This window comes from Malaya genurostris, chromosome 3 (genome assembly GCF_030247185.1).
Source record: "Malaya genurostris strain Urasoe2022 chromosome 3, Malgen_1.1, whole genome shotgun sequence".
NCBI lineage: Eukaryota > Metazoa > Arthropoda > Insecta > Diptera > Culicidae > Malaya > Malaya genurostris.
The window spans coordinates 137,700,786-137,772,874 of record NC_080572.1 but is presented as its reverse complement, the minus strand read 5'-3'; the positions used below and the strand labels follow the sequence as shown (position 1 = coordinate 137,772,874).

At 39.4% G+C, this 72,089-nt stretch overlaps 2 protein-coding genes and 1 long non-coding RNA gene across 8 annotated transcripts; 2 read left to right on the top strand and 1 right to left on the bottom strand.

Annotated features, from left to right (window-relative positions):
- Positions 1-27,961: 27,961 nt before the first annotated feature.
- LOC131434003 (uncharacterized) lies at positions 27,962-28,697 on the top strand. Its single transcript, XM_058600623.1, has 2 exons — positions 27,962-28,271; positions 28,327-28,697. The coding sequence occupies exons 1-2, from the start codon at positions 27,962-27,964 to the stop codon at positions 28,695-28,697; spliced, it is 681 nt and encodes a 226-aa protein (XP_058456606.1).
- Positions 28,698-44,339: 15,642 nt separating this feature from the next.
- Positions 44,340-44,805, bottom strand: LOC131438040 (uncharacterized). The gene is made up of 2 exons (XR_009230877.1): positions 44,699-44,805; positions 44,340-44,482 (listed from the first exon to the last, which is right to left on the bottom strand). It is a non-coding gene; the product is annotated as an uncharacterized LOC131438040 (long non-coding RNA).
- LOC131438039 (uncharacterized) lies at positions 44,374-59,840 on the top strand. Of its 6 annotated transcripts, XR_009230873.1 has the most exons (5): positions 44,376-44,513; positions 44,728-44,772; positions 48,754-48,849; positions 58,838-59,242; positions 59,310-59,840. XR_009230873.1 is itself a non-coding variant. In XM_058607816.1 (4 exons), exons 2-4 carry the CDS (start codon positions 44,733-44,735, stop codon positions 58,714-58,716), a joined length of 342 nt encoding a protein of 113 aa, XP_058463799.1. In that variant the 5' UTR covers positions 44,376-44,513; positions 44,728-44,732; the 3' UTR covers positions 58,717-58,830. The 6 variants fall into 6 exon arrangements, 2 of the variants coding, with proteins under 2 accessions (XP_058463799.1, XP_058463800.1); XR_009230874.1 differs by lacking the exon at positions 44,728-44,772 and having other exon boundaries at positions 44,374-44,513; XM_058607816.1 differs by lacking the exons at positions 58,838-59,242; positions 59,310-59,840 and adding an exon at positions 58,511-58,830.
- Positions 59,841-72,089: the final 12,249 nt, after the last annotated feature.

The following is a 72,089-nucleotide window of genomic DNA, read 5'->3' as shown; positions in this document are numbered from 1 at the left end:
GAACCGAGTTGAATGGAGACGCCTCCTCTATACAGCAGAGACCCGCGTGGTCTACGACTGAAAGAGTAGAGTAGAGTATTGTTAGTCCACATGAAAGAGCCGTTGCTGATAGCGGAGCTGAGGTTGACCAATAAGACAGCTTGGTTCCTGAGGAAAGTATAGTCACTGCGAATGAGCTGATGGCTATTGTGAAAAAATCCAAAAATATTAAGGCCCCTGGTTTCGACAACATATTCAACATTGAGCTGAAACATTTGAGTATTCGCTCATTTGTTTTCTTAGCTAAAATTTCTAGCAGGTGCTGGGAGCTTGGCTACTTCCCTTCAAAGTGGAAGTTAGCTAAAGTTATCCCAGTTTTGAAATCGGGGAAAGATCCTTCCTTTCCTAAGATCTATTGGCCCATCAGATTACTCTCTGCCCTATCAAAGCTGTTTGAAAAGTCAAGACAAAGACGAATTCTTGCTTTCGCAGATGAACAGGATATATTACTGGAAGAACAGTTTGGGTTCCGAAAAGGAAGATCTACCATCTACCAACTCACAACGTCATCCAGCAAATTGGATATTGAAAAGGCATTTGATAATGTGTGGCACGATGGCCTGGTGTTTAAACTGCATCGGTATAATTTTCCGATGTGTCTAATTAAAATTATCTGACAGATAGAGCATTTCAAGTTTCTTTGAATAATGCAATAAACCCCAAGGAAGTAGACTAGGTCCCATTCTATACAACATTTTTACATCAGACATCCTCTTCCGGGTGGTGGTGTTCTGTCACAATTTGTTGATGATACTGCCATTCTTTACAAAGGTTGTGTCATTGATGCTCTGGCGAATAAACTACAGACAGGTCTGGACACTCTAACTGAATATTTTACAAGCTGGAAAATTGTAATCAATGCAGCAAAACCTCAGGTTATCTTGTTTCCACATTCAAGATCACCAAAACTTTTTCCATCAGACGAATGCCGAATACGATTTGGTGATGAGGTCATCCAATGGTCCGACGAAGTTGTCTATCTAGGACTCACCTTTGACAGAAATCTGATATTCAGGTCACATGTTGACAAAATCGTTCAAAATGCAGCATACTCATTAGCTCTCTGTATCCGCTGATTTGTAGAACATCTAGTAGAGTAGAGTATTGTTTGTCCACATGAATGAGCCGTTGCTGATAGCGGAGCTGAGGTTGACCAATAAGACAGCTTGGTTCCTGAGGAAAGTATAGTCACTGCGAATGAGCTGATGGCTATTGTGAAAAAATCCAAAAATATTAAGGCCCCTGGTTTCGACAACATATTCAACATTGAGCTGAAACATTTGAGTATTCGCTCATTTGTTTTCTTAGCTAAAATTTCTAGCAGGTGCTGGGAGCTTGGCTACTTCCCTTCAAAGTGAAAGTTAGCTAAAGTTATCCCAGTTTTGAAACCGGGGAAAGATCCTTCCTTTCCTAAGATCTATTGGCCCATCAGATTACTCTTTGCCCTATCAAAGCTGTTTGAAAAGTCAATACAAAGACGAATTCTTGCTTTCGCAGATGAACAAGATATATTACTGGAAGAACAGTTTGGGTTCCGAAAAGGTAGATCTACCATCTACCAACTCACAACGTCATCCAGCAAATTGGATATTGAAAAGGCATTTGATAATGTGTGGCACGATGGCCTGGTGTTTAAACTGCATCGGTATAATTTTCCGATGTGTCTTATTAAAATTATCTGACAGATAGAGCATTTCAAGTTTCTTTGAATAATGCAATAAACCCCAAGGAAGTAGACTAGGTCCCATTCTATACAACATTTTTACATCAGACATCCTCTTCCGGGTGGTGGTGTTCTGTCACAATTTGTTGATGATACTGCCATTCTTCACAAAGGTTGTTTCATTGATGCTCTGACGAATAAACTACAGACAGGTCTGGACACTCTAACTGAATATTTTACAAGCTGGAAAATTGTAATCAATGCAGCAAAACCTCAGGTTATCCTGTTTCCACATTCAAGATCTCCAAAACTTTTTCCATCAGACGAATGCCGAATACGATTTGGTGATGAGGTCATCCAATGGTCCGACGAAGTTGTCTATCTAGGACTCACCTTTGACAGAAATCTGATATTCAGGTCACATGTTGACAAAATCGTTCAAAATGCAGCATACTCATTAGCTCTCTGTATCCGCTGATTTGTAGAACATCTAAACTGTGCCTGAAGAATCAGATGGCTGTCTATAAACAAATCATCTATCCCGCAATTGAATTCGCAGTGCCTGTTTGGCGGGGCTGTGCACGAACGCACAAACTTAGGCTTCAGCGCATTCAAAGTAAGATCTTATACTAAAACAAAAATTCGAACAATACAGCACGAAATTTGAAGAGAGGTGCTCAATCTCTGAAATACAAATAATTTAAAACTTGTGCGAATTTGGCTAGGGATTGTTATAAGTAGGTAGATATTTTATTAATAATTAAATTAAATATTTTGATGAAACATTAAAGCTTGCTTCAGATAGAATTGGAACAAAGACAATTGCCTATATTTCAGTTATTGAATGTTAAACAAATGTATTTTTTTCTTCATGCTTTTAAGAAAAAATACGGATAAAATTATTCGTCACGGTTTCGAAGGAATTCTCGGATATATCCTGTAACACGGCTCATTAGGCGGCGCACACCTGCTTCGTCCATCGTTTTAGCAATCTTATTCCGTCAGGTCGTCATCTGATTGATGTCTTTGACAACCTTTCCCTTTGTCTTAAGTCTCCTCTTCATGGTTGCTCAGTATTTCTCAATAGGGCGGAACTGGGGGCAGTTGGGCCCTTTCTCCGCATACCATGCTTGAACAACTTGAACATTATGATGCGGAGCCCAAATTGTAACTCCATATTGCAAAATACTTCGTACTAAGGCGATGTAAATTGTTTTTAGACAATACACATCGTTGAAATCTTGCGTGTTGCGTTTAATGAGTCCCAAAACTGCAAAGGCTTTCGCAGTAACAAAGGCAAACTGTTCGATGAAGTGGAGCTGGCGATCGAGAATGATGCCTAAGTCTTTAACAGATGAAACTCGCTTAATTGTAGCCGCCATTATGGAGTAATCGAATAAAATCGGTGAATGTGCTCGTGAGAAGGTTATTGAATTACATTTCTTGATGTTCACTGTCATGCCGTTTCTATCACACCAGTCTAAAACCCTCTTAATGTCCATTTGTCAAGCACAACAATCTAAAAGACTTGTGTTGATGCGATAGAGTTTGAGATCAGCATACATTATTATGAATGACGACAATACACTGCAAAGATCGTTAACGAATAGAACGAAAAGGAGTGGGCCGAGATGACTCCCTTGTGGAACACCCGATGTAACATTAAAGGATTCAGAGAGTACGGTTCCGACTCGTACGGTAGCACTTCGATCAGTGAGATACGACATAAACCAGTTAGTTATCCAATCAGGGAATCCGTTTTGTCTCAATTTTCCCACTGCGAGGTGATAAGGAACACGATCGAAAGCTTTTGAAAAATCAAAATAAATCGCGTCGACTTGTTGCCGTTTTTCAAGTTTGTCGATCAATATTGAAACGTAGCTCATTAGGTTTGTAGTAGTAGACCGCTTTCTGACAAACCCGTGCTGATCAGTGGATATGATATGTTTTACTGAGGGGTAAATAAGATCTAACAGCATACGCTCGAATACTTTAGGTAAGCAGCTCAGAATTGAGATGCCTCTGTAGTTTGTGACGTCGTGTACGTTGCCGGTTTTGTGAACTGGAACTATCAAAGCTTTTTGTCGTGAATACGACTTACTTTACTATGGGGTGCCTTTTCAAAATTAGCCATATGGAAGAATGGGCAGAACTTAATCGTGAATATCTCAACATGTATTGATGGCAGCAACATAATTCTTTCACTATTTCATCAAAAATATGATCAGGAATTTGGGATAATATTTTGAACAGTGTGAGATAACCCCAAACAACTCAAAAATTAAGTTTTCTCAAAATTTGAAAACAACGCGGAAAACTCTTTACTTTCGCTTGGGTTTTTCGCGCAAGAACGACGATTTTGAGGTAGTCAGGCACATATCTTCAACTGAATGCGTATAAAAGGGAACCGTGGTCGAAAATCGATCATTTCTTTTCGTGTGTTCGGTGGAAGCAGACGTCGTGGGAGTTGAACCTTCAACCAGCAGCGACGGAGAGAGCGCCTTTTATGTGGTTAAAACCTCAAACGCTCAGGTAGCAACTTTCATTCGCTCGCTGGCCTTCAAGGCGAGCAGACTGCCATCGCGGGAGCAGCGACGGAGAGAGCACCTGCCATCATTTGGTTTTCGGTAGTCATAACGAGAAGTTCAATTTTCAGATTGTAGTTCCGCAATATAGGTTTAGAATTCAGAGCCTGCGTGCTGAAACTGGATTCTGGAACTGTATTCCGGAACTAATTTGAGTTTCGAAATTGCAATTCTAGAATTGAAACTGGATTCTGAGTCTGTTATTGGTTCTAAATTTAGTTCTTGAACTCAGGATCCAGTTCTTTATTCCAGACTTCTTCTATTCGGTTCTTTTTAGAACCATAATAATACTCCTAAAGAATTATGCGGAAATTTACTTTACTGTACTCTATAAAACCCATTCTGTTAGTCATGGCGAAAAATCGTCTTCATGTTTTAGAGCTTAGTTCTGGAATATGGGTTTAGAATTCAGAGTCTGCGTGCTGAACTAACTCAAATCGTCACCATTTTTTTTATTATAAAGAACTATACTGCTTATTTCATAGTATTTAAGTGCGTTTCAGAATGTTTAATGTAACTAATCTGTAATTTAGTCTAGGCGCATCGTTTAAATTTCTAGTAATGAAATAGAGGAAAGTTGCACAATTCAAACAATCGATCAACTACCAGTTCGAATTCGGAAGCATAAATAAAGCGTGTCATATTCGTATTCACGACATCCAGTTATGTCTCTGACATTACACACCCGTACTTTTTCCACTTCGCTGGGAAATATTGTTCAGCAAGAGAGCGGTTGAAAAGCAGAGATACAGGTAAAGCCAAAGCAGAAGAACACTCCATCACGAAAGACGGTGGTAGCCCGTCCGATCCTGGCCCTTTGGATCCATCGACTTGTCGTAGATTGTTGTGTACTTCGCGTTCAGTGAAAGCCGTAGCAGGTAAGTTAAGTAAATACATCGGTAGACTACTCAGATACGATTCTGACAAAGGCGGTGAGTTATTACTTAGCACACTTTGAAAAAATGACGAGAATAGGTTAGCAGAATCTGGAACTGTCGATGAAGATTGGTCGCGATAGTGGACATTAACTGGAATTCCACGAGAGCACGTTTTAGTCCGCAAATAAGACCAAAATCGCTTCGGGTCGTCCTTCAAATAGGTCTCCATCCGAGAAACGTACAACTAAAAACACGATGCGTTCAATGATTCAAAATGAAGTTTAAAACTCCGTACAAGTAGTCTTCATTTTTTGTCCGAAAAAATCGTTTGCGAGCCTTCCTAAGGCGATTCCGAAGATTGTGCAGTTCTTCATTCCACCAAGGTGTTACTAAAATTCCGCTTGCGCCTTCTTCGAGGAACGAAATGTTGAAAAATCGAATCTAATTAACAATAAAACTTTTCTGTTGCTTCAACCAAATTGCCCTGCGTATTTGAACCCAATTTACACGTGAAATTTGATCATTTAATTCTTGATAATTGCATTGATTGAAATCGAAGAACATTTCCGCATCGTCATTCGAAGGCAACGAGTTTGAAACTTCAAATTTTAAGACGAAAGGGTAGTGATGGTGATCGAGCTTCATCAGACGCAAGGGTGGTGCGAATATTTCGCAATCATTGGCATGACTAACGAATGCTAAGTCAAGTCGATTTCCATATTGGTTCGTCAAGAAGTTTATTTGTTGTAAACCAGAGGCAATCATGGTTTCAACTAATAGAAGTTCATGCTCTGATGACGCATTGTTTGGCAGTAAACACCCTATATCCTGATCCAGGTTCCAGCGTAATAACGGTAGATTATATTCGCCTAAATCTACAATCCTACCACGATCACTAAATTTATTGTAAAGCTCATTCACACAAAAGGCATGTTGCTCATATAGAGAAAGATCGGAGCTCGGCGGTAAATAGATAACACAAATAACGAAAGAAGTGCTATCGCATGTGACACGGATTGCTATCTGCTCAAGACGGTCCGCTGTATGAACATAAACAGTATTGCTCTGAATAACTTTTTTGATTCCAATCAAGACACCGCCACCACGGAGATACTGGCTATTCTGAATGTTACGATCACATCGATATATATATATATATATATATATATATATATATATATATATATATATATATATATATATATATATATATATATATATATATATATATATATATATATATATATATATATATATATATATATATATATATATATATATATATATACATATATATATATATATATATATATATATATATATATATATATATATATATATATATATATATATATATATATATATACATATATATATATATATATATATATATATATATATATATATATATATATATATATATATATATATATATATATTATATATATATATATATATATATATATATATATATATATATATATATATTATACTGGTCGGTAAGCTCTGCGTCGAGTATGTTGTCATTAAGTCAGGTTTCTGTGAGCACTACCACGTCGTAATCAGATGCAGAAAGGGACGAAAAAAGTGCGTTCGTTTTCGTGCGTAAACCAGGACGCTTTGGTAATAAATTGTTATTAATCGGTTCGAGTGACGATTAGGTTTGGTTAAAGTTGAGTTGTTAGATATCGATGCAGAATGTACGGTGGAATTTGAGCAAACAATGGGTGACGATAAGAGTAGACTTGACACCTGCCGTTACATTATTTATATTGAGCTTGTTGTGATTGAAATTGAAATGTCGGTCGTGGTTGGAAATTAAATTCCCGAAAAATGATTCCTTTTTGCCATGTAGACTGCAATAATGAAATATATTTAAACTGCAGACCAACTCCGACTTTGAAAGACACAAAGGATAGTTCATCAAGATTTTTACCTTTAGGAACTAACTTGTGTACTTCAACAGTCTCATCAGTATTCAGGTTATGCTGTACTAATTCCCGTATATTCTCCTCGGTGGCTTTAGGGTCGAAGCCGGACAAGTATAGCCAAAATATATCTTCAGTTGACTTACGTGATGCTAATGGGAGCAAAGCGTTAGGATCGACATCTTTCGTGCATCCTGATAAATTCGAAGTTGAATTATCTGCATCATCATCTGTCCGGGGGCGTTTACGGGAATGTTTTGATGTTTCACCTTTACTACCGGACTCCTGATGTGCGGCTGGAATATACTGTTGAATTTTGTTTATTTTCTGACTGTTTCGCTCCATTCCTTGTCTTAGTTCCAGCAGCGCTCTGTTATACTCCTCACCTATGGCGGTTATCGCATTGTTTGTTGATGAGATTGTTTGCCGAAAGGTTGCATTTGCCATCATTTTTGTACAGGCGTTGCACATCCAAAAAAGATTCGAACAATTTGCAATTAGATCGCGGGTCTCGCAGGATTGATTCACGCACTTGTGATGGAATGACGATCTACAAAATCCGCTGCAAACAATTTCTTCGGCTTTGTTCAGCCCACAAGCACAGGCACAACAAACTGAGACGGAATCCATTGTTTGATTGCAAATGGATATTAAGTTTCAGATACTTCTCCGGATCAAAGTTACAGACGCTCGAAACGGGTGTACTCCAATTATACCGAATGAAGCAGGAATCGTTGTATAGTATAAAATCGTTGAAAGTAGTAAAACGGGTATGAAAATACAAAAAACACTATATCTGGCCAAAACATTACGGCATGGTCGTGCGATCGAATGAATGATCGTTTTTGGAGACACTCTTTTTGGTATAGTTCTGATGTCATTGTCTAATTCGTAACGAAAACTTTCGTTTTTTGCCACAGCTGCAAATGCCCTGCAAAATCACAAATTTTCTTGAAAATTTGTCGGCAAAAACAAATTTTAATTTAGCTGGAACATCCCCCGAGCCGTTACCAAGTAAAATTTTTGACCTGGGATTTGCCCGAAGTCAGCCTTGACATAGGTTTCATCGTCCATCAGAAGACGCCCGTCGAACTTGGTCGGCACCTGGTCATATAGTTTCCGAGCACGAATATTGACCACACTATTCTGTTTTATGGTCCGATTTGGCTGTTTGCTAGCTCGATACGACTTGATTCCTTCCCGAAGTCGAGTTCTCCTCACGGTACTATGGGCAGCACCGAATTTTCTGGCCAAATCACGGTCCAACAGATTAGGATTCTTATATTTTTCACTTCTCGTTTTTGGTGCCTTTGAATATCTTTTAGAGTTTGTTAAAACCAATATTTTGATGATTAGAGCATTCAGGTAGCGTTTTCTGAACCGAAGTTATGAGCAAAACTAGTTCAAAAACAGATCATTTTTAAACTGCTATATCTAACATTGGAGCAAATGAAAAAAATCTGTTTCTTACATTTGATAGAAAATACTTTCGAGCATGTTTCGAAAGAAAATGGCGGAGGAGATAATTTTTTTAAATTTTTAAATTGTGTTCAAATATTCGGTTTTTTCATTGCAAAATGCTCTTTCATGTAAGACATTTATTAGCTATATATATATATATATATATATATATATATATATATATATATATATATATATATATATATATATATATATATATATATATATATATATATATATATATATATATATATATATATATATATATATATATATATATATATATATATATATATATATATATATATATATATATATATATATTTATATATATGTATGTATATATATATATATATATATATATATATATATATATATATATATATATATATATATATATATATATATATATATATATATATATATATATATATATATATATATATATATATATATATATATATATATATATATATATATATACTTAGTCACTCTAATATCACTCTTGGTATTGCCTTGAGAAAGGCTGACTAATTGTTAGTCTTTAAAAAGACTGTTAGTGATTCAGGTAGCCTTGAAAAAGACTGAAGCCTTGAATCAATGAAAATCTAGGTAGCCAGAAAAAATTTCCAGGAGCCAAGAGCTATATGCGTGCAGAGCGAACTGTTCAACACCGACTGAGAAATGTTATTTAATTGCAATTTTTTACTACATCGATCGCTTCATTCCAGTATGGAAGTTTCCATGTGTTCGACAGAACCGAGTGCTTGCGTGAGTCCGAAAATGAGCCCGCTCCTGCCGAATGCTTCAAACAGGCCGTTGGTCCACCGAAAAACGAGTTCAAAATCGGTAGGAAGCTAGAGACACTGGACCCATGTAATAGGACCTCAACCTGCATCGGTAGTGTTGTGGGAGTTCTCGGATCTCGACTTCGGCTTCGGTTGGATGGCAGTGACAACATAACGATTTCTGGAGGTTTGTCGATTCGAGATCCGACGACGTTATTAGTTGCCTTTTTTTATTTTGTTTTTATTTTTATTTTGCTTTTTATTTTTATTTAAATTTCTCTGCTGTTTTTCTAGAATAAATGTTTTATTTTTCATGGCATTTTTCAATTTTTAGATTTATATAAAAAACTGAAATCTCCCTTTTGACTTCATATATAAAATAGTGATTCTTTGGTATCTAAATTTGATATGAACTGATAGATAAATGTGATATGAGCAGTACATTACATTTTACCTATGAAACACGTAACTTTTACTGGATTATGCATTAAACATCTTTTAAATGCCAGTCTATTAAAACCTACGTGAAAAGTAGGGTGAAAAATATTCACATAACTTTTCACGTAACTATAACATGATTATTATTTTGAGTGTATTAGTCTGTCAAATTTTGAAATGGGCCGCAGTTTAAGTTCAATTTAACTACTTGACACAAAATAACTACTCAAAATTAACCGCGAAATGGTTTACAGCCTTAATAACTTTCAGTAAGGTGCATTTGAATTATATCGAAGAACTCTTTGCAGGGGATACAACGAGCATTAAAACAATATCGATCGAAGAAAGGTCACTGGAAGACTTCGAAAGCAAACGGAAGACAAAGCCGCTCTGGCCAAGAGCGTTTCGACGGCAGTCACTTGAATCCTGGCCGTAGACCGTTCGAAAGCATCAGAAGTTAGTTCACTTGCTTTTGCTTTTTAATGTTTTTTTATTCGAAGGCTAAAAAATACTGATTTTACATTTTTTCTTTTTGCATAAATATCTGTTAATTAATCTTATTTTAGTGTGTTACATCAACGTTTTACAGTACAAGTGTTTTGACCTTTTGGCCTTTCATCTGTGTTGTTCATACGATTCGTTATTAATAATAGGTGTTTTTGCTACTCTTGTTTTACATACTAAAGCTTGCTTCATTTAGAATTGGAACAAACTTGTGGCGCTCCTGAGGGACGGATTTGGAAGTTCTTGGCGCCCACGTGTCGAGCATTTTGTAAGCTTCACGTATGAGTTTTGACATTCCGCAAATCGACTGTACTTTGTAAACAATCAACATGGAAGCCGAAAGAAGGGACAAAATTGTGCACAGTTAGGGTAACAGAGGTATTTTGGCCCGCTTTAGGATCGATTTTATTTTGGCACACTTTGTAAAAATATCCACCAAATGATTTAATATCTTTGAAAAATCCTTCCGCAATAGGTACTTTAATGTGATTAGCTTCAAACTGATGCAACATGGGTTACCTAAGATCGATTGAATCCATATAGTTTGTTAGGTGGGCCAAAATATTTGAAGTGGCTGTTGTTATTGTTCAGCAAACTCCTGGAAAGCAGGTACCGAGATCTTCACATTGCTGCTATCAACGTTAGGATTATAAAAAACCGTTCAAGTATATTTCCATTTTACGGGCACAGATTCCATCATTCGAGTTGCTGCCTCCAGGTAATGGTTCACCAAAACCAGACCCTGTCAGCTTGGAGCGAAATCAATCTTCAGTATAGGAACGCCATTGCACGGCATCACATTCAACATATCATGTCAATTGTGTGGGTGCGCAGTGTAGCTATTTTGGCGCGCATGAATTTGACATTTCTCTTCTCTACTTCTATGTACGAGATTCGATGCGGACTCACCTGAGGGCACCATGTTCGCAAAAAAGGATGTTGTCAATGATTTATTCTGAAAATGTGAGAGCTGGATATCTCGTTAATATAATGTCTTTGCCAATACGCAACTCCAGCTGTTCTTTTAATGCCGTTCGTATGTTTGTCTCTCGCTCCTTGACATGCTGATTTTGTCGGGACACGCGCCGTGTCGGTTTCTCAATGTGCAAACACCAAAAATGAGAAGTGAAAAATAAGAAAGTTAGAGCAAACAATCGGATTTTTTTAGGAACACCCTAAGTTGCTCTATTAAAATAGCTGTAACACTAAAACCGTTAGAGATACTACAATAGTGTTTTCGGCAAAGTTGCTTGATATAAGTTTTCCGAAGGATGCTGTCTTCTATCTCAACTCATACGGAAAATAATTTTTGCATCACCTTAATAACAAGAACCAACCTAATACCATATGCTTCAAAATATGGCTTATCTTTCACTGATCATTTGTTCTGAAGACATCATAGCTCTAAACTATAAGGCTAAGCCACAAATGTTTTTGTCCCCCTCAAAAGTGGATCCGGACCACTGTGCAATGGATTTTCCAAATAGGGTAACAGAGGTATTTTGGCCACTTCAAATATTTTGGCCCACCTAACAAACTATATGGATTCAATCGATCTTAGGTAACCCATGTTGCATCAGTTTGAAGCTAATCACATTAAAGTACCTATTGCGGAAGGATTTTTCAAAGATATTAAATCATTTGGTGGATATTTTTACAAAGTGGGCCAAAATAAAATCGATCCTAAAGCGGGCCAAAATACCTCTGTTACCCTAACTGTGCACAATTTTGTCCCTTCTTTCGGCTTCCATGTTGATTGTTTACAAAGTACAGTCGATTTGCGGAATGTCAAAACTCATACGTGAAGCTTACAAAATGCTCGACACGTGGGCGCCAAGAACTTCCAAATCCGTCCCTCAGGAGCGCCACAATATGAGCAAAAGTTTGTTCCAATTCTAAATGAAGCAAGCTTTAGTATGTAAAACAAGAGTAGCAAAAACACCTATTATTAATAACGAATCGTATGAACAACACAGATGAAAGGCCAAAAGGTCAAAACACTTGTACTGTAAAACGTTGATGTAACACACTAAAATAAGATTAATTAACAGATATTTATGCAAAAAGAAAAAATGTAAAATCAGTATTTTTTAATCTTCGAATAAAAAAACATTAAAAAGCAAAAGTAAGTGAACTAACTTCTGATGCTTTCGAACGGTCTACGGCCAGGATTCGTTTGCTTTCGAAGTCTTCCAGTGACCTTTCTTCGATCGATATTGTTTTAATGCTCGTTGTATCCCCTGCAAAGAGTTCTTCGATATAATTCAAATGCACCTTACTGAAAGTTATTAAGGCTGTAAACCATTTCGCGGTTAATTTTGAGTAGTTATTTTGTGTCAAGTAGTTAAATTGAACTTAAACTGCGGCCCATTTCAAAATTTGACAGACTAATACACTCAAAATAATAATCATGTTATAGTTACGTGAAAAGTTATGTGAATATTTTTCACCCTACTTTTCACGTAGGTTTTAATAGACTGGCATTTAAAAGATGTTTAATGCATAATCCAGTAAAAGTTACGTGTTTCATAGGTAAAATGTAATGTACTGCTCATATCACATTTATCTATCAGTTCATATCAAATTTAGATACCAAAGAATCACTATTTTATATATTGGTTGAAGTCAAAAGGGAGATTTCAGATTTTTATATAAATCTAAAAATTGAAAAATGCCATGAAAAATAAAACATTTATTCTAGAAAAACAGCAGAGAAATTTAAATAAAAATAAAAAGCAAAATAAAAATAAAAGCAGAATAAAAAAAAGGCAACTAATAACGTCGTCGGATCTCGAATCGACAAACCTCCAGAAATCGTTATGTTGTCACTGCCATCCAACCGAAGCCGAAGTCGAGATCCGAGAACTCCCACAACACTACCGATGCAGGTTGAGGTCCTATTACATGGGTCCAGTGTCTCTAGCTTCCTACCGATTTTGAACTCGTTTTTCGGTGGACCAACGGCCTGTTTGAAGCATTCGGCAGGAGCGGGCTCATTTTCGGACTCACGCAAGCACTCGGTTCAGTCGAACACATGGAAACTTTCATACTGGAATGAAGCGATCGATGTAGTAAAAAATTGCAATTAAATAACATTTCTCAGTCGGTGTTGAACAGTTCGCACTGCACGCATATAGCTCTTGGCTCCTGGAAATTTTTTCTGGCTACCTAGATTTTCATTGATTCAAGGCTTCAGTCTTTTTCAAGGCTACCTGAATCACTAACAGTCTTTTTAAAGACTAACAATTAGTCAGCCTTTCTCAAGGCTATACAAAGAGTGATATTAGAGTGACTAAGTGATACAAAGAGTGATATTAGAGTGACTAAGTGATACAAAAAGTGATATTAGAGTGACTAAGAAATTAATCAGGAGTCTAATCGAAGACTAATTTAGCCTAGTTAATTTAATTTAAAATTTCATTCATTTCAAAAATTCCTGCGTCCAACCAGAAAGGCAACAAGCCCAAGGCTAAAAATAATTCAATACGGAATAAATCACAATCCGTTATTGGGGGACGGGTGTAGCGTAATGGGTAAGTCGATGCCTTTCACGCAACCCACCTGGGTTCGATTCTAAACCCCGCACATAGGGTCAGAAAGTTTTTCTGGCCCGAAGAGGCGAATGACCTTAAGGTTAAAACCTCTATAATCGAAACAAAAAAAAAACAATTCGTTATTCAACATTTTTCTAATAACATTCACGATCTTATAGAATCTGAATGTAAAAATAAAAGACAACGGACGGATTTCCCTTCCGTTGACTCCATGCCGTCTAACAATATTTACGAGATTCTTCCTGAATCCGATTGTAGCGACATAGAAGAAAATTCTTCAAAAATTCCCAAAATGGACGCTTGTCGTTCTGGGAAGAAACAACAATCTATGCCACCAGTGACGGTGATGATTTCCGACTTCAAAGCATTCCGTACTGAGCTTTCTACTTTTCTCCCGGAAGTAAAAGTCTCATTTCAAATCGGACGAAGAGGAGAATGTCGAGTCTTGGTTGATGGATTGGAAGATTACGAACGTCTTATTCGATATTTGTCCGAGAAACTTCATACATTTTATTCATATGATATAAAATCATAATCAGACCCTTCAAAGCTGTCTTGAATGGCTTATCAAATGATCAAAGTATTGATTATTAAATTAAAAATGAACTAAAAGAATTGCTTGGTTTTGCCCCTTCCCAAGTAATACTTATGAAAAAAAGAGCGAATGGTACTTTTAAACCACGCTCTGGAATTTCACATGAACTTTACCTAATATACTTCAATCGAAGTGATGTAAACAATTTGAAAACTTTAGAAAAAGTACGTTTCATTTCCCACATTAAAATTCATTGGGAACATTATAAACGGCATAATCGTAATTGTCATATGGATATACGGTGTTTGAATTGTGGTAAATCGCATTCGAAAGACGTTTGTCCAATGAATGAAACCACTGATAAATTTTCATGTTCAAATTGCAATGAAAATCATAAATCCAATTATTTGAAATGTCCTGTCAGGGAAAAATTTTAAAGGCTCGTTCGCTTAGACAACAAGTCAAATCAACGACCTTAAATTTACAGAACATACCTGAAAATCGAAAAGCCGTTACAAGTGCCACGCCTAATTCTTCTAAGGCACTGATTTCTTCGAATTTAAAACAAAAAACAGGTACGCCCGCCAATTCGTCTTCTAACGAAAACAATTTATTGACAGGTAGATCGACCTCGTCATCATCTTCTTCTAATGTCAGTTATGCTGGTATATTAGGTAGAAATCTACCACCTATTTCTTCTAATGTAAATAATCAAAACACAGGACTGCCTTGCAGTTCATCTTCTAACGAAAACAATTTATTAATAGGTAGACCGGCCAAATCATCTTCTTCTAATGGCAGTCTACCTACAAATACTCCTTCAATGCCATTCGCTTATTTGAATGAAGTCGATTTAGGCGATATAACTGAAAATAAAATGATCTACCTACAAGATCAACTTTTTCAAATGATCATCCAAATGAATTCGACTTCATCACTTTTTAAAGCATTTCAAATCGGATGGCAATTTGCTAATAATATTATAATGAATTTAAAATTTAACAGTGATGTTAAATAATTATTTGAATATTTTAAATTGGAATGCTCAATCTTTGAAATTGAATGAAGATGAATTTTATAATTTTCTCGAAGTTCACAAAATCCATATTGCCATTGTGACAGAAACTTTTCTTAAACCAAATGTCAAATTGAAAAGTAATCCACATTATGTGGTTCATCGATTTGACAGGTTTACTGGAATGGGTGGTGGAGTTGCCATTTTTGTCCAACGACAAATTAAACATCGAATTTTACCTTCTTTCAATACTAAAGTTATTGAAAGCTTGGGAATCGAAGTTGAAACCATTCATGGAATTTATCTCATCGCTGGAGCATATTTGCCATTCCAATGCACCGGCGAACAATTAAATTTCTTTAAAGGCGATTTGCAAAAACTTACAAGATATCGATCGAATTTTTTCGTAATATAGGACTTAAATGCTAAGCATGTCCAGTGGAATTGTAGGCAAAATAACAGTAATGGTAAAATACTTCATAATCAACTCTCAGCTGGTTACTTCACAGTTTTTCATCCCAGTAATTCTACTTGTTTCTCTTCCGTGAAAACCCCGTCTACAATTGATCTGGTTCTAACAGATCAAAGTCACATTTGTAGTGAACACATGCTGACTTTGACTCAGATCATCTTCCTGTAACATTCAGACTTTCCAACGAAGCTATAATTAATCCTATTAGTTCTATATTCAACTATCATAGAAGTTATTGGTTGGATTCTCACATTGAAAATCATGTGGATCATGAAACTATTTTAGAAAATTCTGCGGAGATCGACACAGCAATTGATAATTTGAATCATTACATTATCGAAGCTAGAAATCTTTCAGTTCCCAAAGATCCAACTAAATTAAATTCTCCTATCATCGATGACCATCTTCAACTGCTCATTCGGTTCAAGAATGTTCGTCGACGACAATATCAACGTTCTCGTGATCCTGCTATGAAAAACATAGTTAAGGATTTACAAAAAGAAATTAAACATACATTTACTCTTTTGCGAAATGAAAATTTCGCTAATGAAGTTGAACAAATTAAACCATATTCTAAACCTTTCTGGAAACCTTCTAAGGTTCTTAAGAAACCTCAGAAAAAAATTCCTGCTCTCAAGGAAAGAAATCAAATACTTCTTACAAATGGCGAAAAAGCTCAAAAACTTGCTCAGCATTCCGAGAGTGTACACAATTCTAATTTGAACGTTGTGAGTCCTATTGAAAATGAAGTCTCACTGAAGTATGAGCATATTTCAACCCAAGTGTTATCGCAAGATGACATTATTGAGACGAATTTTGATGAAATTAAATCAATTATTAGGAAACTTAAAAACATGAAGGCTCCTGGTAATGATGGAATTTTTAATATTCTTATTAAAAATCTTCCCGATGTTGCCTTGAGACTCCTGGTTAAAAATTTCAACAAGTGTTTTTAATTAGCTTACTTCCCAAAAAAGTACAGGTGTGTAATGTCAGAGACATAACTGGATGTCGTGAATACGAATAAAACTGACACTCTTTCTTTATACTTCCGAATATCAATTAGTTGATCGATTGTGTGAATTGTGCAAGCTTTCCCATTTTTCACTACTAGAATTTGAAACGATACACCCAAACTACAGTACAGATTAGTTACATCAAACATTCTGACACATAAATATTACAAAATAACCAGTATAGTTCTTTATGATAAAATATTGGTGGTTTTTGAAATAACCTTCTATGAAGGCGTGCGTGAAGGGCAAAATTGTATAATTTTCTAAGATATTAAACACTTATTGGATATAAACGATTTTTAACACTGTTGCGAATTTAGAACTGTGAAAATTGCAAAAAAAAAACTGATCATATTATCTTAGATTTGCACTGCCAATTTTAATTTTCGATTTACAAAGAAGCAATCTTTATAGTTCTTTAGGTAACATTTAAAGCCATTAGAAAGGCTGATTTTGCATAATGTTCCACATTGTTGTCCATTTCCCGTTGTATTTTGCTCCAATGCAAATGACCTCCAACAGGATGATGTAATCGATCTTCTTCGAAGGGAAACTGGTACTGCGACCTGAGCGTTTGAGGTTTTGGCTTTATAGCACGCAAAAGGTCTGCTTTCATTGCCGACTGCTCCACCTGACGATTGAAGTCTGCTCTCATTATTGACGACTGCTCCACCTGACGACCGAAGTCCAAATGAAAGCATTACCGACTGCTCCACCTGACGATTGAAACCCAAATGAGAGCACGACCTGAGCGTTTGAGGTTTTATACCACACAAAAGGTCTGCTTTCATTGACGACTGCTCCACCTGACGACTGAAGTCCAAATGAGAGTTGCGACTTGAGCGTTTGAGGTTTTTAACCACGCAGAAGGTGAACTCTCCGAAGCTGCTGGTCCCACGACGTCTACTTCTGTCCAACGCACAAGAAGAAATGATCGATTTTTGATCACGGTTCCCCTTTTATACGCAGTCAGATGAAGATATGTACCTGACTACCTCAAAATCGTCGTCCTTGCGCGAAAAAGCCACTCAAAAGTAGAGTTTTCCGTGTTGTTTTCGAAGTTTGAGAAAACTTAATTTTTGAGTTGTTTGTGGTTATCTCACACTGTTCAAACTATTATCCTAAATTCCTGATCATATTTTTGATGAATTGGTGAAAGAATTATGTTGCTACCATTAATACAAGTCGAGATATTACCGATTAAGTTCTGCCCATTCTTCCATATGGCTAATTTTGAAAAGGCACCCCATAGTAAAGTAAGTCGTATTCACGACAAAAGATGGAAAAACGCTAATGTAATTCCTATCCTGAAACCTGATAAAAATTCAGCAGAAACATCAAGTTATCGACCAATTAGCTAACTTTCTTCTATCAGTAAACTTTTTGAAAAAATTATCTTGTTGAGAATGATGTCTCATATAAATGAGAATTCAATTTCTTTACCAGAGCAGTTTGGATTTCGTCATGAACATTCTACTACTCATTTTAATGTCTTTTCCAATCAGGAATTACTTTTCACTATTAAAAAGAACGTCTAAAGCTTGCTTCATTTAGAATTGGAACAAAGACAATTGCCTGTATTTCAGTTATTTATTATTGTATTCAAGATCTTTTTTTATACAAATGTAGCGTTTTCTTCATACTTTTAAGAAAAAATACGGATAAAATTATTCGTCACGGTTTTGAAGGAATTCTCGAATTTTTCCTGTAACACGGCTCAGTAGGCGGCGCACACCTTCTTCGTCCATCGTTTTAGCTATCTTATTCCACCAGGTCGTCATCTGATTGATGTCTTTGACAACGTTTCCCTTTGCCCTGAGTCTCCTCTTCATGATTGCCCAGTATTTCTCAATAGGGCGGAACTGGGGGCAGTTGAGTGGGTTAAGGTTTTTCGGAACAAACTGGACCACTTTCTCTGCATACCATTCTTAAACGGCTTTGCTGTAATGACAGCTTGCCAAATCTGGCCAAAACATTACAGGATGGTCGTGGGATCGAATGAACGGCAAAATTCGTTTTTGGAGACACTCTTTTTGGTATAGTTCCGATGTCATTGTCTTATTTGTAATGAAAACTTTCGTTTTTTTGCCGCAGCTGCAAATGCCCGGCCAAATCATAAATTTTCTTGCAAATTTGTCGGCAAAAACAAATTTAAATTTGGTTGGAACATCCCCCCGAGCCGTTGCCAAGTAAAATTTTTGACCTGGGATTTGACCGAAGTCAGCCTTGACACAGGTTTCATCGTCCATCAGAAGACACCCGTTGAACTTGGTCAGCACCTGGTCATATAGTTTCCGAGCACGAATTTTGACCACACTATTCTGTTTCATGGTCCGATTTGGCTGTTTGTCAGCTCGATACGACTTGATTTCTTCCCGGAGTCGAGTTCTCCTCACGATACTATGGGCAGCACCGAATTTTCTGGCCAAATCACGGTCCGACGGATTAGGATTCCTCTTAATCGTCTTCAAAATCTTACCACGCAATTTCCGGTCGTCAGTTCGACTCCGACGATCGGCTTGAGGCTTCCGAATCGTCGTCAATGTTTTCTTATACCGTTTGATAACGCGCCATACGGTATTTCTGGGCAATTTCAGCTGTTTAGTTAGCCTAGATGCAGACCACAATGGATTTTCCAAATAACTGTGCACAATTTTTTTCCTTCTTCCGGTTTCCATGTTGATTGTTTACAAAGTACAGTCGATTTTCGGAATGTCAAAAATCATACGTGAAGCTGACAAAATTCCCGACACGTGGGCGCCAAGAGCTTCCAAATCCGTCCACCAGGAGCGCCACAATATGAGCAAAAGTTTGTTCCAATTCTAAATGAAGCAAGCTTTACTTCGGTTGGAGTTCAAAACTAAAAGAGACCGAAACCTTTTAATTATTCTCTAAGATCAATGTCTACATAACAACGTCTTATTTACTTATTTACAAGATTTATATATTTTCTTATTTACTAACGATGACATTCGATCATCGATTTCGCTCATATCGACTACATCGAGTAGGAGTGCGTTCTGATGTGAACACTCTAAATTCAATTCAATAATTAATTATTTTATGTACATAACAATTCCTCCCTCTTTATGATAATTCAAACTAAGAAAACTTATTTCAATGTATGTACAAAATTGTTTTTAAATCGAACAATATCTAACAAAATAAATACATTTCAGTTCAATTGATCAAAAAATAATCGAAAAAATGTTCTAAAGCCTAAACTCATCAAAATTTCGTTAAATTTCTACATTTTTTTTATGTAAACACTTTAGAAATCAAATTATTGATATATATATATATATATATATATATATATATATATATATATATATATATATATATATATATATATATATATATATATATATAATCACTTTTAACTTTTTTTTCTTAACTCTTTCAGATTTCCTTAAACAGGAATGATGACTGGAATCTGCTGTTGACTGCCTCGATAGCTGATCCATCATCCTCGGATGTTTCTCTTTTCGAGCCGGAATCGGAAGTTCTGTTGAGAGATTGAAACCACGAAACTCCTCTTCGTCAGATTCACTCCGTTGACGTTTTGATCTTCGGTCGACCGCCGAGACTATCGGTACATGCAACCGCATCATTGATTTGGGACCCTTTTGATCCAGCCTTTTCAATTTTATCTGCCCCCTGTGGGCCGAGATAACGTGTGCTCCGATCGCAATCTGAAAAGCATTCGTAGAAATTTGTTTTATAAAAGTTGCATCTAACCATTTTAAAATGTCATTTTTATTAGGGTTGTTGTAATGAACCTTGTCACCTGTAGTAAGATTGGAAAATGGATCACCGTGTTCGTTATCTGAATTTTGCATTTCTGCAACTCTTTGTTTCTTTGGCCAAATCTTTTGAATTCTTTTCAAAATTTATGCTTTTTATGACTGTACTTTCAATATTCGTAGGAACTTCATCTTTTAAAGGAAATCTTGAGCAGAAGTCAGCGTTTGCCATTTTTGCTGACGGTCTGTAAACTATATCATAATCATAAATGGACAACTCCATTATATAACGCTGGAGTCTTGTTACAAAAATAGCATTTCGCCCAGATTTTCCTAAAATCCCCAGAAGCGGTTTATGATCGGTGTAAATAGTAAATTTTTTCCCAAACAGATACTTGTGGAATTTTTTAACAGTGGATACAATAGCTAAAGCTTCTAAATGAAGTATTGGATACTTTTTTTGAGCAGTATTGAGCGAAAAAGATGTAAAACAGATAGGCAACTCTGTTCCATTTGTTTCATGAGCTATTAATCCACCTAAACCGTACGAAGATGCATCTGCACACACAACAAGTGGTTTGTCCGGATCAAAAAATGTTAAAAATTTAGTTTCAAGTAAACGTTCTTTGCATTCTTGAAAGGTTTTATCACAAATAGGTGTCCATAAAAATTTTGTATCTATTATTAATAAATTATATAATGGATTAAGCATTATCGAGAGATTTGGAAGAAATTTCCCGTAATAATTTATTGATCCAAGAAACGATTTCAATTCTGTCACGTTTTCTGGTATTTTAGCCATTCTAATCGTTTCTACTTTTTGTGGATCTGGCTGTAAGCCTTTTTATGAAATTATGTGTCCTAAATATGGTAAAGTGGTAACAAAAAATTTACATTTATCAGCATTTACTTTGACATTTGCATTTTCTAAACGTTCTAAAACAAGCTGTAGTTTTTGCTTGCAGTCCTTAAAATTTTTTCCAGCAATTAACACATCGTCAAGATAACCGAAAACAAAGTCTAATCCTTTTAAAAGTCCATCCATGAATTGCTGAAATATTGCCGCGCTCGATGCAGCGCCTTGGGGCAATCGATTATATATATACAGTCCTTTTATAGTATTAATAACACAATATTTTCTGGATTTCTCCGACAAATTCATCTGAGTGTAAGCAGCAGTTAAATCTAACGAACAAAAAATTTTACAGCCAGCCAATGACGCAAATAAATCTTGGGCTGTTGGTAATGGATACGTATTTGGAATCATAACCTTATTATTTGAGACTTTGCAATCTATTACTAGCCGTATGCTGCCATCTTTTTTTATAACTGCAATCACTGGCGAAGCCCATAAACTGGTTTTTATCGGGGTTATGATTCCAACTCGTTCCAACTCATTCAAATGCTCATTTATTTTATCTCGCAAACGGTAAGGAACTTCATACGCTTTTCTAAAAATCGGTTGATTGTCATTTATCACTAGCTCAGCTTCAAAACCAGAAATTGGTGAAGAGAAGTCATTGTCAAAAATTTTACAAAATTTTGATTTCATGTCACTTATTATTTGCTCAGTATCGCTAAAACAATTATCGAATTTTATAGAAAATACACTGGAAATTTGCTTTCTCCAGTCTTCACACAGTACGTCCAACCAATCTCTTCCCAATAAGGGAACGAAACGGTGGCTACAGTCCAAGATAATGAGTTCCAACTGAACAGACTTTCCATTCAGTGAAACTATCACTAGTATTTTCCCTAAAACATTTAATGAAGAGCCGTTTATGACCACAAGCCTTTTTTGCATTGGTAATGTAATGTAATGTGACCTAATCGCTTATAAAAATCCGCTTTGCTCATTGCCGTTACTGCAGACCCACTGTCTACCTCCATCTTGCACAATTTACCTGCAATATTAACATCAAGGAGACAAGGTTCACTCACTTTATTTACGGATTTTATCATAGCGCAAGGATAATCACCCGATTCATTATCGCTCGTGTCATAATCAACTCTTAATCTTTAAAAATAATCATGCACATTCACGTTTTTATTTGTTTCAGCAACCGAGTTCACCGAATGTCTTCGGGTGTTTTTGAATTTGTAGCAATTTTTCTGGATGTGCCCCTTTTTATTACAAAAATGGCACACAAAATTGCTGTATCTACCCCTGCTGGTTGACCGCTGGTTAGTTCGAGACCTTTCTCGATGATTAACGTATCGATTCGCTTGACGATCTCTGCTTCTGCTGCGCGATCTCCTCCTACCTCTTTCATCCATGTTTCGAAAATCACTTCTATTGTCTCGATTCCCTAAACGAAATTTCTCCGAATTAATTGCTGAATCCTGATTTAAAACTAAACGATATCTGAATCTACCTTATCAAATCTTTCTTTTAATTTTTTGTAATTTCAGCATATGATAAAGTTTTTAAATCCGTAGCTGGATAAAGAAGCTTCAATTCTTCAAACACTTTCATGCCCGGAAAACACATGAAAATATCCTTTTTTTATCGTCAGCTACATTACTGCACGCGAAAAAATATTCCAGTCTTTCCACATAATTGGAAAAAGACGTGCCTATTAAATAGGGATCAATCGTGCCGATTAATGCAATATTTGCTCCGGATTGAAAATGTCACAAAAAAAAGGAAGAAAAAAAACCACGTACCTTAATTTCTTAACGTTCTTTGCTCAGCTTTCTTTGTCCTTTGTAAGCTTCCTTTGTCCTTTCTTAGCTTCCTTTGTTAGCTTCTTTTATCCTTGCTTTGCTTCTTTTGTCCTTTCTTAGATTCCTTTGTTCTTTCTTCGCTTCCTTTGTCCTTTCTTAGATTCGTCCTTTGTTCACCTTCTTTTGTTCGTTTTGCTTCCTTTGTCCTTTTTTCCAAATTCTTAGCGCCAACACGTTCCAAGAAAAGCGTCGATTTTTGACCGGCCCGTTCTCCGTTTGAACCAAGCAAAAACTTGATCCTGCCCCGGCAGCTTTCCAGCACTCAATACTTTCAGCGAAGATGACAGTAAACGCCGTACCTTTTTTGCTCACTTCACTCAAAAAAAACTTCAAGAACTTTTATCCTCGTCGCCACTTTAATGTCCTTTCCAATCAGGGATTACTTTTCACTATTAAAAAGAACGTCTACTTCGGTTGGAGTCCAAAACTAAAAGAGACCGAAACCTTTTAATTATTCTCTAAGATCAATGTCTACATAACAACGTCTTATTTACTTATTTACAAGATTTATATATTTTCTTATTTACTAACGATGACATTCGATCATCGATTTCGCTCATATCGACTACATCGAGTAGGAGTGCGTTCTGATGTGAACACTCTAAATTCAATTCAATAATTAATTATTTTATGTACATAACACTCATCAACTTGTAAGAGTAACGAACATGATAAAAGCAAATAAATCTTATGGGTTATCCACTAGAGTTGCTCTTCTATACATAGAAAAAGCATTCGACAGTGTTTGGCACAAAGGTTTAATAGCAAAAATGTCTGATTTCCAGTTTCCTATTTATTTCATGTAAATGATTCAAAATTATTTAACTGATCGTGTTCTTCAGGTTAGCTATCGGAATTGTAAATCTGAATTGCTACTCGTACGAGCAGGTGCTCCGCAGGGTTCGAGCGTAGCTCCGATCTTGTATAATATTTTCACTTCTGATCTTCCAAATCTACCCGTTGGATGACAGAAATCGCTATTCTGTGACGACACAAGTCTGTTAGACCCAGGTAGAAATCTAAGAGTGATCTGCAGTCGCCTACAAAGAAGTTTAAATTTTTTTAGTGATTATCTGTCAAAATGGAAAATTAAACCAAATGCAGCAAAAACGCAATTAATTATCTTTCCTCATAAGCCAAGAGCTTCTTTTCTTAAACCAAACAATAATCACATTCTCAAATTGAATGGCTTGGAATTGACATGGTCTGATCAAGCTAAATACTTAGGTTCAACGTATGACAAAAAACTCACTTTCAAGGATTACATTGAAGGAATCCAAGCAAAGTGTAATACATATGTTAAATGTTTATATCCTCTTATAAACAGAAATTCTAAGCTCTGTCTAAAAAACAGATTGTTAATTTTCAGACCAGCCATGCTTTATGCAGTACCAATTTGGTCAAGTTGTTGTTCCACCAGGAAGAAAACGCTTCAAAGGATTCAGAATTAAATTCTGAAAATGATTTTGAAGCGTCCTCCCTGGTTTAGTACCAATGAGTTACACAGACTCACAAATATAGAACCATTAGATGTAATGTCACATAATATTATAAGCAAATTCCGACAAAAATCGATGCAAACTTCAATTGAATCGATTCGCTCTCTGTTTTAGTTAGTAAGTTAGTATATAAGTTCCTTTGCCCCATTACACAATACAAGTAGGTTTAGAATTTTCCCTACCCAAAAATCTCAGAATTGCGGAAGCAAATAATGTCCCCATGGTAATAACCAAATCATATTATATAATAGGGCTGAAAAGTCACCACTTGTGGCTGAACACCCAATTTAAATCTTAATAATTTAATTTTAACTCATATTCCAATAAATAGTTATTTAAAAAAATTACATTTCTCGCAAATATTTACAATACTCACATTTTGAGGGCCACTGTTCGTCATTTTCAAAATCGAGTTATTCACACTGGAAATTCACGTAGATTGTTTGACGTTTGGTCAATTCACGTAAACCTTATGTGGTGACTCTATTCATTTTAGAGGATGTTCGTATAACATTCATTTTCGTCACGTAAAATATTCAATTTGCTATTTGAAACCAGTTTACGTGATTTTTCAAGTGAATCAAACGTTTTTAATAGAGTGTAGTTATTTTTGATTTGACTGTTGATCAACTGCACACTTATCCAGAATTACACATAAATATGTAGACAAAAAGTACACCGTTTATTGTAATTTAACATTTGGTATAGCGTGTACGCTGTAATGTTGCAGAAGTGAATAAAACATAGTGGAAGCAGATAAAAAAAAACAATATGCCTTGGAAAATATATTTACACTGATTTTTGTGATAGTTTATTTCTTGAAATTAAATGATAACTCCACCGATATGTTGATGCATTGTTTATTACAGCCCTCACCAAGAACTGTAAGTTATAGTGCCTATGTTTCGCGTTTCGTTAAATAATATTTGTGCATTTTTGTGTAGAAATACGCTGTGAAGAGTACTGAATTCACAATTATGGCAGAAATTCTGAACTTTAATTCAGATATTGTAAAGGAGCATCTACGAGTAACTGCAGTTGTATTTTATAGAATTTGTGGATTGATAACAGCTAAGCGATGTGGATGGGATGTTGAAATAGATGTTGCTATCTTTCTGTTTTGGTTGGCCACAGGAACTAGTTGTCGCGTTGTTGGTGCAGTATTCAACGTCCTTAGAAATACTATTAAAAAGATCTCTCCAAATACACGTGGCCTGTTTTCTATTGTTGCTGTGGTGTACCTGTTTCTTGGTCATTCCTGTTACCATCGGACGATTTTCGGAGCTATTTCTGCCTTTATGGTTTTGTGCTCATTCCTGCTTGAGTGTTGCGCGTGATTCGGCAGTTCCGGAGGCTCGGTTGGCGTTGCGACAGAATCCAGTTGGCTGTATATAATACAAGGCATTACTTGCCTTGGAACAAAGAGCACCTCTCCAAGCCTTTTGTTGCATTGTTGTGGGTCTTTGATCGACAGGTCGGACATCTTTTCGGACACGTGCAGTATTCAACGTTCTGCTTTATATAATGGCGGAGGAGCATTCCAGAAACCAGCTGCTTCACCGACGGGAAATTCTTCTGGCTGCTCTGGGTCGGCCAGAGGATTTTGATGCAGTATACGACGCACATCGTGATCAGGGTCAGGTATCATTGAGGCTGGTATACCTGAACGGAGTATGGAGCAACCTCGAGTCGGTACAGGCACAGCTTGAGGACACCGAGATTACCGATGAAGGTAGAACAGAGCATGCAGCTGTTCGAGCTGAATTTGAACCACGTCTCTACAATAAAAGCAAGTCTAATGTCAAAACTTTCTCCTATTCCTAATGATCGTAGCCCTGTACCCCCTCACGTTTCTTCCACTCTCTCTGGTATCAAGTTGCCGGACGTTCCGGATGTCCCGGATATTCAGAAATTTCAAGGGCGAAGCTGCTCAATTGAATGAGTCCATTGGAATTTGTTCTGCCAACCACCTGCTAGCATGGCAAACATTGGAAAATCGATATTCGAATGATTACCATTTACGGAAACGTCATCTTCAGGCACTCTTCGACATCCCACGCATGAAGAAGGAGTCCGCTGCCTCGTTACACGGGCTGGTTGATGAGTTCGAGCGGCATACAAAGATTTTGCATCAACTGGGAGAGCCTACTGATACTTGGAGCAGCATCTACTGTGTATGCGCTTACACGACGACACGTTGAAGGCGTGGGAGGATCATGCGTCGACCGTAGCAAACCCGGACTACGCCTGCATCATTGATTTCCTGCAACGAAGAACTCGGGTGCTGGAATCAATCTCCGTCAACCACCACTGAACAGAATCAGTTTCAAGTTCTGGCAGTTCATCTCATGCACTGAAAAGGACCCATTTCCATTCACAGTTTCGCCTTACTTCGTGCGCCTCTACTGCTGGTTCTGGGGAAAAGTGCATTGCTTGTAGCCAATCGCATTCCTTAGTGAAATGCCAGAAATTTATTCGTTTGTCAACAAATGAACGTCAACAGTTTGTCATTTCGAAAAGCTTATGCCATAATTGCTTGAAAATTGGTCATTTTGTTCGCAGTTGTCTCTCCAACTTCAGCTGTCCTAAGTGCAACAGACGTCATCATACGCTTCTGCATTTCGGTCAGCCAGACAGTTCTCCAAGAAGCAATAGGGAAGGAATTTCTTCTAGCGCAAGTGCTACTGCCTCTAGTACGGCATCTAGTAGGCCTTCTACGAGTGAATTGTCCACACAGTTAACTGTTGCCGCTACTGAAGATACACCAGTGATCGAAGTCAGTTCTACTCTTCAGCATCCCCGAGAAGATGCTTTCTGCTTACCGTCGTCGTTAAGGTCGTTCACGCTTTCGGTGTTGAACATCTAGCTCGTGCGCTTTTGGATAGTGCGTCTCAGCCGAATCTCATCACGAATCGTATGACACAAATTCTGCGTTTACGGAGACAGCATGTGAACATCACCGTTCAGGGAGCCGGTAAGCTGTCCAAACCAGTACGTGAATAGGTTTTCGCTCAAATATTTTTAAGAAAGGGAGACTTCTCGTGTGGCGTGAATTTCCTAGTAATGGAAAATGTTACGACCAATCTCCCTTTGCAAAATATCTCCACCGAGGGATGGAAGATTCCAAAGTAACTGTTTTTAGCAGATCCCGCTTGAACAAAAGTCAACCGATCGATATGGTTCTGGGTGCTCGACACTTCTATTCATTCTTTCCCAGCGCTGCACGCATTCACCTTGATAGTAACCTTCCGCTTTTGGTTGACAGTGTCTTTGGCTGGATCATCGCGGGTTCTGCTAACTCGTATTCCAACGATCAGATTACTACTTCATCCACTTCGTGCGATGCAACCGTTGTTTCAATGATTTCACTAGAAGATTATCTGGAAAAGTTTTGGAAGACCGAAGAACTGGCTAACAACGATAGTTATTCAGTAGAGGAACGGCATTGCGAGTCATTGTATCAGTCTATCGTATCTAGGAACCCCGAAGGCCGGTATGAAATTCGCTACCTCCCGAAAACCCGATTTCGATGCAATGTTAGGCGAATCCCGAAGCAACGCTCAACGACGTTTCGAGTGCCTGGAAAATCGTTTGGAACGAAATCCGCATCTAAGAAACGATTATCATCAGTTTATGCGAGAATATCTCGCCCTCGGCTACATGCGACTGGTCGAAAAAGACGACGAACGAAATTCTCAAGTCTACTATCTACCTCACCATCCCGTAATTAAGGAAGCAAGTTCTACGACTAAACTCAGAGTCGTGTTTGACGGATCTGCGAAGACTTCTACCAGCTTCTCTCTCAACGATGGTCTTTGCGTCGGCCCTTGGTGCAGGAAGATTTGCTGAACATCATCTTGCGGTTTCGAACTTTTCCTATCGCTCTCGTCGGAGATATTGCTAAAATGTACAGACAGGTGCTGGTGCATTCGGACGACACTCCGCTGCAGCGTATTTTGTGGCGATTCTCAAAACAGTATCCAGTACAGACTTACGCACTCCTGACTGTTACCTACGGCTTAGGACCATCCTCGTTCCTAGCAACCCGGACTCTTCACCAGTTGGCAGATGATGAAGGTGACCAACATTCTGTTGGAAGTCAGGCATTAAGAAAAGGTTTCTACGTTGACGATTTCATCGGTGGAACTGAAACTATTGAAGAAGCTATTCTTCTACGATCAGAATTAAATGATTTATTGCTAAAGGGAGGATTCGAACTTCGGAAATGGACATCTAACCGGCTAAAAGTCCTGAAAGGTCTCAACGATGACCAGATTGGCACGCAATCCACATTGCACTTCAGTCCCCACGAAACCATCAAAGCGCTTGGAATAAGTTGGGAGCCTGAAGCAGATTGCCATCGCTTTGATTCGCAGATTCGAACAAATCCTGTTTCACCAATTAAAAGGTTATTCTTTCAGACATCGCCAGGTTGTTTGATCCTCTCGGACTCATCGTACTCGTCATTGTAAGGGCAAAGATCTTAATGAAGAGCTATGGTTGCTGTCCTGTGGTTGGGATGGTTCAGTTCCTGAGCCATTAAAATCAAAATGGGAAAATTACTACCGAGAATTGACAAATATAAGCAAACATCGGATCGACAGGTATGCGCTAGTTCCCGGTTCCGATATTCAATTGCATACTTTCGCAGATGTTTCCCAAGCAACATATGGAGCATGCACGGACGCTCGCTGTGTGAATAGCCAAGGAATAGTTCGAATTCAGCTTCTGGCATCGAAATCCCGAGTAACCCCGTTAAAACGAATTACCATCGCCCGTTTGGAACTATGCGCAGCCGTATTTTCGGCTCATTTACACGCTCGTATTAAAAATGCTATTGACGTTAATGTTTGTACTTCTTATTTCTGGTCAGATTCGGCAGTAACACTGCAATGGCTGCAATCACCCCCGAACGTTTGGCCCACCTTCGTTGCCAATCGGGTATCGGAAATACAACAGTTCACGCACGGTTGCCAGTGGAAGCACGTTTCCGGAATTGAAAATCCTGCCGATTTGGTTTCCCGTGGTATGTCGGTCGACGATTTCCTCAAAAGTGCTTTATGGAAATGCGGTCCAAGTTGATTGCCTTCGCCACCGCAAAATTGGCCAATTTCGGTTCCACTTGGCGTGACCGCGGGCGACCTGGAGTTAAAAACTACTGTAGCCGTAACTCAAACAACTTCAACTATTCACCCATGGGTTTTACGCTGGTCTTCCTACAGTCGGCTTCTTCACGTCATCGGATACTGCTTGCGATTCATCGCCAACACTCGCTCGAAGTCACGAACTCAGCCTTCACAATCATTTTCGTCCTTAGGCCAGTCACTAACTGTTGCAGAACTCGCCAAATCCAAAACAGTCCTCACTCGACTCGCTCAGCATGATGGATACGCTGCTGAAATCAAACAGCAGGAAAAGGGAAACTCTGTATAGAAACAATCCAACATTCGCCAAATGAACACATTCATTGACTAAGAGAGAGTGTTGAGGGTGGGAGGTCGCTTAAATTTAACCCAATGGTCTTACCAAGCAAAACATCCGTCCCTAATTCCTAACAATCATCCTTCACTCGCCTAATTGCTGAACATTTTCATCGTAAATTACTTCGCGACGGCGGGCGGCTGCTGATCAGAGCTATTCGCGAAGAATTCTGGCCCCCAAACAGCCGTATACTGGTTCACAGCATCGTAAGAAATTGCTTTCATTGTTCCTGCTACATTCCTGGCGATCGGACGTGCGAGTGTCTGTCTTCGCTTTTCGTCGCGTCTGCAATCTTCACGAGTGTTTAGTGTGTCGGCGACAGTGCCGACTCATCAAAGTGCGAGCGTGCTAGCCACCACGCGTATCTAGTGGAATAGCAACAAATTAAATTAGAGCTAAGTAACGCAGCTACCACTCATACAAATAGTGACAGTAAGTAAACTAAGCTACACCTACATCCGAGAAACCAAAACCAAAATGGGAGGCCCAGAGCCCCCACCCCTCAATAATTTCCTCCCCTTACCACCATCCAGTGCCTCCCCCGCATACATGCAAAAAGATGAGAAATAGATACTCACATACTACTTTTACGCCCCACAATCAACGATAACCAAACAATTAAGCTCCCCCCCCAACCCCTTCCTTATCCAAAAAATTATTCTACAAGTCATCGGGGCAGACTACAACAAATTCCTAAGTGCAACGAAAACGGTTAGAGGAACACAATACATATTAAAAACAACGTCCAGGCACGTATACACAAGACTGAGGACTCTCCAAAGCCTCGGAAATGATTATCCGGTCGAGGTCATACCACACCCGACCCTTAATAGAGTCCAGGGAGTAATCTACGACGTCGACACTATCAACCTCTCTGAGGCAGAACTGCTAACCGAACTAAAAACTCAAAACGTTATTGACGTTCGGAGAATTACTAAGACTGTTAATGGAACACTCACAAACACCCCGCTACTCATTCCGTCATTCGCTAGTATCAAACCACCGGAGGAAATCTTCATCGGGTTAATCCGCACCGAAGTAAGGCAGTACTATCCCGCTACATTGCAATGTTACCGATGTGGCCATTTCGGTCACGGCAGCAAGGCATGCAACCAGAAAGAGATCTGCTTGAACTGCATCGAGGAACACGAATTACATCGCCGAAACGAAAATAGTGAAAACTAAAATCGACAATAACCTCACCTATGCGGAAGCTAGGAAACTATACAAGCCAAAACAACAAACCTTCGTCGATGTAGCAAGCAACGAAGCAAAGGAGTGGCGTGAAAAATCAGAAAAATTGGAAAAAGACTTGGAGGAACTCAAAAACCAATGTCGCTCAAAGATCACACAACTGGTCAATAGCAAAGACACTCTAATTAATAAACTGAAAAAAAGCTACAAGAAAGCCAAAAAATTAACATGCAGATTCTTGGAAACTACACCCAGTCACAAAGCACATGGACACATCCCAAAGACAACACCCGGAAAACCAAACACAATTCCAACGATGACCTCTCCACATCCAACCCCGAAAAAGTATCGGCCAACTACGGAAACCTATTTACGGAGATAACCCCAATTATCAAAACATCGAAGAAACAACCTCAACAAAGAGCAGACAACCATAGAGAAAACTCCCCTACACAATCACCACGAGCAAAAAAACAGAATACAAGCAGAGCCAACGACAATTTCTCACCCCCTCCTGGAATGGAGGAGTTAGAAACTGATCATTCCTCGGATATCGACCTAACAATCGAATAAAAGGACAATAAAAGGATATTAAGATATTAACCCTTCCAACAAAAGACATGCATCAAGATCAACTAACTCTACTAAACAAAACAAAAATGATCCAAAACCGAACAACACTCGCATTACAATGAAACACTAACGGGCTACGAAACTCTCTAGGTGACCTACAAATATTAATCAATAATACCAATCCTGTCTGTCTGGCCCTACAAGAAACCCACCTTTCCGACTCTACCGACCCCACTGCATGGCTCGGACACAATTACACATGGGAAGCTAAAACCGGGGAGAACATCTATCAAACCGTCGGACTTGGAATACGTAAGGACATTCCTTCTACCACCATTCTGACTGCGGACAGATCTGATCGCTGTTGCTAGACAGATCACATACCCGTTTAAAATAACGGTCGTCTCAATTTACCTACCACAAAACATTTCCAATTTAAACCACAAATTCCGCAAACTAATCGAAGAAATTCACCCCCCGTCTCTCATCCTGAGGGATGTTAACGCCCACCACGAACGCTGGGGAGCGCGCCAAAGCAATCAACGAGGGAATCAAATAATCGAAACTATCGAAGATCACAACGCAATAATACTAAACGATGGCAGAACTACCTTCACCCGCGGGAACTCCGAATCAGCAATCGACATCTTCATAGCTTCATCATCAGTAGCTAGATTATGCTCTTGGGAGGTCCTCGATGATCCTGCCAACAGCGACCATTTTCTCATTACCATTTCCCATAACCAACACCCACCCGACACGACACGACGACCGCGATGGATCACGGAACGAGCGGACTGGCCCGAATACGAACGCCTCGTATCAATCAACATAGAATCTAACAGGGAGTACACCGCCACAGAGCTCGGCCTAATAATGAACCAAGCCGCCCACGAAACCATGCCAAAACTAGCAAAAAAGCTGCGAAGCGAGCCATCCACTGGTGGTGCCCCGAGGTGGCCGACGCCATCAAAGCTCGCCGTAAGGCACTGCAGGTACTACAAAAAACCGAAATTAATAACCCAACCCGACAGGACAAGGAACAGATATTCAGAAATAAAAGGAACCAAGCCAGGAAAGCAATCCGAGAAGCAAAAGAGGCAAGCTGGGCCCGATTCTTAGAAGGAATCTCAACCGACTCCAACACAACCCAACTCTGGAGAAGGGTCAACGCCCTAAACGGCAAGCGCCGCCACACCGGCTTCACCCTCAACATTAACGGATCCACCAGAATAGACCCCTCTATAATGGCAGAGGAAATGAATCATTATCAGTCAACAATGCCTTACATCCTGCCTTCCTAACCAAGCAAACCAAAATCGAACGCATCAAAAGTACTTTTCCCCCCGACACCGGACAACAGTTCAACCAACCATTCTCTGGCTCCGAACTCCAACATGCACTAGCGTCAGCACACGGCAAATCAGCCGGAAACGACGGCATCAGCTACCAACTCATACAGCATCTCCCACCCGACGCTAATAAAGTACTACTCAAGTTTTATAACACAATATGGGAGCGCGGGGAACTACCCGATTACTGGAAAAGTGCCTTAGTAGTCCCTATCCCCAAGAAATGCGAGGGAAACAGAACCGTAAAAGACTTCCGTCCCATCAGTCTTCTCCCATGTGTCGGTAAAATTATGAAAAGAATGGTAAACCGCCGCCTGTCAGCTTTTTTAGAGACTAACAAACTGCTCGACCAAAGACAATTCGCTTTCCGCCAAGGCCAAGGAACAGGAACCCACCTGAGAACCCTTGGTCAGATTCTACGCGATGCAAAATACCAAAACCTGCATGCCGACATAGCCATCTTAGACATAGCCAAAGCCTATAATACAGTATGACGAGAAGGCATACTGCGCACTCTACTTGAAGAAGGAATCACCGGCAACATGGGTGCATTTCTCAGCAACTATCTTCAAAATCGTCAATTCCAGATTACCATAGGAGGAAACCGACCATCAACCTTCACCGAAACCAGCGGGGTAAATCAAGGCTCCGCACTAGCCGTCACACTCTTTTTAATTGCAATGAACCCTGTATTCCGAAACATAACAAGCAAACTCCACATACTGGTTTATGCCGACGACATAATCCTCGTCTCAACAGGAAAAAACCTCAAATTCATTCGCAGGAAGATCCAAACCGCTGTTAAGAAAATCGGCCAATGGGCGAACTCTGTCGGATTCTCCATAGTACCCCAGAAATGCGCCATTGCACATTGTTGCAACTCTCACCATGTTGCTGCAGGAAACCCAATTAAACTGGACAACATTAACATACCCTTTCAACGCCTGCCCAAGATACTCGGCATCACGATCGACCGAAAGCTCACTTTCAACGACCACTTCAAGAACATTAAAAAAGACTGCGAAAGTCGGCTGCGGCATATCAAAACAATAAGCTCCTGCCACCCCCGAACGAACCGACGAACAGCTATCAACATCAGCAAGGCCCTAATCAACAGCCGGATCTTCTACGGCTTCGAAATCACCTGCCTTAACCTAGAAGGTCTTTTAAAGACGCTTACCCCGCTATACAATAAATTAATCCGGCTGGCTCTCTCAAGCACTCCGGCATATCCAGCTTGCGTCGAATCAAGAGTTCTTCCCTTTCTATGGTACGCTAAAACAACCATATTTAAGAGGGTCCTCGGCTTCCTACAAACAATAAAAAACAACGAATACTTCCACCAAAGACCAAACAACATAGAATGTGCCCAACTTACTATTGCAAAAGGCTTATACCGAACGACTAACGGCTCCGATATGCCCAAAACTGCCAAATCTCCCCGACTGCGTCGGCGGGAGTGGTTTGCTAAGACCCCCCGCATCGATACCAGTTTAACCCGATTACTCCGGGCAGGCCCACAACCGAACATAACTCGTACACACTTTCATCATCTAATCGAAGATAACTACCCCTATCACTACCAAATCTATACCGACGGATTCAAACTAAACGGACGAGTAGGATCCGGAACTCATAGCTCAACCTCCAACCACAACTTCCGCCTACACTCAACATGTTCAGTCTTTTCGGCTGAAGCCTCAGCAATCCTCCACGCCATCAAATCTAAACCTCCTAACACGCCAACCCTAATCCTATCCGATTCCTTGGCAGCCTCAACAGCTGTTGAAGCAGGCAACTCCCGACACCCATTCATCCAAACAATAGAAGATCAACTTGACGAATTCACTACCCTCTGTTGGATACCCGGGCACTCCGGTATACGAGGCAACGAAGAAGCCGCCCTAGGCAGATCAAGCAACCACTATAGCACCAGAACAGTCCCACCCGAAGACCTTACCAAAAATTTTCACATCGAAGTCACACTCAACTTCATCAGAACATGGAGATCCATCCCCGGCCACACCCAAAAAATCAAAGGCGAACCAAAAAAATGGACAAACAGGAATAATAGAATCGAACAACGGGCGCTTTCACGACTACGAACTGGCCATAGCAGAATCACCCACGCACACACAATCTCAAAGTGCCAACCACCACGCTGTCTAATATGCAACTTCCGACTATCCGTGGAGCACATACTAACCTTCTGCCTCGAATTCCAAGGACTCCGAAGAAAACACGGCCTCCCCGACTCCATTCGGGACATCCTTAGCAATAACCCCGAAAGGGAACAGACACTGATCGACTTCCTCCAGGAAGCAAATCTACTCAAAAACCTCTAAACTCCTAGAAAATAGAAGGCAAATCTGTAAAACCAACACTCACAAATACTATACTATACCCACCTTTCCATGAAGAGGATACCAACCGGATTGAAATAAGCAGCTATGCAGGCACCCGACAACCTAGATGCAGAAGCAGCAGCAACCTACAGGTCAGCAACCTGGCACATACAACACTTCAAAATAACAGCCAGTCCAAAATACACACCTGTCCACCTGGCACCCAATTCACTGACAGAATACACACACCCAACGTAACAGAGTCTATCCAAAAGAAAATAATAGCAAACCCAACATTCCAAGACTCTGACACCAAAAAAAAAACCTGCGACTCGGCAATAATCAATCGCTCCAATCACCGATCAATAAAGTCTGCCGAAACGTCACACGTCCGATTTTCCAGTTCAAATTATTACCTCCAGCAGAATGGGTTTCTTTTCATCAAGCGAAGAAAACATCCAGGAGGTCCACGGTAACTACCTGTTAACAATAATTCAAAACCAAAACGACCACACGGAACAACTGGTACGACAGTGATCGACCACCACTATTATAAAAGTGTTGCTATCGGTAATAATTCTCTTCCTCACAATTAAAAGTGTGTTAAAAACACTCCGAAAAAAATGGATGAAAAAGGGAGTTGAAGTGAGCCAATCCATGGCAAGTATCCAACACATCTAATATTGAAGAAGTACCATCAGCGGCCAACGTTCACCGAACACTGGACTCCGCCGTCATCAGCATTGCATCAGTAAATTACCACCGTTCTACGAAACAGCTCGGACCGAAAACCACCCTACTCAGCACATTCCACAATCAACATCCAACAGCCTCATGCACGAACAACAATATTAGACACAATTTTCGAACTACAACCAACTCAGCAAGGACAAAAACCTAGACGATTGAATACCACCTGCCATCTATCCTAAAACCCAGCACGGATGATGCCATCTACCGGGATATCAAAAACTCTTCCGGATAATAAGTTGAAATCTCACCCAACACCGACAGTAGCAAAACCATCTACAGCTTCATGTTAACCACACAAGCCATCCAAACCGGACCGGAAAAGTGAAACCAACTTCGGTAAAAGAATCAATCATTTATATTTACAAAATTCAAACTCTGTTAAGGCCATCGTCCAAGTACCATGTGCGCGGGTGGTTTTAGGAAATTTTCGATGGAAATTTTGAAAAATTTGCCAAAACCAAAAACATACAGACCTTTGCAATACATTTATCTATCTACAGGGTGAAAATGGCTGGAAAATTTGGAGGATTCTCCGAGTCTTATCAAAAATAGCTCTGAAAAATGAGTGTTTTTGTGATCTTTCAAAATTATCTGCAAAAATAAAGCGATGACATAAACTTTTTTTTTCAAATAAACTTTATTATGGATACACAAATTACATTTGGACACATTTTTGGAAAACCTTTTCACGCTTTTCATAGAAAATCCACGAATTTCAAAAATTTCCACGAAATCGGTTATCTGAAATTCGTTGATTTCCCAAGAAAAGCGTGAAAAGGTTTTCCAAAAATGTTTTCGAATGTGATCCTTGTTTCCAGCATGAGGTTTTTTTGAAAAAAAAAATTTCACTAAATCGAATTATGTTTTCAAATAATTGTGAAAAATTACAAAAAAAGCTCATTTTTTCAGCCCTATTTTTGATAAGACTCGTAACATCCTCCGAATTTTTCAGTCATTTTCACCCTGTAGATAGATAAAAGTATTTCAAAGGTCTGTATGTTTTTGGTTTTGTCAAATTTTTCGAAATTTCTTTCGAAAATTTCCTAAAACCACCCGCGCATGGTACTTGGACGATGGCCTTAAATGACATGTGATTTATGCTTTCCCCTTATACCCCGGCCCCCACTCCACCACTCCGCTACCCAACACAACCATACCCCCTCGGCGAAAAACCAAACGGTTAAAATCGAGGCGAAATAAACCTATAATAATAATAATAATAATAAATTGCTTTCGTTGCAATCGCGTAATTGGTCAATTACCTGTACAGCGCGTCATACCAAGCCGACCATTCAGCATCACAGGCGTCGATTATGCCGGCCCGCTGTATCTGCGTCCGATACACAAACGTGCTTCGCCTGCTAAAACTTACTTGTGCCTTTTTGTATGTTTTTCCACCAAAGCAGTACACCTTGAGTTAGTCAGCGATCTTTCTACTCAAGCCTTTTTATGCTCTCTTCGACGCTTCATCGCGCGTCGTGGTTGTCCTGCTCACATACACTCAGACAACGGTAAAAATTTCGAGGGAGCGAAAAACGAACTGATCGAATTATTCGCCAGATTTAAAAACCGATCAGAACCAGCCGAAATAATCCCTGCCTGTGCTGAGCAAGATATCACCTGGCATCTAACACCACCCAAAACCCCTCACTTTGGTGGTTTGTGGGAGGCAGTAATCAAGGTAGCGAAAAAGCATCTCTATCGTCAGCTCGGATCGTCCCGCCTCACGTTCGAAGATATGTGCACAGTGCTCGCACAAATTGAAGCAATCATGAACAGCCGACCTTTGCTTCCACTCACCGAAGACCCCAACGATTTGGCGCATTTTCTCATCAGTTCGTCACTGCAAGCCCTGCCCGACCCAGATCTACAAAGTATACCAACTAACAGACTTGATCATTACCAGCAGCTGCAAGTGCATGTGCAGCGCTTTCGGACACACTGGAAAAAGGAGTACTTACAAGAGCTACTAAAAGACACCCGTGGCTGGCAGCGCAATGACAACATAATTCCTGGTAAATTAGTCATCGTAGTAGACGAACTTCAACCTCCGATTCGATGGCCTCTTGCTCGCATCGAATCAATTTTGCCCGGTAGAGATCAGTTAACTCGCGTAGTACAACTTCGCATTGCTCACGGAATCATCACTCGTCCCATCGCAAAAATCTGCATGTTACCTGATTCTACGACAGTCCCTGCAAGCGAAAAATCACCAGTAAACAACAGCGATGCACCAACTATCCAAAGAAGTTCGGATATAACTTTAGTTTAAATAAAACACTAATTTAACACTTGAAATGTAACGATAAATTTATTTGTACACTAGCTATAAGTCAATGTTACGTGTTTACATTTTCTATGTTGAACATAATTCTTCAAGGCGGCAGGTATGTTGATTTGTATACTAAATTTGGCCGCACTGCGTGTGATAATTATTTCTCACTTGAGATTGGTGCTAACGGGCGACGGTGAGATAACAATTATGGCCCTTCTGGCAACTAGGTTTATGATCACGATCGATAGTATAGCGCTCCCGCTCGCTCCGATCAGTCCGTAGAAAATTAACTAGTGATTCGAGCAGATCGCACTGTGAACAGTCCCACTGAAATTAATAAAAAGTCAAGTTCAAGTTGTTCAAACAAAGTGTAACTCGTATGTGCGGAAATAAATTCTTTACCTGTTTAACTTAGAAGAGACTTTATTACTTACCTGTACTGCAGTAATCTGAAGTACATACCTGTGTGAAGTTCTATGTTGACCTGAAAGGTAAAATTACTCAGCTGCTCTGCTGATACATCTTGCTAAGCGATTTTCTGCTGCTGGCTGCTGCCTTTCGGTGCAACGTGAGCATACCTGTGGAAGGGCAATCTTTCGCGAATAGGGTAATGCACCTATTGCTGCTTGTGTCCGTTCGGAGAAATTATGGTGACGAAGAAAATAGTCACAACGTAGGGTAAGCGACATTAGAGGATATTTTAAATTAGCAGTGCACATGAGAGAAATAATAAATTATTGAATTACTTATATAAATAAAAATTGTCTTCATTAATGATATCATTACAACAAATTGATTCACTTGAAGATTGTTTAAATTCTGTCATAAAATTCGAATGCGTCGTTTGTTTGGATTTCTCACAAATAATTTCTAATCCGTATCCGAGTTTGAAGAGCTACTCTCGAAAGGAACAGCGATTTTTTGGGACTGAGCGATGCATATTAGAAGTTTGAAACATTTATTTTCTTTACGTTTGCGTTTTGTTTCGCTTAGAAAAAACTCGAACATTTCCGGCTGTGTATATATTTTCTTTCGTCAGTGCCTCGTTCGTATAGCCCTGACTTAAGAACTTCTACTCCAAATACAACGTTTTCATCGATTGCTGGCCCTTCAGGCTTCAAACGTCAAAGGGTACAGTTAGAAGAGCAAGAACAAAAGGTATGTAAGGAATTCTGACAACCGGCAGAAAACTAGCAGCTTCCTGGCAGTTGTCAACAATTTCAATATGGCGTCTCCCTGAACATGACAATTATTTCGCCGGCTTTTCTTGAAACGGTTATTGTTTGCTTTTTTCATCTTGCTTTGCTTCGTCGTTTTATTTCAAGTTCAACCGTCGCGCTATGTAATGTGCTAATAATACGTAGTAAATTATTCTAAAATCAACTCGTGTAAAAGTGATTATAATTACTGTTGGCTGTCGCTTACCTAGTGGAAGTAGTGTTGTACCATCTATTTCTAAAGTATTCCATGAAACGGATTTTCGTTCATTCGATTGTTTGAGGTTAGTAATATGAGAATGATGTTCCTTAACGAAATAACTATTACAATCAAATATAGCTTTAAAAAGTCCAACTCGATTCGCTTAGTTCCAATCTAAGTTTTTCCACTTTTTTGTAACTTACTCAATCATCAATATTTTCGCGTAATGACGAATTGATTGAAAACTCAATTCTGTAGGGTAAAATAAAAAGAACAACCATTTATTCTTAGCAGGTTGGGCCAGTGCAAAACCTGCGTTGAATTATTTGTGAGACGTTGAACCGCATCGTTTCATTTCACGTACCCATTAAAATTAATTCAATAAAAGGAGCATTAAATCGCGATTTAAAAAAATTTCTTCAAAGGTGCTTCTTTAATTTCATAATGTCCCGCAGTACAAACTACAGACGTGCTAATAGAGAATTGCAAGCTATAGTACGCATGTAAGAAGGAATTGATGAAATAAACTCAAATTCAATTACGTCAAATGAGACACAGCAGCTAAGAAGTGACGATTTTGTTGTAATAAGTGATAACTCTTCACAGCCGCTTTATACTAGTGAAACCGTCATCACAGAAACGGACGAGACTATTATTAACACGTTTATCGATCAAAGTGAGCCGAGAAGGTATCTTTCGGACTCAGACTCAGAAGATGAAAGTTTCGAAGTAGCTGATGTGGCGATAAAATTTGCAACATGGTCAACCCAATATAATATTTCCAGAACAGCCGTGAATGACTTACTTAGCTGGTTTAAACAGAACTATTTTCCATTTCTCCTAAACAACATCCAAACTTTAAGAAAAAGAGCACATACTATTGATGCACCTATCCGCAATATGGGATTAGGGAAGTTTTTATATTTCGGTATAAAAACTATGATTGATATTTTCATGAGCTTGAACGATGTTAGCAATGAAGTTAATCATTTCGTATTGAGTGTTGGAATTGATGGCATTCCCATTTCTAAAAGTTCCAAAAATAGTTTTTGGCCCATTCTAGTGAAAATCGTTGGTTATCACACAATACTTCCCATTGCTGTGTTTTGTGGACCAGGCAAGCCACCAAATATACACGAATTCATGGCACAATTTATTCAAGAATTGCAATATTTTTTGATAAACGGCTATCAAATTAATAGCAAGCAATACACATTCAGTATTGGTCCACTTGTATTCGATGCCCAAGCAAAATGTTTTGTGTTAGATATCGTGTCGCCAACGAGATTCAACGCATGTCCTAAATGTATTACGAGAGGACTAGGACCACGCGTTGTGTTTCCCAATCTTCATGCTCCTGTTCGTACGGATGAATCATTTCGAAATTTATGTGACCCGATACATCGTAGTCAAAGATTACCTCCTCTGGCTGAAATTGGAATCAACTGTATCACAGATACAGCTATTGACTACATGCACAATGTATGTCAAGGAGTCTTCAGAACCATGTTGGGGTATTGGATAAATACAACGAATAAACCATATTCGTTATCTAAAATGGATAAAATCAGAATCAACAGAAAAATAACTTTTATTAGAACACAGATATGCTCCGATTTTGTGCGAAAACCACGTGTACTTGATGATGTGCCGTATTATAAAGCAACCGAGTTCCGATTAATGCTTTTGTATACTGGACCGATTCTATTTCACGATACTCTAAAAACTGTCTACTATAATCACTTATTACTACTTCATTGTGCGATTCGAATCCTGTGTCATCAAAGTTTGTGCATTGAACTGAACAGTACTGCAAACAAATTACTCAACAGATTCGAAAACGAGTTTTAATACTTATACGGTACTGAGTACCTTGTGTACAATATGCACGTTATAATACACCTGAGTCAGGAATGTTTACATTTCCGAGCTTCTTTAGATTCATTCTCTGCATTTGAATACAAAAATTATTTGCAAAAAATTGTTAAAATGACAAAAAAGGCCCCAAAACCTCTAGAACAACTGAGATATCGAATACAGGAAAACTTTCTTTATCATCCAAGTAGATATACGGAGAGACAACATCGACATTCAAAACCGACTCACATACCTGGAACGTATTTCTATGAATCTATAATAACAGACAAACATATAAAATTCAGTGTTGATCCACGTGATAATTTTGTTTACTGGAATGAAACAATTTATCGAGTTACTAGTATTCAAAAGATGCAAGATGTAATCATTTTATTATGCAAAGAAATCCAGCATGTTCGTTCATTATTTAACGATCCGATCGACTCCAAGCTAGTTGGCGAATTTGAAACTGATTCAATTAGCGAAGACGAAAACTTAGTAACCATAGATGCTTCTCAAGTTATAAAAATGATGCTGCTGAACACAAATAATAAACATGTTTTGTCGTGAATACGACTTACTTTACTATGGGGTGCCTTTTCAAAATTAGTTATATGGAAGAATGGGCAGAACTTAATCGTGAATATCTCGACTTGTATTAATGGTAGCAACATAATTCTTTCACCATTTCATCAAAAATATGATCAGGAATTTAGGATAATATTTTGAACAGTGTGAGATAACCACAAACAACTCAAAAATTAAGTTTTTCCAAAATTTGAAAACAATGCGGAAAATCTTAACTTTCGCTTGGGGTTTTCGCGCAAGGACGACGATTTTGAGGTAGTCAGGCTGAATGCGGTAGTCAACTGAATGCGTATAAGAGGGGAACCGTGGTCGAAAATCGATCATTTCGTGCGTTCGATGAAAGCAGACGTCGTGGGAGTGGACCTTCAACCAGCAGCGACGGAGAGTGCACCTTCTGTGTGGTTAAAATCTCAAACACTCAGGTCGCAACTCTCATTCGCTTGCTGGCCATCAAGGCGAGAAGACTGCCATCGCGGGAGATAAATCTTCAACCAGCAGCGACGGAGAGTGCACCTTCTGTGTGGTTAAAACCTCAAACGCTCAGGTCGCAACTCTCATTTGCTTTTCGGTAGTCGTAACGAGAAGTTCAAGTTTCAGAGCTTAGTTCCGGAATATGGGTCTAGAATTCAGAGTCTGCGTATTGAACTAACTCAACTCGTCACTCTCCATCACGAACGCTTTCATAAAAGGTTCTTTTCAGAGTCACCATTATTTTATTATAAAGAACTGAACTGCTTATTTAATAATATTCAATTGCGTTTCAGAATGTTTAATGTAACTAATCTGTAATTTAGTCTAGGCGCATCGTTTAAAATTCTAGTAATGAAAGAGAGGAAAGTTGCACAATTCAAACAATCGATCAACTACCATATCGAATTCGGAAGCATAAATAAAGCGTGTCATATTCGTATTCACGACATCCAGTTATGTCTCTGACATTACACACTCGAACTTTTTTACACGATAGTACACAGTGAGTGATGATTTATGAAAACGTTGAATATTTCTAGGACAGGACCTGACAATTGTTAATCCACTTTTAGGACCAATTTCGGACCAGCTCGTGATTGGTTGAAATTGACATAAGCAAGTAGAAGTTGTTGAAATCATTATTACTGCAGGGTGGTAGAAAAAGTGTTGTCAGTATCGTCGGTAACAATGTAGCTTGAAATTGGATATTTTATTTTTCGGGTCATCTTTTCAAAATTATTAATTTCGATAGGATTTAAGTTCAATTTGTTTTTAAGTCCTGTCAATGCGGAAAGTATACGAATACATTTAACAATCACTGGATGATACAAAGAGAAAGCCTGAAATCACGAAGTCTGATATGGACGAGAATATTGATTATGTTGGTTGAGAATAGCACCGAATCTTTGGATACTTCTGTATGTTATTATTTTTCCCAAATAGAATATGTTGAATACTTTAGTTAATAAAGCTGCAAAAATTAATGACCCAAAATTGAGTGTTTTAGAAAAATTTTATTAAGCTGTTTCAACTAAACGTTTTCTTCAAAACAATTTTCTGATCAAAATGAATCCAGAGCTATATTTTTGACCGATATAACATTTGTCGAAGTGTTTTCAAATGATAAATAATTGCATGTTATAAGGGGAGAAAGTTTTCGGAATGAATAATTATCTCTACTGGCAACAGTGATCGCGAGGTATTTATTATTTACAGCAGGGAGCAACCGGAATAAGAAGAGAAATATTTTTCTGGAAAAAGAAGCCAGTTGTCTGGTCCTGTCCTAGGAATATCTCGACGATGATTTCACATTGGAAGAAATGGCTTCTGTAAAAAAGAAAAAAGTATAGGTATGCGGGTAAGTACTATGCATTTATGCCACTTAAATCTAATACAAAGTTTAAGAATGTGTAGAGTAAACTAAAACTATCATTGATGGAAATAGTGATTCTTTGATTGTTTTCGCATTATTTACAACGCCTTACTAATGAACATTATAGATGTTCTATGACTGCGTTACATGATCCAGATATAGTCACTTACAATAACAAACCGAACTTCGAACTTTACAGAACAGATGCGAGGTAAAAACTATGACGATAAGACAATTGACCAAAGTAAGTTTCACTTTTTTCTGTCATCAAAGTAATTCAGCTGTGTTTAAAAGAAGGGCGAAACAAACACGGACATCAAATGAAGAATCTATCAAACATCTATAAATGTTTCGATTTATGTTTGAATTCCTATATATATATATATATATATATATATATATATATATATATATATATATATATATATATATATATATATATATATATATATATATATATATATATATATATATATATATATATATATATATATATATATATATATATATATATATATATATATATATATATATATATATATATATATTGTTTTCCGATCAATGTTTGACGAGTGTATTAGCTGTTGATTAATCATTGAAATGCACGAACTCTCATTTTACTCAATGTATAAAAAAGACTTTGCATCTTTTTCAATTTGTTTACTTTTGTAAGATTTACCTTTCTTTGAAACACAGCTGAAATGTTTGGTTCAACCAGAGATGCCAAGTATTTTCATAGAAAATCTGTATTCACTATAAAATAGAAATTTTTATAATGAAATTTAATAAGCATTCAATATTCATGTCTCACTCTACAGTGACAAAATAGATGTTAGCAATTTTTCATCAACAAATTATTTATATATTATAAAAATATTGACTTGGTAAGTTGAAGTGGGATCTCATCGTTCAACTTCAAATACCAACAGTAAAATCAGAATCTGAAATCTGCATTGAGGAAATCTGTACAAAATCTCTATTCTGTGTGAAATTTGTATGCGCATGTAAAAATCCGTATAATACAGATAAATCCAAGGGGCAAATCACTCTAAACTTTGTCTGAACTCAAACAAGTTTTACCGGGAGTAAAAAAAGTTTAGCAGGGATCTCGCTGGATTAGAATGGGATTAGAGAAGTTTAGCCGAGATCTGGAAAAGCATTATTTTGACAAAAGAAGCTGTAAACGTACTGCTTTGTATAAAAAATCTGTATTTATCTGTATTCACTAAAAAAAGGAAATTTCGGAAATAAAATGACGTTTAAAGATATTATTCCATTAGATTATTGTTATAGAATGGCAGGTGCAAGGAGCATTCCTTTATATCGTAAGTCCTTGCCGCACTGACAAGAACATTGAACGATGATATTTAATTGTTTTTGTTATCAACCACAATTGAATTGTAAATCCATATACTTTTTTCGTTTGAAAATGATGACTTGGAATTCGAACATGGAATTCAAACGCCCAATACGCAACGTCAAGTCAGGTCATACAACTTTTCAGTCTGATAATAAAGTTTCATGACGCCATGACTTCCTTGAACATCAGTTTACATTGGTTTCAAATTATGATATAAATGTATTTCAGTGTTCATCATTAAACAGCTGCATGAAAAAATTTTCATTTTAATATGGGCAAACAAACAAGCTCAGACGGAAAAGTTTCATTATTTCTTTCTTACTTTTTGTGGTATCTGTATAAATCTGTATTTAATTTGAGAAATCTGTATTAAATCTGTATACGCATGCAAAAATCTGTATAATACTGATAGATCTGCACGGAAAATAAAAACTACCTATTATTTGACTTCTTTTTACTTAATTTTGAGTCCTTCCTTTCATTCGCTCCTTCAATTGTTGTCAAAATACAAAGAGCAAAACCACCCAACAGCGAGAGTTTCGTTCAATAAGCTAAAATTAAGTAAACCGTATTAACTTGAAATTGAGTCAATATGACTCAACTATAGAGTAAATATAACTCATCTTTGAGTATTTTTTTGCACGTGTCTTACGAAAACTACCTAGAGCCACTTTACCTAAAATTAGGTTATTGAACGAAACCCCCAAATTCGGTGGAATGTACTTAAAATTAGGTTGATTTGCGGTTCCGTGTGTATAAATGGCATCTCTGCGTGGGAGCTCGAATGACAGATACACTTCAAACAAGATTAGGCAAAACTAGGTGGGATTAGTTTTAAATTACCCAAACTTATCTAGACTAGTTGGGATTAAATGAGATTAGAGAAAATTATGTTGGAATGACATGAGTTTATTAGTATGAGATTGTCTAGAGTTTAGAGTGATTTGCCCCTTGGATAAATCTGTATAAATGGCATCTCTGGATATAATTGCTTAAAATGTTCCTACACTGAAAATCATTTTTATCTATTTTTTGAGGAGAAATCACTCATTGTCGAGCTAATTCATAAAAGCATATTCAGCAGCTGCATGATTCATATGGGTGGTCTATAATATAACTGAAACTGAAACAAACGTATCCCCAGCGAACCGTTTTAGTTTTATTTATTCGAACAGATCTACTGTCAAATTAAAAACTGGTATTAGGTTTTGCACGATGACGACACAAATGAACTGCCGATGAATCAAGTTCATCTTTGACAGTTGCCGTGTACTTGTTTAGTTTTGCGACAGCAAGTTAAAAATTGAAAAATTCCTGTTAAAAACGTATTCCACAGTGAAAAGAACTAAAAAGATGGCCATGTATGTCTTTCCAGCATCAAGGAGCGATATATGTATGAATCTGTTTAGTGTGAGGCGACTTGAAATTTTTATATTCGAACGATAAGCTTCTGGTGAACATTTAAACTGTAAACAAGTACACGTCGACTGTCAAAAAAGCTCATTCTGTTTATTTTGTGAGGTTATGGCATGTTCGTGCAAATCCTAATACGCTGCTGGTTTTTTTTTGTATATTCGAAACACAGCTAGGGCTGTCAGTTTATTTTGTTATAAATTCTCGATTTAAATTTTAAAACTGGCATAAATTATGCATCTAGAACTAGAACACTCCTGAACATGCCCTAAGCTACACAAAATTAGGTAGTTATCAGCTCAAACTTTGACTTGATCGTAAAAAATGAGTAGCGTGATTTGTTATGGCATAACACTTTGGGTAAACTTACATTTACCCAAGGGGCAAATCACTCTAAACTCTAGACAATCTCATACTAATAAACTCATGTCATTCCAATACAATTTTCTCTAATCTCTTTCAATCCCAACTAGTCTAGATAAATTTGGGTTATTTAAAATTAATCCAACCTAGTTTTGCCTAATCTTGTTTGAAGTGTATCTGTCATTCGAGCTCCCACGCAGAGATGCCATTTATACAGATTTATCTGTATTATACAGATTTATCTGTATTTTACAGATTTTTACATGCGCTTACAGATTTAATACAGAGTACAGATTTTATACAAATTTCTCAAATTGAATACAGATTTATACAGATACCACAAAAAGTAAGAAAGAAATAATTAGACTTTTCCGTCTGAACGTGTTTGATAACCCATATTCAAATGAAATTTTTTTCGTGCAGCGTCATGAAACTTTATTGTCAGACTGAAAAGTTGTATGACCTGACTTGACGTTGCGTAATGGGCGTTTGAATTCCAAGTCATCATTTTCAAACGAAAAAAGTATATGGATTTACAATTCAATTGTGGTTGATAACAAAAACAATTAAATTTCGTCGTTGAATGTTCATGTCCGTGCGGCAAGGACTTACGATATAAAGGAATGCTCTTTGCATCTGCCATTCTATAATAATAATCTAATGGAATAACATCTTCAAACATCATTTTATTTCCGAAATTTCCTTTCTGAATACAGATAAATACAGATTTTTTATACAAAACAATACAGGTTTTCTATGAAAAATATCTGGCATCTCTGCTCCCACGTTCACAGCTTCTTATGTCAAAATAATGCTTTTCCAGATCTCGGCTAAACTTCTCTAATCCCATTCTAATCCAGCGAGATCCCTGCTAAACTTTTTTACTCCCGGTAAAACTTGTTTGAGTTCAGACAAAGTTTAGAGTGATTTGCCCCTTGCATTTACCTAAATTTTGAGGCCATCACTCGTTACCTAAAATTGGGGAGATGTACTTCAGTTTATTTTGAGTAGGTTTAGACCCAAAATTAGGTAACGGCTGATAAGAGTGTATTTATTTTTAATGCATTACGATTCAAAATTTATTCACAGATGTCAATAAACATTCACTCGAAGACTTTGAAGACAATTTTGCAGCAGTAGAAGATATTGATGGATCACCTCATTTACATCTTTCGGAAATTGTTGGTGAGTTTGTCGTCAACCTTTATTGTTAATGTCTCTAAGGGGACTGAATAAAATAATTTTTCAGTTCGTACCGAGCACTCAGCGCGATCGGTTCGTTTTTTCTTTCTCTCCGTCTCGTGCGTGCGTGGTATTATACTTCCCGTGCATTAACGAAATAGCAGCATACAGTAAAACACATTTAACCTTTGTTGAGCACCGACTGCTCTTTATAACGTTAGAAAACAAGCCGAATCCTATTCAAATAGGAGAAATTAGAGTCTCCTAAAGTCGCGTCCCCGTAGTGGGATCGTGCAACCACCAGACGGTGGCGGAGGACCGTCCCCATCACATAACCTACCAGCGTATCTAAACAGCGGTGATGTCATCGATACTCAAACGCTCCTACTGCGAGCAACTAACCTCGAGGGAGAAACAGAAAATCGCTTGCCATCTGACCCGTTCCTCATATATCAGTCCGTAAAAGCTGTACTACAACGGAACCCAAACGACGTACTATCCGCCGCTAAAGAGGGCAGAGGCAGTAGATACATACTAAGAACGAGCTCAAGAAAAGTAGATGGAACCCTACTCGACACGAAGAGCCTAATAAACGGAAAACCCGTAGAAATCATCCCTCACCACACACTGGATGTGACACGTGGCATCATCTATGACCTAGACACTATGGGCATGGCAGATGAACAAATGACAGAAAAATTGAGCGATCAAGACGTGATAGCGACTAGACGAATCACCAAAATGGTCGACGGTAAGTCACCAACACACCCCTCACAGTTATCTCTTTCCCCGGATCATACCTGCCTAGCCACATATACATCGGCTTAGTACGCACCAGGGTCGAACCCTACTTCCCGCGACCTATGTTGTGTTACAACTGCGGCCGCTACGGCCACGGAAGTCGCTCTTGCAAACAACCAACGACATGTCTCAACTGCAGCGAAAGACACGACACCAACCGAGAAGAGCCATGTAAGGCAAATGTGCATCAACTGTGGTGAAGGACACTCCACCCGGCACCGCAAATGTCCAACATACGTCATGGAAGAAAAGTTCATAAAGGTGAAAATCTCGAACAACATCTTCTTCCCTGAAGCGAGAGCAATCGTGGAAAAAGAACTACCAGCTACGTCAATGCCCTTGGGGATAGGTTGAATTCCAACTCTGACGACAAAGACAGAACAATAAGAGTACTCAGAGAAGAAATAAACAAGCTCCAACAGAGCAACTCAAACCGTCAAAACGAAGACGCCAAAGACCGCGAAATTAGTTCTCTAAAATTGCAACTGGCAGAAGCTAGAGACAAGTTCAACCAAGTCCTTGACGAGATGAAAATCCTGCGACTGGCTTTTACTGAAATCAACCAACAGACCACCCAGCATAAAGGAACCAAACTAACACAACAGATAGATGAAAAAACTAAACCCAACAGTCCTACGTCGAACCAAAAACCAACCGCCCTCCCAACTGCCATGGACACTGATGTTAACAACAGCAAGCAGCACAACGAACGCGACGACCAAACAGACCGAAGCTACTTGAAAGGAAAAAACACCAAAAGGGATCGAAAATCACGCAGCCCGAACCGAAAAATCCAGCGCGACGACTCAACAATCGAGAAACGAAGCCGATCACGTCTAAGCCGTGAACCAAAAGCCTCCACAACAACCACACGCACCAACTCAAGTGATGAAGGAGACTACTACGGAATACTAAGGGCAAACATCTCTGATTAAACGGAACAAACAATACAAAAGACGATGCACGATAGCAACCCAAATAAAACAACGCCGAACTGCACTCCAACAAAACCACTCACACCAAGACACCAGAAGGAAGAAAAAGACACCATAAAACCGACAAGCACACCCACACCCGCGTCGACCCCGTCCGGAGACGTCCCGCCACCAGGCGATGCCCCTCCGGCGGCTGTTGACGTCGGGTACCTGGGTATCCCCCAGACAAGTGTAACAAACAATTACAATATACCAAAAAAAAGCTTCCCACATTTTTGTCTACCTCTGTCATTACCAACTAGCACATCATCGACCAGCCAGACGACGACTGACCATGTGGCGCTCTACTGTCCACTAACGGCCGTTGAGGGAACAAGCAGGAGAACCGTCAGCCACGATAAAACAACACCACCAAAAACAATCATTCAACTCGGGAGTAACCAGCAACCATCACACACAAGGCATTCAAGGGAAATCTCCGGCGTTCCGGACTCTCCCAGCGCCCCCGCGTGGCGGGGGGCCGAGGGAAAGACACCCGACTGCCTACTACCACATCTCCTAACCAAACCCTACGAAAACCAGACATCCAAAGCACCCACCGACAGCCACCGCGAACCCAGCCCGATACCTGGCTGCTCATGGTACAAACCTTACATCAGCAACACACAGAACGACGAGCAAACAAACTATGCACTCAACCACATCACTGATCAGCCAAATTCGAACACCCGCGAACCAGCCACGGACTACAAATCGGTAGAAGAAACATCGAACGGGCCCAGAAAGCGCAATGAAAGGAGAAACCCGAACCTGCCTCGGAACCATACCAAGCCATACATCAACACCAACAAAGGAAAAAACACTTTTCCAGCTCATACTCCGACCGATCAACCTCATCACACACGCAAAAACACTGTACACTAGCCGTGCAATGGAACATCAATGGCCTAAGGCCAAATCTAGACGACTTACAGATGATGACATCACGCATCGACCCTCTCTACCTTGCTATTTAAGAAACCCACCTAAGAGACACCGATCCATCTCCATGGTTGAGCAACCGATACCTATGGGACCTCAAGAGTTGAGCAAACATTTATCAGATCATCGGGCTTGGCATCCGGACCGATCTCCCCTCCGACCCGGTCACTCTAGATACCGACTTGATAGCATTAGCTCGGCGCGTTTCATATCCTACCCCATGCACCATCGTATCGATCTACATCCCTAAGGAGGTTAAAGATATGAAAGACAAACTAAAAAAGGCGGGTGGGTAATGTCAGAGACATAACTGGATGTCGTGAATACGAAAACAACTGACATGTTCCTTAACACTTCCGAATATCAATTAGTTGATCAATTGTATGAATTATGCAAGCATTCCCCTTTGCACATTTTCCGCAAAAACAAAGAAGGCTTCACTTTTTATTGAGAGGCTTGTTTCTACCTGATTTCGTTTGTAGCTTTTTCACTAATGGGCGGTCCTAACGGCTATAAAAATATCCGCATTCAGAATTTTAATGTTGATTATTTCATTTCGGATTTGCATAATTTATTGAAAGAAACTATCAATATGCTGAAGGGACTCGTTTCTACCATTCAGAAAGGTCAAATTGCGTAATTCTCTACGACATTAAACTCTGGAACATTTTTCGCAAAAACAAAGAAGGCTTCACTTGATCTCGTTTACTGTGAGTTTCACACAGCGAAATGTGCACAAATCTAACCAAACTGTTCTAGATTTGCAGTAAACTGAGGATATTTCCCTACGATTTGCGAACAACAAATCCTAATAGTTCTTTAGAAAACTTTTAGAGCCATTAGAACGGCTGATATTGTGCAATGCTCTCCACCGTTGTTTTTTTCCCAATGCTAATGACTGGCAGCTGTGACGTAATCGCTCTTGTCGAAAGCGAAACTAGCTGTGCAGACGACACAAAACACATCTGCTCGCAGTGGCGATAGAATCCAAACTGATTGAATTTTTGTTAAGAGATTTCCTTTTATGTGATTTCGTTTGTAGCTTTTTCACTAATGGGCGGTCCTAACGGCTATAAAAATAGCCGCATATAGAATTTTAATGTCGATTATTTCATTTCGGATTTGCATAATTTATTGAAAGAAACTATCAATATGTTGTAGGGATTCGTTTCTAGCATTCACAAGGACCAAATTGAGGAACTCACTGCGATATTCACCACTTCTCGGAACATTTTTCCCGGACGATTTGTTGTACAGCAGCAGATATTTCGTTCTCTTCCTTAGAACGCGTTCTGATTGGCTGGTGTTGACATGGATCAAATGAGACAAGTTTTTCAATAGTGTACTATTGAAATACTTCAATGCTTTTGCTATACACGTTTAAATTGAAAAATTTCGATTCTATTGGTAGTTAGATTATATAAATCCTTTCACAGATCACTGAGCTATGAGCTTTAAAAATACGAGAAAGGCAAACGCGCCATATGAATTATCCTCTTCGATACTCGTTTATACCAAACATTTCAGAAAAGTTTAATGTTGATTTATTTGAGACTATGTCACAAAACTGAAATCATAAAATTGTGATCATATTTCCGATGGCATGTCGCAAGAATTATGTTGATTCATTAGATACAACAATAGATATTCACGATCAAAAACTTATCACTCTCTCAGAGGGTAAATTTTGAAAAGGCACCCCGTAGTAAAGTAAGTCGTATTCACGACAAAAGAACCGATTTGAAGAATTCTGAAATTAATAACTGGATCTGAGTTCAAGAATTAAATTTAGAACATAGAACAGACTCAGAACTCAGTTGGATTTTAGTTCTAGAACTACAATCATTTTCCAGAATCCAGTTCAGCACGCAGACTCTGAATTCTAAACTCATATTACGGAACTAAGCTCTGAAATTTGAAGACGATTTTTCGCCATGAATAAAAAATGGGTTGTATAAAGGTACAGTAAAGTAAATTCCGCATAATTCTTTAGGAGTATTATTATGGCCTTAGGAACAACCGAATAGAAGTCTGGAATAGAGAAATGGACCCTGAGTTCAAGACCTAAATTTAGATCCAATAACAGACTCAGAATCCAGTTTCGGTCGCTGCTGGTTCTCGCCTTGGTGGCCAGCAAGCGAATGAGAGATGCGACCTGAATCCAGTTTCTCTCGCTGCTGGTTAACTCCCGCTGCTGCTGCTGACTGGTCCTCTCGCCTCGATGGCCAGCAAGCGAATGAGAGACGCGACCTGAGCGTTTGAGGTTTTTATTAACCACGCAGAAGGTGCATTCTCTCTCGCTGCTGGTTAACTCCCGCTGCTGCTGCTGGCTGGTCCTCTCGCCTTGATGGCCAGCAAGCGAATGAGAGATGCGACCTGAGCGTTTGAGGTTTTTATTAACCACGCAGAAGGTGCATTCTCTCTCGCTGCTGGTTAACTCCCGCTGCTGCTGCTGACTGGTCCTCTCGCCTCGATGGCCAGCAAGCGAATGAGAGATGCGACCTGAGCGTTTGAGGTTTTTATTAACCACGCAGAAGGTGCATTCTCTCTCGCTGCTGGTTAACTCCCGCTGCTGCTGCTGGCTGGTCCTCTCGCCTTGATGGCCAGCAAGCGAATGAGAGATGCGACCTGAGCGTTTGAGGTTTTTATTAACCACGCAGAAGGTGCATTCTCTCTCGCTGCTGGTTAACTCCCGCTGCTGCTGCTGACTGGTCCTCTCGCCTCGATGGCCAGCAAGCGAATGAGAGATGCGACCTGAGCGTTTGAGGTTTTTATTAACCACGCAGAAGGTGCATTCTCTCTCGCTGCTGGTTAACTCCCGCTGCTGCTGCTGGCTGGTCCTCTCGCCTTGATGGCCAGCAAGCGAATGAGAGATGCGACCTGAGCGTTTGAGGTTTTTATTAACCACGCAGAAGGTGCATTCTCTCTCGCTGCTGGTTAACTCCCGCTGCTGCTGCTGGCTGGTCCTCGCGCCTCGATGGCCAGCAAGCGAATGAGAGATGCGACCTGAGCGTTTGAGGTTTTTATTAACCACGCAGAAGGTGCATTCTCTGTCGCTGCTGGTTGATGATTCAACTCCCACGACGTCTGCTTCCATCGAACGCACGAAAAGAAATTATCGATTTTCGACCACGGTTCCCCTTTTATACGCATTCAGTAGAAGATATGTGCATGACTATCTCAAAATCGTCGTCCTTGCGCGAAAAACCCAAACGAAAGTAAAAAGTTTTCCGCGTTGTTTTCAAATTTTAAGAAAACTTAATTTTTGAGTTGTTTGTGGTTATCGCACACTGTTCAAAATATTATCCTGAATTCCTGATCATATTTTTGATGAAATGGTGAAAGAATTATGTTGCTACCATTAATACAACTCGAGATATTCGCGATTAAGTTCTGCCCATTCTTCCATATGGCTAATTTTGAAAAGGCGCCCCATAGTAAAGTAAGTCGTATTCACGACAAAAACTCATCAATCAACTATCAAGCCCGTTCTTAATAATGGGTGACTTTAACGCCCACAACACGTTTTGGGGATCAAAACAGAGCTGCCATCGTGGTAAATGCATCCTAGAAGCTGCCGAAGAGACCAATTCAATGATCCTGAATGACGGAAACACCACCTTCCTACGCGGACGCGCTTCCTCCGCAATAGACATCACCATATGCTCAAACTCACTCGCGACTGCGTGCGGCTGGTCGGTCGCGCACGACAAGGGAAACAGTGATCACTTCCCAATCGAGATAACTTACAGTTGCACACCCTCATCGACCTCACGATCCAAACGATGGCTCTATGACCAGGCCGACTGGGCTTCCTACGAAGACAACGTTTCAGATATGCTGGATCGCGACCGTCAATACTCACCGGAGCAACTCTCCGAAATCATAGTCCGTGCGGCTGAAAGCAGCATACCTAAAACTAGAGGAACACCGCCGCATCGTGCCGTTCACTGGTGGAATCCAGACGTGGAAAAAGTGCTAAAAGAAAGACGCTAAGCCCTCCGAACACTAAAAAGAACTGCCCCAAACAACCCACACTGGGAGGAAAGATCCGCAGAACACAAAAAGCTCCGGAACCAAGCAAGGAAAGCTGTAGCAACCGCAAAATCTGACAGCTGGAACGAATTTTTGAATGGGATTAGTCCAGACACATCGACATCAGAAATGTGGCGAAGAGTAAATGCACTGAGCGGTAAAAGGAGACAAAATGGTTTCTCGAATACTTCGAAAGCCTCTCGTCTAACGAATCCCTTCCTAGCACATTCATGAAGCAAAAAATAGAATCCGAAATCACCCCCACCTCATTCGTACCAAACTCGAGACAAGCATACAATCAACCCTTCTCGGCTACCGAACTAGCAGCCGCACTAGGAGCGGTACGCAGTAAATCAGCAGGCATCGATGACGTCAGCTACCCTTTACTCAAACATATGCCCCCAGTAGGAAAACGAGCACTATTAGATGCCTTCAATCGAATCTGGGAAGGCTCTCCCATACCGGATGCTTGGAAAATCGCGGTAGTAGTCCCCATCCCCAAAAGATGCCAAGGAGTCAGATCTCCAAGCGACTTTCGTCCAATCAGCCTCTTACCTTGTTCCGCAAAAATCATGGAAAGACTCGTCAACCGCCGTCTGACGACCCTCCTTGAAAAACGTAACTTATTGGACCGCCGACAATTCGCTTTCCGGAAGGGACTAGGTACCAACATCTACATGGGATGCCTGGGTAACTGCATCAACAAAGCACTAGCAGACGGCTCGCACATAGACAATTTTAGATATTGCCAAGGCCTACAATACTGTTTGGCGCGAAGGTGTCCTACGACAATTGCATCAGTGGGGAATCCGTGGGAATCTCGGTCTCTTCCTCAAACAGTATCTTAACAAGCGAAACTTCAAAGTCAGGATTGGCGGGCACTTGTCCAGCCAATTTAATGAGGTCAACGGCGTACCGCAAGGCTCTGTACTGGCAGTCACGCTGTTCCTCATCAGCATGAACTCCATGTTCGCGACCCTACCAAAGGCATACACATATTCGTCTACGCAGACGACATCCTACTAGTGTCTATCGGAAAAACAATTGCTCGCACAAGGATAAAACTACAGTCAGCAGTCAAGGCCGTAGGCAAATGGGCCTGCTCGGTAGGATTCAACATCTCCGCACCAAAGTGCGTATATACACATTGCTGCGCATCACAGCACCGATATACGGATAGACCGATAAAACTTAACCAATAGACCGATAAAACTTAAAACAGCAAACGATCGACCGGTAGCTAACCTTCAAACCTCACTTTCAGAAGGTAAAAAAGGACTGCGAAAGCAGGAAAAGGCTGATACGCACTATCACCTCACGTCACAAAAAATGCAACAGACAGACCGCACTACGCATCTGTCAGGCCATCATACAAAGTCGGGTGTTCTACGGCATTGAACTAACCAGCAGCAACTGGATCGAATTAGTAAGCACACTATCCCCACTGTTCCATGGAGCGATTCGAATCGCTTCAAACTTACTCCCCAGTTCGCCCGCAGAAGCCACATGTATCGAAGCCGGCACCCTGCCCTTCCCATGGACCATAGCAGTAGCCATCGTTAGGCGAGCCCTAGGCTTCCTAGAAAAGACGTCAAGAAACGACTGCGTACTCCTACAAACGGCCAAGACCGTATACGAGAATTTCGCAGGAACCCGCCTTCCGATACTAGCACGACTACTCAGAGTGACAGACCGTACGTGGTTCGAACGCGGCCCAAATCTGGACATTAGTCTCTCCCACTTAATCAAAGTTGGAGATCCCCCAAGCACTAACTTAGAACGATACAACCGACTAGTCAATCGCAGGTATACCAACCACACCCGACTATACACAGACGGGTCTAAACTGGATGATAGCGTTGGAATCGGAGTCAGTGATACCGAACCAGATCTCGCACTCCGCCTCCCCCCATCATGCTCTATTTTTTCGGCAGAGGTTGAGGCAATCGTTATCGCCACTTTAAAAAAAACCAGAAAACATACCCACCGTCATTTTCTCGGACTCTCTATCCGTAATCTCAGCTCTACAATCCGGAGAATCATCCCTACGTACAGCAAATCGAACAAAACTGCGATCCACTCACAACACTATGCTGGGTACCCGGCCATTGCGACATACGCGGCAATGAAGATGCAGACCGTCTAGCCGCCTTGGGCCGACGATCGCGAACCTTCCTCACCAAAAAAGTACCGGCATCCGATATCGCTAACTATTTCGAAAGAATAGCCATCGACCACTTCATAGCGCACTGGCGTAATCAACCTGGCCACACCCAGAAAATTAAGGGTTCACCTGACCGATGGGTCGATCGCAACAACAGAATCGAAAAAAAATACTATCACGCCTACGAGTGGGACACACCAGAACGACACACGCCCATACCATTTCCAAAGTCAGCCCCACCATCAGCGGAATCTGCAACACCAGATTAACAGTAGAACATATCCTAGTGAACTGCAGAATATACGAAGACCTACGAGAAAAATTCAACTTCCCGAGCTCCATTCGTGAAATTCTGGCGAACGACCCAATCAGGGAACAGACACTACTCTCCTTCCTCAAGGAAGTCAACCTCCTCGGGTCCATATAACACAACAACTTCATCTTCACCAACATCCTGGCCCTCTGCCACATCCAGTACGGATGATGGAGAGGAATCAGGTGGCCACACCACCTGGCGTAGCCAGTCGGCCAATGACCTGAAATAGGTTAAAACCGAAATAAATAAATAATAATAATAATAATAATAATAATAATAAAATAATTTTTTTCCAAGAAACGTGTATTTCACAATTAACTGAAATTCTTGATCCATAACTTTTTAGTTTAAATAATGTAAACATAGAAGGAGCAAAATTTATGTCTTGAAAACCATGTGAAAAAATATCAATAATCTCCTTGATGGTTGCAGATACAGATAAAAATCCCGATGTCGATGCTGTCATACTGGAATCCGAATCTGCCGTCAAAAAAGACAATGCCATTTCAACAATCGATGATTTTTTGAAAACTCTAGGAAAGTTATCTATAAAGCAACTACAGTTATTGAACATAATTATACTACTTCGTTTGTTTCTTGTTTCGAAAACTCGCGTTCAACATTTAAGAAAAAAATAGACACGACAATTGATAGTACTGTACACTGTACCCTTAATTTAAATTATGATTAGCCGTTAGATAAATCGATCAATCTCGTTTCTAGTATTCGAACATAGTTTATGATAATTTTTTTTTTCAGAGCGGCAACAAAAAGCTTTATTCAGCATGTTGTTCAAAATGACACAGTCGTTGAATGTGACACAATCCAAAATTATTGGAATCGAAGAAATGCTAAAGAGCACTACAGAGCAATCTCCCAAATTCAGGCTGGATTGGCCTATCATGAGCCTTGATGCACTAATAGCAATAGAAAATGAGTTAAAAACAGGAAACGATTAATTGAAAACAACTCTACAAGGAAAGTTTGAAAAAGGCGATCGAAATACATTATATGGATTCATAAATCAAAGTCTTAATGGAATATTATACCACAATAATGAAAGATGGACATGGACTGGGTTATTACCAAACAATGTTCGCAATCAAGAGAATATGCCCAAATCACGACCCGCTTCGGACTTGCAAAGCATTAGTTTGTTGAAAGGTAATTGTGTATTTATCATGTTAGAATGTATATACTTTCAATTGTTCACTTTTTTCTAAAATTTTAGATACAGCTCTTAAAATTTTTCCCAGTGAGACCGACGTCACTGTTACAACATGTTTAAAGAGAGCATTGATTAACCATAATGAATCTATGAAAAAAAAGCGTAAGGATGAAACTTTTTCGTTGAGTGAGCAAATTTTAAATCGTTTGTAATAGAAAAAATAACGATCAGTTGCGCAGTATGTATCCATATACTGTTTTTAAGATTTGAGGGTTTGTGTATGTATGATATAAAAGAGTTTATGTAATTGAAACTCTGTGAATGTGGATGTCGACGTGAATATGTTTAATGGTTGTCGACTCGATATCGTTTGATAAATATTACTTCGTTTTGCTGCGAAGTAGATAAAATTTGTGTAATATAGTTTCATCCAGCACCGTGGCTGTTGCATATTATTTGCAGAAGGAAATACTAGCAGAGATAGATGCTTTGAACTGATTTCGTGTGCCGAGTTCAAGATTATTCATAACATTAGAGTAGTACGCAGTAATGTATTATTATTCTACACATATATGATAATTTCATTTTAGAGTTTTATAGTTTTAGATTATGTATATTATCAAAACAAATCAATAAATAAAAAATAAAGAAAAATGTTTGTTTTTCAATAAGGTGATGACATAATTACTTTTTTGCATAGGGAAACAAAAATTAAAAGCAAGGAACCGGTTCCATATCGGTTATTTTCTGTCTGGCAGACAAGGCTGTCAGGAATACATCCGAATTTTAGCAGACAAACGTTGAAGAAACGGTAAATAACCGTAAGGCGAAAATCTCTGCCGGAAACGGTTGTTGCATTGTTGCCAGACTTTTGCCGGAAATCTGGCAGAATTCCGGCAAAAATGGCTGGCAGACATAGCCAGCCGTCTGGGGGGAAATCTGCCCGCCGCGGTTCAGCCCGAAAGAAAAGATATACACAGCAGGAAATGGTCGAGTTTTTTCTAAACGAAACAAAACGCAAACGTAAAGCAAATAAGAAGTGTTTCAAACTTTCAAAATATATCGCTCAGTCCCAAAAAATCGCTGTTTCTTTCGAGAGTAGCTTCCAAATTCGGATACGGATTAGAAATTATTTGTGAGAAATCCAAACAAACGACGCATTCGAATTTTATGAAAGAATTTAAACAATCTTCAAATGAATCAATTAGTTGCAATGATGTCATTAATAAATAAAAGACAAATAAAAGAAGACAATTTTCATTTATATGAGTAACGCTCTACTGTGAAGATTGTTAAATCTTTTTTCGATTGAGGTAAGCCTTCACCCTCCAGTTCCTTTGAACGGAGTTAATATATAAATCGGATGTAAACTGCATGGATAGCATGGATATCACAAAATAAAAATAACCAGGAGGCGGATATAATCTCTTGTGATATAACGAACTGTTGTACAAGACTCGTGGATAACCCATACATATATCGATGAATTTGTAACTGCTGCCACAAACGGCTTGGCATTAGATAGAATAATTCAATTTCCGATTAATATATTGATCGTGAAGTGATGTTGAGCATTTAATATGAATATGTGAGCCATCCATTGGTTGGTAAACGACTGGACAATGCGCAATTCAGGCCCCAATGTGGTTCTTAGCCTCTTGTCCAGTAACTCCTATCTCTATGCAACGTGATCATACCTGTGGAAGGGCAATCTTTCGCGAATAGAGTAATGCACCTATTGCTGCTTGTGTCCGTTCGGAGAAATTATGGTGACGAAGAAAATAATCACAACGTAGGGTAAGCGACATTAGAGGATATTTTAAATCAGCAGTGCACATGAGAGAAATAATAAATTATTGAATTACTTATATGAATAAAAATTGTCTTAATTAATGACATCATTACAACAAATTGATTCATTTGAAGATTGTTTAAATTCTGTCATAAAATTCGAATGCGTCGTTTGTTTGGATTTCTCACAAATAATTTCTAATCCGTATCCGAGTTTGAAGAGCTACTCTCGAAAGGAACAGCGATTTTTTGGGACTGAGCGATACAAATTAGAAGTTTGAAACATTTCTTATTTTCTTTACGTTTGCGTTTTGTTTCCCTTAGAAAAAACTCGAACATTTCCTGCTGTGTATATATTTTCTTTCGGGCTGAACCTTTTGTTCTTGCTCTTCTAACTGTACCCTTTGACGTTTCAAGCCTGAAGGGCCAGCAATCGATAAAAACGTTGTATTTGGAGTAGAAGTTCTTAAGTCTGGGCTATACGAACGAGGCACTGACGATGGTTCCAACTCATATATAATGCAATCACTCGAACTGGAATCACTTGATTCATCCATCGAGTTTTGCATAATTGTTCATGGATTACTGATTATATCACTGTTACTGTTAACAACAATTGGTGGATCATTCAGTAAAAACCATTCAAGCGAAGAGGTTGTGTTTCGATTGTACTGGCTCGTGAGTTAACGGCTGCTACCGAGACAATTCTAAGCTTCAGGTAGTTAAACTGCCCATAGCAAACGCAATATTCGGGGCGTTTCCCGACTGGAAAGCTAGCAACGAAGGCCATCCCGTTCATACGCACAGAGGTGTAGAGACACAGAGGTGCGAGAGCATAGAAGTGACGAGTCACAGAGGTGCCATCGCATAAAGGTGCGAAGACGAAGGGGTGCAAAGGCACAGAGGTGCTAAAGCAACCCAGTGCTGATCTACCAGGTACCAGAATTTGTACGCTGCGTAGGATCAAAAGAGACGGCATATATCGCGAGGTGCTACACTGCAAGCATCGCATTTGATCGCCACCAAGAGCAAAAGCACTGTACCTGGGGTCAGGTACAGGCAGCACAGCAAGTGCAGTGGTGTCCACAACGACGGCAGAGCAACTGAGATAGCAGTAAACGACAGAAGACTGCCAATTGGAAACAGCAGAAGACTGCCAATTGGAAATCGTTGGAAGAGCTTCACGTCGTTCTTCACGATAAAGGAACAGAGACATCAGCTACAAGGTAGATTTAATTTAATTTATTTTTTATTTCTTATATCTGAAATTTTACTAAACATAAGTTTTTATTTTGGTATTATTAATTTACAAAAAAAATTTAATGTAATGGATGATCTCATGGAAGATCATCCGAATCCGATTCCGGATACTAGTAAAAGTTTAAATACTCCGAGGGCTAAACATTATCCACAGGGTACCACTGGGCCATGGATAGTCTATCTTCGAAAAAAAGAAAAGATTTTAAACTTGATGCAAATTACAAAGGATTTGACATCACATTTCTCTGAAGTTAAAGAAATCTGTAAGGTTAATAGAGATAAAATTCGAGTTGTAGTTAACGACTTGAAACAGGCAAACGATATTGTAACCTGTAAATTATTTGCTATTGAATATCGAGTTTACATTCCATCGAAGGAGGTAGAAATTGACGGTGTTGTGACTGAAGCAAGTCTGACAGCAGATGATTTACTTAAAAATGGAGTTGGCCGTTTTAAAAACTCCATGCTTGAGGGAGTTAAGATACTCGAGTGCAAACAATTGTACTCAGCATCTATTGTCGATGGAAAAAAGTCTTATCGTCCCTCAGATTCGTTTCGCGTAACATTTGCCGGATCTGCATTGCCTAGCCATGTCTATATCGATAAAATTCGTCTTCCTGTTCGGCTTTTCGTACCGCATGTTATGAATTGCACGAACTGTAAAAAATTCGGACATACAGCTACTTACTGTAGTAATAAGTCCAAATGTATCAAATGTCAAGGGCCTCATAAGGATAATCTTTGCGATAAAGATGTTGAAAAATGTGTTTATTGTGGGGAAAGCCCTCATGATGATCTTTCAGTGTGCGCTGCATTTAAGCTGCGTAAAGACAAAATGAAGCTTTCTTTAAAAGCACGGTCTAAGCGCACATATGCAGAAATGCTCAAAACGGTCATACATGTCTCCCCTTTGGAAACCGAAAACGGTTTTTCAAATCTTGCGGAGCCAGAGGAATCTGACTCTGACGGAAATAGTGAAGATACCTCGTTTGTCACTCCTCAAGGGTCTGTTAAGAGGAGATTAACAAACCACAAAATACCAAAAAAGACACCTAAAATTATACCTTCAAAAAAAGATCCCCGTGTTAAAGCTAAAAAGCCAAATTTAAAACCAAAAACTGTGCCTCCTGGTTTGTCAAATTCACAAACCAATCCAGGAACTAGCTCAAGAAAAGACAATAATCCAGTGGGCTCCATTTCGCATTCACCAACAGGATTACTGAAATTTTCGGAAATTGTAGAATGGATTTTCACTGCATTCAATATTTCTGAACCTCTAAAGACCATCATAACAGCATTCCTTCCAATAGCTAGAACTTTTTTGAAACAGTTATCAGCTCAATGGCCAGCTCTTACAGGTTTTGTATCATTTGATGGATAATTTATCATCCGCCGCAAATGATTCAATCACTGTCCTGCAGTGGAATTGTCGAAGCATCATGCCAAAACTTGATTCATTTAAAGTTTTGTTGCATAGTCAAAAATGTGATGTATTTGCTTTGTGCGAAACATGGCTTACATCAAACATAGCCTTAAATTTTAATGACTTTAACATTATACGTCTCGACAGAGACTCCCCGTATGGTGGAGTGCTTTTAGGAATTAAGAAATGTTATTCCTTTTATAGATTAAACATTCCTTCGACTTCTAGTATAGAAGTTGTTGCTTGTCAAATAAACATTAAAGGAAAGGACATTTGCATTGCTTCGGTATATATTCCTCCAAGAGCTCAAGTTGGACAACGACAGCTTAATGAAATTGTCGAAGCCCTTCCTGCTCCACGTTTGATTTTAGGAGATTTCAATTCGCACGGAATGATGTGGGGTTCCGTTTACAATGATAGCAGATCATCTCTAATATATAATATTTGCGACAATTTTAGCATGACGGTACTAAATATGGGTAGCATGACACGGATCCCAAGACCTCCTGCACGTCCAAGTGCATTAGATTTATCTCTTTGTTCGACTTCAATTCGACTAGATTGCACCTGGAAAGTATTTCCTGATTTACATGGTAGCGATCATTTACCAATCATCATCTCAATTAGCAGTAACAAAGGCATTGCTAATTCAGTTAATATTCCATATGATTTGACAAAAAATATTGACTGGATTAAATACCAAAGTAATATTTCAAGTGTCTTAACTTCAATGGAAGAGCTTCCCCCACTTGAAGAATATGACTTCCTCGTTTGTTCGATTCTGGAGGCCGCAGAACAAGCCCAAACCAAACGATTTCTTGGCCCATCGTCTAACAGAAGACCTCCAAATCCTTGGTGGGACAAAGAGTGCTCAGATGCTAAACACGCGAAACAAAATGCTTTCAAGACGTTTTTAAAACGAGGAGGAGGAACTCCTCAGAATTTTGAAAAATTCTTGGTTTTAGAAACCAAGTACAAGAACATACTTCGGGTTAAGAAATGCAGCTATTGGAGACATTTTGTGGAAGGTTTGTCAAGAGAAACCTCAATGAGCACTCTTTGGAATACGGCCAGACGAATGAGGAATCGTAACGTAGGAAATGAGAGTGAGGAGTACTCGAATCGATGGATATTTGATTTTGCGAGGAAAGTTTGTCCAGATTCCGTTCCTACGCATAGCATTGTTAGGGAGTCTTCTTCAAATGATGATTCCATTGATAGCCCCTTTTCAATGATGGAATTTTCCATAGCACTCATGTCTTGTAACAATAACGCTCCTGGATTGGACAGAATTAAATTCAACTTGGTGAAGAATCTGCCCGACCTCGCAAAAAGACGTTTGTTGGAATTGTTCAACAAGTTTCTTGAGCAAAATATTGTTCCACCTGACTGGAGACAAGTGAAAGTTATCGCCATTCAAAAGCCGGGGAAACCAGCTTCCAATCACAACTCATATAGACCCATTGCGATGTTGTCCTGCATCAGAAAATTGTTCGAAAAAATTATTCTACGACGTCTCGACACTTGGGTCGAGACGAACGGTTTGTTGTCAGATACTCAGTTTGGCTTCCGTAGAAATAAAGGGACGAATGATTGCCTTGCATTACTTTCGTCTGACATCCAAATTGCCTTCGCTCAAAAGCAACAAATGGCATCTGTATTTTTAGACATTAAAGGAGCATTTGATTCAGTTTCCATTGATGTTCTTTCAGACAAGCTCCACCAACATGGACTCCCAGCGGTTATAAATAATTATTTGCACAACCTTTTGTCAGAGAAACGCATGCATTTTTCACATGGCGATTTGGCAACAATCAGAATTAGCTACATGGGTCTCCCGCAAGGCTCATGCCTCAGTCCGCTCCTCTATAATTTTTACGTGAATGACATTGACAGCTGTCTAGTAACCCCATGTACACTAAGACAATTGGCAGATGATGGCGTGGTTTCAGTTACTGGATCCAAAGCTATTGATCTGCAAAAACCATTGCAAGATACCTTAGATAAATTGTCCGTTTGGGCTGTTCATCTTGGTATCGAATTCTCTGCGGAGAAAACAGAGCTGGTCGTCTTTTCAAAAAAGCATGATCCCGCGCAACTTCAGCTTCATATGATGGGAAGAATAATCGAACAGGTTTTGACTTTCAAATACCTCGGGGTGTGGTTTGATTCCAAATGCACGTGGGGAGGACACATTAGGTATCTGATAACGAAATGCCAACAAAGAGTAAATTTTCTTCGAACAATAACAGGGTCTTGGTGGGGTGCTCATCCGCAAGATCTAATAAAATTGTATCAGACAACGATACTTTCAGTGATGGAATATGGATGCGTTTGTTTTCGTTCCGCTGCAAATTCTCATATTATCAAACTTGAGCGAATTCAGTACCGTTGTTTGCGAATTGCTTTAGGCTGCATGCATTCGACACATACAATGAGTCTTGAAGTTCTGGCGGGAGTTCTTCCATTAAAAGATCGATTTTGGGAGCTTTCATCACGCCTGCTAATAAGATGTGATGTGCTGAATCCCATGGTAATTAATAATTTCGAACGACTAGTCGAGCTTCGATCTCAAACAAAATTCATGACAGTATATTTTAACCATATGTCACAGGAAATCAACCCTTCAAGATATATTCCTATCCGTGTCAGCCTCCTAAATGTACCTGACTCAACTTTATTTTTCGACACATCCATGCAGCGCGAAGTGCGTGGAATCCCGGACCACCTACGCTCTATGGAAATCCCAAAAATATTTTCAAGTAAGTTCAGGCATATTAACTCTGAGAAAATGTTTTACACGGACGGATCGCGAATGGAAGAAGCGACAGGGTTTGGTATGTTCAACAATAATGTTTCGGCCTCATTCAAGCTTCAAGAACCTGCATCTGTTTATATAGCAGAGTTAGCAGCAGTTCATTATAGCTTGAATGTAATCGTCACATTATCTCCAAACCATTATTTCCTCTTCACAGATAGTCTGAGTGCAATTGAAGCCATTCGCTCAAACGCTGCTGGCAAAAATGAACCGTTTTTCTTGGGTAAAATAAAACAGTGTCTGAACGACATATTGAATAATAATTATCTAATCACAATAGTTTGGGTTCCGGCTCATTGCTCCATTCCAGGCAATGAAAGAGCCGATATTTTAGCCAAACGTGGTGCTATTGAGGGTGAAATTTATGAGAGACCGATTGCTTTCAACGAATTCTATAGCGCGTCTCGCCAAAGAACACTTGCCAGCTGGCAAGCTTCTTGGGATAAAGATGATCTGGGTCGGTGGATGCACTCAATTATTCCTAAAATATCGACAAAGGCATGGTTCAGGGGACTGGATGTGAGTAGAGATTTCATTCGTGTGATGTCCAGACTCATGTCCAATCACTACACGTTAGATGCACATCTCCTTCGAATTGGACTTTCCGAGACTAATCATTGTGCTTGCGGCGAAGGTTACCGCGATATTGACCATGTTGTTTGGACATGCGTGGAGTTTCGTGATGTCAGATCTCAACTAATAAATTCCTTGCGTACCCAAGGTAGACTATCCAATGTCCCAGTTCGCGACATTCTTGCTTGTCGTGACCTTCCATACATGAAACTTCTTTATCATTTCATTAAATCCATTGGAGTTCCAATTTAAATTTTATTTTATGTTAAACTGTTTTCTCTTCCATGAGTTCAACCAATAGCCAACTATAGGATATTGAATATAAGTGGTGAACTGATACAAACAATCCTGAAATAGTTATAAGATCATGTACAAAATAAATGTATTTTATTTAATGTAATTTAAAATAGCAACTCGCTTGATAAAAACAGTGTTTAGATTAACTAATGAGTACCAACATACTAATATGATATTCGAAATGTATTAGGTTTAAACTACTATGTATTGTGGATGCCACGGCGAAGAAAAACTTATGTATATTGCCTATGAAATAAACGTATTTATGAAAAAAAAAAAAACAATTGGTGGATAACATGTATGCTGTGTAGACATATGTTCATGTATTTTGTCGAAATGGATCCATTGGTCGGCTTTTGGTTCGCCGTTCTCTGTTGATCTTTCTGTCGGTGGCAGGCGCGTAGCCAGAGAAAATTTTCGGGGGGGGTTTTAGAACATGGTGATAAATCAACACATGTACAATTTATATCACAATGTTTCCCATGGGTTATAATTTTTTGTTTCGGGGGGGGGTTTGAACCCCTAAAACCCCCCCCTGTATACGCGCCTGGTCGGTGGAGTTATGAGTTGCTAGAACAAAGCCATTTATCACAGATAATATAGCATTAAATTATGAATTGTTCTTACTTTATATTTTTTTGTCAAATTGTTCCACTTTGTTTTGATTTGATCGAGAGAAAAGCTGCTCAATTCAGATTGCATTATATATGAGTCGGAACCATCGTTAGTGCCTCGTTCGTATAGCCCGGACTTAAGAACTTCTACTCCAAATACAACGTTTTCATTTATTTGCTGGCCCTTTAGGCTTCAGACGTCAAAGGGTACAGTTAGAAGAACAAGAACAAAAGGTTCAGCCCGAAAGAAAAGATATACACAGCATGAAATGGTCGAGTTTTTTCTAAACGAAACAAAACGCAAACGTAAAGCAAATAAGAAGTGTTTCAAACTTTTAAAATATATCGCTCAGTCCCAAAAAATCGCTGTTCCTTTCGAGAGTAACTCTTCAAATTCGGATACGGATTAGAAATTATTTGTGAGAAATCCAAACAAATGACGCATTCGAATTTTATGAAAGAATTTAAACAATCTTCAAATGAATTAATTTGTTGCAATGATGTCATTAATTAATAAAACAGGCAAATAAAAGAAGACAATTTTCATTTATATGAGTAATTTAATAATTTATTAATTCTTTCATGTGCCTGCTGATTTAAAATATCCTTCAATTTGTTCAAAAGCTGCAAACGAAACGCAATATCTTCTCCTGTATCGGAAACAGGTTGATATTCACTGTCAATTAGACCGCTTTGTGTGAGTTCTACGGAGCAGTCCTGTTCATCAAATATATCGTTCATCTCCACACAGATATTATACAAAACACAACAGGCAATGATGGTTTTAATGCAATTTTCTATATTCAGTTCTAGCTCCTTATTTAAAATACTTCGACATCTCGTTTTCATTTGACCAAATACACATTCGATTATGGTGCGTGCTCTACTGTTAAGATTGTTAAACCGTTTTGCGATTGAATTAAGCCTTCGCCCTCCAGTTTCTTTGAACGGAGTTAATATATAAATCGGATGTAAACTGCATGGATAGCATGGATACCACCCAAAAAATAACCAGGAGGCGGATACAATCTCTTGTGATATAACGAACTGTTGTACAAGACTCGTGGATAACCCACACATATATCGATGAAATTGTAACTGCTACCACAAACGGCTTGGCATTAGATAGAATAATTCAATTTCCGATTAATATATTGATCGTGAAGTGATGTTGGGCATTTAATATGAATATGTGAGCCATCCATTGGTTGGTAAACGACTGGACAATGCGCAATTCAGGCCCCAATGTGGTTCTCAGCCTCTTGTCCAGTAACTCCTATCTCTACCTCTTCGCGGTGCCGGCTGGGGTACGAGTAACCACAGGAAAGATCGGGTAACCAACCCCGGTGGGACCTTGGTCGTATCCTGGCAGGGAAGCGGGGGCTAGCCTTCTCTTTACAGAGAGCGAGCCTACCCGAGCGTCTGTTCCCCATGTTGGGGCGGATCGAAACAGCGTCTGTTCTCCATGTTAGGAGCGGCTGATTACCGTCCTTGTGTCAGTGTGGGACTCTAAACTGTGCTGACATGATGGCCCTCCGGCAAGACAGGAGGTTGGTGCAGGCATAACAACCCGCCCGGAAAACACATGTTACGTACGATCAAGAAAGAAATACGACTAGGAATAATCGGAAAAGACCTACGTAACGAACAAAGGACTACGATTGGAGGTTTGGTACATGGAACTGCAAATCACTTGGCTTCCCAGGATACGACCGAATGCTGCATGATGAGCTTCAATTCCGCGACTTCGATGTCGTAGCAATGCAGGAGCTTTGTTGCGCGGGAAATAAGGTGTGGAAAAGTGGGCATCGAGCGGCTACCTTCTACCAGAGCTGTGGCACAACCAACGTTCTAGGAACGGGATTTGTAGTGTTGGGCAAAATGCGCCAACGCGTGATTGGGTGGCAGCCAATCAGTGATAGAATGTGCGTATTGAAGATCAAAGGCCGTTTCTTCAATTACAGCATCATCATTGTGCACTGCCCACACGACAGCTATCCACGGCGGGATGTAAAATTCGTCATCGGCGACATGAATGCTCAGGTAGGCCGGGAGGCAATGCACAGGCCCGTGATCGGACTAGAGAGCCTGCACGCAGGAACAAACGACAACGGTCAACGATGCGTAAACTTTGCAGCCTCCCGAGGAATGGTAATTCGAAGTACCTTCTTCCCCCGCAAAGATATCCACAAAGCCACCTGGAGATCACCTGATCAACATACTGAAAATCAAATCGACCACGTTCTCATCGACGGGCGATTCTTCTCCGACGTCATCAATGTCCGCACTTACCGCAGTGCCAACATTGATTCTGACCACTACCTTGTCGCGGTTTGTATGCGCTCAAAACTATCGACGGTGCACAAAACTCGTCGCACAGGAACGCCGAGACTCAATCTCGAGCAGCTACGTAGCATTCGTACTGTAGAAGAATACGCACAACAACTGGAGCTAGTGCTACCAACGAAAGAGCAGCCTGGCGCGGCGACTCTTGAAGACGGCTGGAGGAACATAAGGTCCGCCGTGAGTAGCACTGCTGCAACCGTTCTAGGTACGAGGTTATCGAATCGAGGAAATGACTGGTTTGACGGCGAATGTCAGCAATTGGTCGTAGAGAAGAATACAGCAAGGGCAAGGATGCTACAACACCGCACTAGAGCAAACGAGGAACGATACAGACACGCGCGGAACAGACAGAACACGGTTTTCCGGAAGAAAAAGCGCCACTAGGAAGACCAGGATCGCGAAGCGATGGAACAGCTGTACCGCGCAAATGGTTCTATGAGAAGGTGAACCACGGAGGTTCTATGAGAAGGTGAACCGCTCACGTAGAGGCTACACGCCTATAACTATGGGTGTTACTTGGTTAAAATGAAGCATGAGACTTACCTCGAACTTAACCTCAGGGGCACCTATCTGCTTCTGTTCCTAAACGTTGGCCGCCGTTTCACGCCGGCCCGAGTGTACTCTGGCATCGACCGAAGGCTGGGCACTCACTCTCGTCCTTTATCGGTTTTGGGGTGTTGGGCCAGGACGGACAAGTGGCCTTAGACGATGTACCAGAGAGTTGCGTATCACCAATGAGATACAATTTTCACCCGGTTCACGAGCGATCAAGCACTACGCGGAGTGAGGGGAAAGAGGGGCAATATACTAAATTGGGTAGCACACATACCGGGTTTATTCGATATCACACGGCCAAACTCGCGACACTAGTCGATTCCCGTCGCATGATCGACACTGTTTCACTAGACCGTTCTCCCTTTTCTTAACTTCGGTCTTCACTTTGGTCCAAGGGACCTTTGCGGTAATCGATTCTTCTCGGTGTTTTTTTTCTTTTCGCGCACGTAATTTCTTCGACCGATAGCGCATAGCCCGGAGAATCTCACCCGGGGCCACTAACATACGATAATCTGGCCATCACGGACCATTTGGGCCAACCCGATGCTTTTCATCGTATAATGAATCACCACGCGGTCCGGTAACTTTTTCCCGGCACTTGTTTTATCGCTCGACAGAAAAGAACGATCTGTCCTGGTTGGCATCCACGAGATAAGAGAGCGAGTTCTCCTTCTAGGTCCTAGCTGAACCCTTCCGTTGGCTCGTTGCTACCAATTTTTGGCGGATGATCCAATACGCGTTGAGATCGGGGTTGCCAGTCGAGTGCGTTCCGGAATTTGGTAGCAACTCGGGATTTGAAACGACGGTTATTTATCTAATTATTTTCTCTTATCGCTCCTATAAACAATTTTTAAACTACACATATATACAGCAAAGTTTATGGTAAATGGGCACATGTAACATTTCCCCCGAGGCACAATAAAAAAAAATAATGATCTTATTTTTTTTAATTACTTTGAACAATATAATGAATAGTGAATAACAACTAATTAATTAATAAATAATTACCAAAGAAATATCAACAATGAACTATATTTTAATGGGTATTAAATCATTTAAACAAACAACAAAAAACATTGAAATTTGAAATCTATTACAAAGTGTCGTGATTTTCACGCGATGTCGCTCCAAGAGACTCCATGGTACTGATTTGATCGCAACGTCTG

Excerpts from the sequence above, each read along its gene's own strand:
- LOC131434003 (XM_058600623.1), top strand. The coding sequence starts at position 27,962 with ATGGAAGATTCCAAAGTAACTGTTTTTAGCAGATCCCGCTTGAACAAA. Across the intron at positions 28,272-28,326 it reads AGAACTGGCTAACAACGATA|GAACCCCGAAGGCCGGTATG; the intron begins GTTATTCAGTAG and ends TATCGTATCTAG.
- LOC131438039 (XM_058607816.1), top strand. The coding sequence starts at position 44,733 with ATGCGAGGTAAAAACTATGACGATAAGACAATTGACCAAA. Across the intron at positions 44,773-48,753 it reads CGATAAGACAATTGACCAAA|ATGTCAATAAACATTCACTC; the intron begins GTAAGTTTCACT and ends ATTTATTCACAG. Across the intron at positions 48,850-58,510 it reads ACATCTTTCGGAAATTGTTG|ATACAGATAAAAATCCCGAT; the intron begins GTGAGTTTGTCG and ends TGATGGTTGCAG.